Below are 72,089 nucleotides of genomic sequence, written 5' to 3'. Positions count from 1 at the left end.
TGAATTAAAATCATATTAGCCTAAATAAAATTATTAATTATCTTATTAAGCGTGATTTCAAATACAAATTCCCTTTAAACCTGCAAGAGAGGGCGTGATCAAGCAATAACAATAATATCAAGCAACATAATAATATTGACACAACAAATCATCATCATCATAATAATCTTAATCTCATCAAAGCATAATAATATTAGCAAGATCCTAAGCATGATACTAACACGATTAACAAATCCTAGCATGTCATTAGACAATAAAAATCAAAGATTTATCCCTAACATGATACTAACATGATAGAAGAAATAGGAAGCAACCTAAACATGATACTAGAAAGCAATAAATAACATCCTAACATGATACTAGGAATTAAATTAATATAAACACGCTTTCTAAAGAAATAGAGCAATGAAATTATTCACTTTGTTGCCTCGTATCTCTTTCTATCAAAACAATACACACGTAAGTAACTTCAATGAAAATATTAAATCAAACAATTAATTTAAATAATTGAAGTAGGGATTCGGGACCAAACCCTAAAAAATTATCAACCTTTCACGTCTAGGGCGAAGGCAACTTCAAGCTTGGCTAGGTGTATTCGAATTTCGTGAATGAGGAATGATGTATTTTTAAAATGCTAGGTTTAGAAAGAGGGAGAAAGAATAAGCTTCTAGCTTTGAGAGAAAAAGAGAATAGAAAGATGATTGTTGATTTGAAAACGGGGAATAACGCCCCTATTTATAGAGAAAACTGTCCAGAAACGATAAAAAAGAGTCTGAAATTGACTCGGAGTAAAACTGCTTCCATCGCGATGCAATATAGCTATCGCGACGCGATGGCACTATCGCGATGCGATGGGCCTATCGCGACGCGATGGCTCTATCGCGATGCGATTGGCTCCTCGCAGCGCAATGGCGCGGATATGATAAAAATGCTTTACAAAGTCCTTAGCCCAATATAATTAGGTAACTAAACTCCGTAATTATCACAATTAAAATCAGTTTTATCATTAAAACACTTGTTTTATTCCAAATTAAAGTCATTATCCTTTCTAAATAGAATAAAAGTATAATTATCAATCCTAATTCCACTAGAACTTAAAAGAACCTTCTAGATTATTCTAGAAGATTAACGTCAATCCTAATGACTTTAGGAATAATAATTAATGGACCCTCCACTTGAACATTGGGTCGTATATAAAATTAATTTTGGGCCCAGCTTAGTATTTTGTCCATAACTTCCTCATTATTTATCGGAATTGGGCTTATAATATATCGTTGGAAAGCTCTTTTCGAGCCCATCCAATTACACAATTATTGGACCCATATCATGGACCAAATTAAATTGGACTAGACATTTTCATAAACGGGGTACGCAAAGAAAGATTTTGGAAAACAGAAAGAAGTATTTTTATTAAAAACAAGTGCATCACGAGACTCTTTCACATTTCACCTCGTTCGATAATCAATGACGTGAAAGATATTCATCATTGGGTTTGGTTTTTGGGGAGACACAATCATGTGTCTATACTAAACCTCTGCCTCAAGTAAAGTACAACAAGCACGTTGAGGCAATGGGAATCAGGCACGTTGGTGATTGGCTTTGATTACCTTGCTTAGTGTTTTAATTAACTTTGAACATTTTAATGTAAAACACTATGATGAACCATTCAAATTTTTGGAGTAATTTAATTTCATGCAATTTTATCACTCCGTATTTATTTAATTGTGGTTTAAGATTAAATATTGAGTCCATTCGATTCTGAGAATATTCAAAATAGGGTATCAAGACCAGTTTTGGATAAAGAAACACCTATTAAGTGAGCATTGAATATTATAATCGAAAATTATCCCTAATTGAGGTCATTTAAATAATGGATGATTGATGACCACTTGAGATTAGTGTGTAGTTTGATTTATAGCACTATTTCTTGTGCTACAAGGACAAGATTGTCATAAATCATTTGCACGGGTATTGGTTTAGAACCATACCGGATTAACCTATGAGAATACTTTAATAGATTTAAAAATCGTCATAAGTACACCTCTCATTATTGCTATCAGAACCTCTTTTCTCGACCATGAGTATTTTGAGTTCTCTTGTTTGAGTACTAATCCGCTTTGATGTTCACCAAACGTCTATCGTACATGGGGATTATAACGGCAACACTCGGGCGGCTAGGTCCTCTTAGTAAGAGAAGCTGACAGTACAAGACTAGGAATGTCCCCCTATTAACCATAGGGAACATGTCTTTGTTGTTTACAAGGCCTCTCGAAGAGCGAGACTGTAAAAATGCATGGCCGTGCTCAGATGGATTTAAGAAATTATCTGCTTATTGACAGTCAAACTCGGATTTCGAGAAACACTTTTGGACGTATCAGGATGACGAATAATCTTATCTCATAGTTCATGAAGAGACATTAAAAGACATAGGAAATTGGCTATACACAAAAATCGCACTTGTCCGAAAGGACAAGTGGGAGATTGATAGGAATGGTGTCCTTCGAACAAGTGTATTATTCCGATAGAGGGTTCGGAAATATTGGAAAGCTAATTATTCAGTGAGGTCAAGTGATCGGAATGCCTAGTTGGAGGCTTCTTCCGATTAGTAATATTAATGTATAATTAATATTACAGCTTAATTTTGACTGAACCCTTCAGGTTACACCCAAGCAACTAACGATCTGACATGATGAGTTAATCCGGAAGGAATTAATGAGCCGCTCGAGTATTATGAACATTAACGCCGGATATCGAGCTAGGAACGTCGAGACCGAGCGTCGCAAGTCGAGTTGAGTTAATAATAAAACGACGAGACGGTAAAAATCAATTAATTAATAAACTACCAAAATACCTCTAGCATCGGAATGCCCCGAGCAAAACTGAGTGCTAGGGGCAATGGTGCTAGCATGCGCACCACACCAAGCCAAGGGTGCTGGGTGCACATGGCTAGCAGGTAGCTGGCGCATCGCTAGCAATGCTAGCAGCACCAGCCACACACAAGCAGCATCAGCAGCCCACATTACGTGCGTAGCTTGTTACGCGCATGTGCGGGCTGGTGCGAGGCCAGCACGCTACTGCAGGCGCGCCCAGCAAGCAGCGCCCAGCAGCAGCCCGCTAGCAAGCGTGGCATGCTTGCTAGGCCGCGCATGCTAGCGACCAACCAGCAGCCCAGCCAAGGGGCCAGACGCCAGCAAGGCAGCCTTGACACCCAAGGCTAGGCACGCCACATGGCGCTGCGTGGTTGGCTCCGGGTGAGAGTGTATATGGCGGTTGGGGATGCTTAGGGGGCAAGGCTTTTGTACCCCCCCTCTTGTGGTCCTCACCTAACCTCTCCCTCCTTGTTACCACTCGTTGATTAATTATTGCTTTGTTATTTTTCTTTTGTTTTTGAATTAAAAATAAAATGAAAAATGATTTTGACCAACTCTCCCACATTGATGGGAGAGTAGAATGTTTTCTTGGAATTCTCTATAAATACCCATGTATTGGGACTTGAGAATTTCACTTGAGTTGGAACTTAAAAAGGCATCTCCATAATAATGAGAAAACCTTTAAGTTCACATAAAACTCGAGTAGTTGTTTTTGGTCCGAACTCATCCAAACTCCGAGTTAGAGACCGTTCGGGTCGTTGTTGCAGGTGGACTATCGTTGGAGGTCTACGCCCTTGCGAGACTCGCTTTCGAAGTAAGAGCTCGTCGGAACGAGTGAAGCACGCATCAAGGGTAAGATGGTATTTTTACTCTATCTTGTTATTTATGTCTTTTATTTAGGTTAATTGTGAGCGGGTCTTGGGGTCGGGTTTTGTGTAATACCCCGTATTTTCATACGTATTTTCTAATTAATTAATTAGGAATTATTTTATAAAAAGGGTTATTTAGTAAATTAATTGTTTGGAGCCAAAATAATATTTGAATTTTGGCGCCAAAAGTATTTTGAAAACTAATCATGATTTTGGATAAGATTTATTATCCATTTATCTTATTCTAAAAACCGGATTATTTACATATTTCGGATATTTTAATTAAAGCAAAATAATATTTTATTAATTATTTAATATGGCCGAATATTCCCAATAATGAGTTAAGGAATTTTGGATTTTCCATGAATGGAAAATCTGATTTTCTTGGTTATTTATTGGTAAATAATTGGTATTTAATTAATTAATTATTTAATTATTTATTCTATATAATTTATACAATTATTTTATTCCTTAAAAACCGAGCAAAATCTTCCTAAATATCTTTAGAGGAATCCGAAAATTTGAGCTATGGTAAGCTCAATATTTTCGGCCCTCTCTAATTATTTTAGGGGAATTTATTTTGGTAAAATTGTATTTTAAATTATCTCCCAAAATCTCTTATTTTCCTTAATTCTATTTCTCCATCTTTTTAATATCTAATCCTCATATTTTCTTGCCATTCATTCTTCTTAATTATTCCCCAAGTAATTCCAATTTCCTTATTATTTTTCATGACATACATACATTCCATATTCAATTATACACAATCACCTTAATATCCAAACTTTCCTTAATCCTTTTACTCACTTCTCCAACTAATCCCTTAAACCCTACTTACCATAATTCTTCCCACATTCTCTTGCTATAATTATTGCATGAGCTAGCCTATAAATATCCCTCCATACCTCTCACATTTTCACACCAATTCTCTTCTTTTCTTCTCCTCTTTTTACACAAATCATCCCATTTATCTTTAAAGCCAATTTTCGAGCACTTCTGGTCAGTTTTTGGGGTATTGATGTTTCATAGAAGGTTGTTCCTCTCGAAATATCCTTGAGGTTAGGCTCAAGAATCTACCCAATTCGGAGTTATATCAAAGGAGTTACAGCCTCTGCAAGTTCTGCCTATTATTTCCAACGCAAATCCAATTCTTCTCTTTTAATTTCCTTGGTTTCTTATCTTTTCTTCTTCTCTTCTCTTATTCAATTATTATTATTATTATTATTATTATTATTATTATTATTATTATTATTATTATTATGGGGGATTTATTAAAATTATTATGAGTAGTTTTAATTATATAAAATCAGATTTTTAATGATGTTTATGAAAATTAATTTAAAAGGTTCATGTACATATAGTTGGGAGGTTTTTAATTTAATTATTGTGATTACTTGTTAATCTTATATTGATTAAGGTTATATTTATTTGTAGGGTGTGTTCGATCAAGATTCTTGAGGTTCATTTTGTGTGATTTTGCTAAGCAAGGATCAAGGTACGTTAGGTGGCTAGATACCTTGAAAGTGATGGGTTTGAATAAGCATGTTCGAATGATTTTATGATGATTGAATTAAATTTAATTAAATTGAATTGAATTATAATTTATGAAATCAAATCATGTTTAAATAAATTGGTTTTGATAAATAAATTGGTGTATTAATTTTATATCATGTTTTAAATAATTAAAATTATTATTCAGCTTTAAAAGGGTTTGATTTTGAAAGCATGTGGATTTAAATAAAAAGGGAGTTTGAATTATTATTATTAAAGGTTGGAATTATTAGATTTAAAGAGGATTTATTGAATTATTATTATTAATGCTTTACAAGCATGTTGGTAATCCCACTATGCGGATAAGGTTTATTGATAAGGCCTTGGACTTTGTATGACCGGGTCTTTCCTCAAGAATAGCCTTGTAACATAAGGAGACTAGCTTGGGGGTGTGCACACTTGGGTGAGGAATTGGTTTTAAAGGAATTGGTTTTAAAGGAATTAGATTAAAAGGAATTGGTTTTAAAGAGGAATTGGTTTATTAAATTGACTATTGATATTGATTATTGAAATTGGTTTGGAATTTTTGAGTTGGAATTATTGGTTAAATCATTGGAAAGGATGAAATTGATTTCAAAAGCATTTTTGCTAATAAATTGAGTTTAATTATCTTGCACTTATCGTACTTAGCATATTTTGCTAATCTGTATTACTTGTTTTGTTTTGGTTCGCCCTGTTTACCTTAATGGTAAGCAATGTTGACTAATTTTAGGTGGAGTTAATAATTGAGCATATGGAGTCCCGGGAATGGTTTCACCTACATTAGGAAATGTTGGTCTCATGACAATGTTTACTATTTATAAGTCTATTATTAATAAGAGAAGAGTATTGAAGTTTTCCGCTGCAAAGTATTGGTTTTGTTTAGTAAGTTTTAGTAGCCTTGCGTAATCACGTGGCGGTAATACGCCTAAGTCTATCTCTATGGTATAATTATACGTATTATACTAGTATTTCCGTAGAGGGAGATTTGGGGGTGTTACAAAGTGGTATCAGTTTTAACGGTCCTAAAAAGATTAAAATTGGAGTAATAATAAAATTATGGGTAGACTTAAGAAGGGCATATAGGATAGATAGAGTTTCGCATTGTGTGAGAGTCAAAAGCTTTATTTTTATGTAAAACTTCTTCCCTATTTGTGGAAAGATGAATTAGAAAAGGATGCTCGAGTTCTCTACGGAGGCTTATAATGGGTACGACTCTCTGTCTAGGAAAGGCTCTCCTTAACGTTGTAGGTAACTTTCCTGGGAGACGCGGACTCGACCGTCCTATAATCATGATTCCAGTACATATTTATTATTTTCGAAAATAAAAAGAATTAAAATTATTTGAAACTTGAGTATGCGATTCTGTGTGCATTAAAGTTGGTGTTAAAACACCTTAAAGTGTGTATAAGGGGTCCGAAATTTTGGAGTGCTACCCATGATTGGGTGATTTTGAGTTATACTTGGTTTATTGAGTTATGAATTGCTTATTGCAAATTGATTTTGAATTGAATTATCTGTGTGATTCAAAATTTAATTAATTGTTTTGCATGTGTGTGTGAAACAGATGGAAAAGATTGATGAAATGAGACACCATTATTTTGACATTCATTACTTGAAAGATAGTGGAGTCACAGTTAGTGATTTCATGACTGGAATTTGTACTTTGGCCCTAACCCTTTATGAGAGGTTTGGTGAGGAAGTCTTGACCCAACAACCTTGGATGATCCTTTTGGCCTTGGCCCATTTACCTAGAATTGAGAAATATCAACCTCTTTTGATAAATATGGGGATGTGATCAAGGAAAATGGGATGTGGAATGAGAAGCATCATAATGAAGGGAAATCGTTAGCAAGCATTTCTAGCCTTAAGAGAGACTTGCACTATGTGGAGCGCAAGTATGAACCTAGGAGAAAAATTGTGAAAATTCCTAAGCCTCCAAAAGGTTGCACTTATGGAGAAAATGACCAAATGTACTACCTAAATGCCCAAATACCTTTCTTTTACCCAAGGAAGCGTTATGAATATATGGAATCTAGTGATGAATCCATACCACCTCTTAGTAGGGGCAAGCATTACCGTTCTCCTACCCAAACTCCAAGCTATGAATCTTCAAAACAACCTAGCCCAAAAGTCCATTTCCATGTTGCAAAAAGGCCTATAACTCGTTCTCAAACTGCAAAAGAAAGAGCCCAAAACCCTAACGCTTCTTCAGGCCAACCTCGTGGTGATTTAAGCCCAATAAAAAGCCCAAGTTACACTCCTGGCCCAGACAGAAATATAATAAGTCTGGGTCAAGCTCATCAGGCCTTATTCCAAGCTATAGTGGTTACAACCTTACTCTCATGGCCGAACCAAGTAATAGAAGTGATGATCCAGATTATGATCCTATTAAAGATGGTTATTGTAGGGAATATTTCAAGCATCCCACACTTGAGCCCCACTGTGATCATATACTTAAGCATGGTGGCGTCCAAAGGGAAGGAAGCTAGAGCAAAAGAGTCGCCAACAAGTTTTAGGAACTTGTAAACCGTTCACATGGTGAAGGTTACACCCCTTAACGATCCAGGAGATCGTTAACTCCAATAGGTCTGGAACCATGACCGGAAGTTCGGGGATGAAGGTACAAATCCAACCTAAAAGAGATTGAACCTGCCCTAAAAATAGGCCTCTACTTTATTCTTCTCGTATTCATGTGCGCTTTCTGACTAACATACAACCAATAGATTTACCCTAAACCTGTTTAATCTATGTTGCTTGATATATTAATGCACAAGCAAATCTATTATTGGCGATCACTTGAATTATAATCATATTAGCCTAAACAAGATTATTAATTATCTTATTAAGCGTGATTACAAGTACAAATTCCCTTTAATCCTGCAGGAGAGGGCGTGATCAAGCAATAACAACAATAATATAAATCAAGCAACAATAATAATAATCATCATAATAATAATCTCAATCTCAATAAAGCTTAATAATATTAGCAAGACCCTAGGCATGATACTGACAAGATTAATAACAAATCCTAGCATGTCACTAAACATTAAAGATCAAAGCTTTATCCCTAACATGATACTAACATGATATTAGGAAAGAAATAGGAAGCCTCATAATATCAGAAATATTAGTTAATCATAAACATGATACTAGGAAGTAATAAAACATCCTAACATGATACTAGGAATTAACAAAATAATCTAAGCATGATTTCTATATCAAAAGATCAATAAAGCAATTAAATTACTTACTTCGATGTCTCATATCTCTTTCTAATAACAAAATACACACGTTAGTAACTTCAAGAAAAATAATAAATCAAACAATTAAATTAAATAATTGAAATAGAGATTTGGGACCAAACCCTCAGAAATTATAAACCTTTCACGTCTAGGGCGAAGGCAACTTCGAACTTGGCTAGGTGTGTCTAGAACTAATGTATGAGGAATTTTGAGAGAGGGAAGGTTTAGAAAAAGAATAGAGAGAGAAACTTCTAGCTTTTTTAGCGAGAGAATAGAGATTATTGTTGATGATGATCGATGATTATTGATTGTGTATGAAAACGGAAGAGATACGACCCCTGTTTATAGAAAAAATAGCACGGGATCAAAGAAAATCATATTCGGAATAAAATACCTCCTGTCACCAACGACAGGAATCAGTGCCAGACGACAAGCTCGTCGCTAGGCGACGAAAGTCAGCGCCTGGTGACGACGATGTCGTCTCACACTGGTTTAAAAGTCAACGCGCTTTTACACGGGTAATTACCTTTAAAACCGGTTACAAGTAATTATGCGTCCAAGCAGATTTAAAATCAGATTTAATATATTTTATTCGAAATAAAACATCTTTTTTCCTAAAAATATAATTATCAATCTTAATCTCATTAGAATTAAATAAAACCTTCTAGATATTCCAGAAGATCAAAATCAATCCTAATTACTTTAGGAATAATAATTAATAGGCCCTCCTCTAGATCATTGGGCCACATTTAAAAATCATTGGGCCTAATCTAATTTAATCCATAACTTCCTCATAATTCATCGGAATTGGGCTTATAATATATCATTAGAAAGCTCTTTTCAAGCCCAATCCAACTACACTATTATTGGACCCTCATCATGGACCAAACCAAATTAGACTGGCTATTTTTATATAAATAGAGTAAGAAAAGAAATATTTTTGAAAACAGAAAGAGAAATATTTTAATAAAAACATCCTCACTAGACTTTCCACACTTTCACCTCGTTCGATAATAAAATGTTATTCATCATTGGGTTTGGTTTTAGGGAGACACATTTGGGTGTCTACAATTATGCTCATAGTGTTATTTGATTGAATGATTTTTGAACTATGGTTTTGTTTGATGTTTCAATAATTGTCCTAAATGACAAAGTTGTATTTTCATTAATTATTAATGAAATAAAAAGAATTATTTGAAATTTCTCTATATTGTTAAGTGAATTAAATGCTTATATGATAGAACTTGTTTTAATTTTCAAAGTATGATAATTAAACCCAAGAAGTATGTCTACAAGAATGAGAGATCAGGTGAAAAGTAAGCGCACTGGTTCCAAGGTTGGGAAGGTCCTTAGAAAGCTAACCTATATTACTAAGAACATCACGAAAGTGGTGAACAAAGAAACCGAAGCTTTGACCTTGACTCTTATAGTGAGGTTCAAGAGAGTTGCTGCAGCCAAACCACCTGTTTACTTGGGAAAGGAGAACCCTGGCAGTCTTGAAAACTAGATTAGGGAGTTTGATAAGTTGTTTGATGCTATCAATTGCCTAAGTGAGTTGAGGGTGAATAATGGGGTTTACTACTTGAGGGAGGAAGCTGATTTATGGTGGGCCCAAAGAAAGGATGAGCTGTTGAAAAAGCCAAACTTTGGGTGGGATGAGTTTAAGGAAGCCTTGAGAGAAAAGTTTTACCCTTCCTACCTGAGAAAGCAAAAGTGCATGGAGTTTACCAACCTAAGGATGGGGAACATGTCAATCAGTGAATATTACAACAAGTTCATTGAGTTGATGAGGTTTGCCCTAGAAGTAGTCTCTACTGAAACCATCAAAGCTCAGAGATTTGAGCAAGGCCAAACCTTGACCCTCTAGGGGAAGCTAGAGGGAGTGACCTTTGAGACCCTGGATGAAGTGTATGGCCGTGCAGCCCATCTGTACGGAATCAAGGGGAGGGAAATAGAGCATGCTGGAGAGAAAAGGAAGAACCCAAACTCTTCTCACGGGGGTGAAAAGAGGCATAAGCCCAATGGGGGCTACCAAGGGAATTCTGGAGATAGGAGGGACAACAAGGGGAACTTTGGGAAAGGGAATGGAGGCCAGTCGTCCAACCATAAGGGGAATGGGAACCAAAGGGGTGAGAGACCTAAGAGGAAGTATTTCTGCAAGAGGTGTAAGAAAGACCACCCAAGAAAGGACTGTGGGGGAACCCGGTAACTTGTCGTTACTGTCAGAAGTTGGGACACCGTGAGTACGAGTTTTCAAGAAGGAAGCTGATGTTAAGTCTGGGAAGGTGAAAGAGTCTAGTGCACCTAATAAACCACCTTAGTCTAATGGACCTACACCCAAGGTTGGAACCAGTAGCGGTGCGAGAGGTGCTCCAAAGGGTCGTGTGTTCGTGATGAATAGCCGTCAGGCTGAGTCTGCTAATGATGTGGTAATTGGTGTTTTCTTCATAAGTTCTCTGCCTGTAAAAATCTTGTTTGATTCAAGGGCGTCTCATTCTTTTGTTTCTAAGAAAGTAGTTGGGAGTCTCGGGTTAGAAAGTCTTGAGTTAGTCTCTCTAGATGTGTCTATTCCATCTGGGGAAGTGAGGAGTTATTCGAGATTGTTTTTGAGTGTGCCTATTTCCATTTCTAGGGTAGAATTTCTGGCAGATTTGATCGAGTTCGATTTGAATGACTTCGATGTAATTCTGAGTATGGATTGGTTGGGAAAGTATGAGGCAAAGATTGATTGTGCGGCTGAAAAGGTTACTTTGACTAGCCCAAGCAAGACCAAAGTGGTATATAAAAAGGAAGGGAAAAGCTCAGGGTTGAGAATTATGTCTGCAATGCAACTACAGAAGCTGGTTAAGAAGGGTTGTCCTTTGTTTCTATGTAGTGTTCAAGAGATTGAAAGTGAGGAAAAGAAAGGTGAGGAGAGTATTCCTGTGGTAGAAAAATTTCCTGATGTATTTCCAGATGAGATTCCGGGTATGCCACCAGTAAGGGATGTTGAGTTCACTATCGAACTAGTGCCTGGAACTGGACCTATTTCTAAGCCCCCATATAGGATGGCTCCAGCCGAGTTGAGGGAGTTGAAAACTTAGTTGGATGATTTGTTGGAAAAGGGTTACATTAGACCTAGTTCATCACCCTGGGGAGCCCTAGTATTGTTTGGGAAGAAGAAGGATGGAAGTATGAGGTTGTGTATTGATTATCGGGAGTTAAACAAGGTAACAGTGAAGAATAAGTATCCATTACCAAGGATCGATGATTTGTTTGATCAGTTGAAAGGAGCAGGGGTATTCTCAAAGATAGATTTGAGATCGGGTTATCACCATCTGAGAATTGCGGAGCAAGATATTTCAAAGAGTGCTTTCAGGACCCGTTATGGTCATTATGAGTTTACAATTATGCCATTTGGTTTGACTAATGCACCTGCAGTGTTCATGGATTTGATGCATAGGATTTTCAGACCATACTTAGACAAGTTTGTAGTGGTGTTTATTGATGATATTTTGATTTATTCAAAGGATAAAGAAGAACACAAGGAACATTTGAGGCAAGTGTTATCATGTTTAAGGGAGCACCACTTGTATGCCAAGTTGTCTAAGTGTGAATTTTGGTTGGAGAAAGTAGCATTTTTGGGCCATGTGATTTCCAAGTACGGAGTTACAGTCGACCCAAGCAAGATTCGAGCTGTAAGTGATTGGCCAACCCCAAAGAATGTGTCGGATGTAAGGAGTTTTCTGGGTTTGGCAGGCTACTACAGAAGGTTTGTGAAAGATTTTTCAAGGATTTCAAAGCCCATGACAAGTTTGATGAAAAAGGAGCATAAGTTCTTATGGACTCCAGAGTGTGAGGAGGCGTTTAAGATCCTGAAAGAAAGATTAACCACAGCACCTGTGCTGGCTCTGCCGGATGGAAGAGATTTGTATGAGGTGTATAGTGATGCATCGAGGTTTGGACTAGGATGTGTTTTGATGTAAAGTCGAAGAGTGATTACGTATGCTTCGAGGAAATTGAAGGCCCATGAGGGGAATTATCCAACCCATGATATGGAGTTAGCTGCAATAGTGTTTGTCTCGAAGATTTGGAGGCATTACTTGTATGGAGTGACTTGTAGGATTTTCACGGATCATAAGAGTTTGAAGTACATTTTCACCCAAAAGCATTTGAATGGGAGGCAGAGACGATGGTTGGAGTATATGAGTGATTATACATTGGACATTCAGTATCATGAGGGAAAGGCTAATATGGTGGCAGATGCTTTGAGCAGGAAGTCAAAACATACGGTGAATGTGATGGTAGTACCAGATCAGTTGTGTGTGGAATTTCAGAATTTGAACTTGGAAATAATGGAGCATGGTGAGGTGACTAGGATGTTGAATGCCTTGGATATTCAACCATCCATTTATGATGAGATAAGGGAAATTCAATTGGAAGATGAGAAGTTAAAAGCAATTAAGAAGAAGATTGATGAAGGACAAGTGTTGGATTTCACCATTGGTGATGATGGAAGTATCCGTTTTAAGGGAAGATGGTGTGTACCGCAGAATCGTGGAGATCTGAAACAAAGATTGATGGAAGAAGCCCATAATTCTCCTTATTCAATGCATCCTGGAGGGGATAAGTTGTATAAGGACATGAAGAAGACTTTTTGGTGGCCCAATATGAAGAAAGAAGTGGCTGAATTTGTGGCTAAGTGTTTGACATGTCAGAAGGTGAAGATTGAGCATCGCAGGCCTTAAGGAAAGGTCTAATCCTTGGAGGTGCCTAAGTGGAAATGGAATTCGATTTCTATGGATTTTGTGGGAGCTTTGCCAAAGACCAAGGCAGGGAATGACACTATTTGGGTAATAGTGGACAGGTTGACGAAGTCAGCAGTGTTCATACCCTTGAAGAGTACTTAGACTATGGATCAGTTGGGAAGAGCTTATGTGAAGTTTGTGGTGAAGTACCATGGGGTACCCACGGATATCATTTCGGATAGAGATTCAAGATTTTTGTCTAACTTTTGGAAAAGTTTGCAAAAGGCAATGGGAACAAAGTTGTTAATGAGCACAGCATTTCACCCCGGCAACAGATGGTCAAACGGAAAGAACGATTCAGACATTGGAGGACATGCTGAGAGCTTGTGTGATGGAGTATCAAGGGTCTTGGGAAGACCACTTGGATTTGATAGAGTTCTCTTATGACAACAGTTACCATGCAAGCATTGGAATGGCACCGTTTGAAGCATTGTATGGTCGGAAGTGTAGAACCCCAGTTTGTTGGAATGATATAAGTGAGACTATCGTTCTTGGGCCAGAAATGATTGAATATATGGTGAAGCAGGTCAAGTTGATCCAAGAAAAGATTAAAGCAGCCCAAGATCGACAGAAAAGCTATGCTGATTTGAAAAGGAGGGAGGAAGAATATGATGTAGGAGAGAAGGTTTTGTTAAAGATTTCACCCATGAAAGGTGTGATAAGGTTCGAAAAGAAGGGGAAAATGAGCCCGAAGTACATAGGGCCTTATGAGATCATCCAGAAAGTGGGAAAAGTGGCTTATAAGTTGGATCTGCCTAACAAGCTAGAAAGGGTTCACAATGTGTTCCATGTGAGCCAAATTCGAAAGTATATTCCGGATGTGACACATGTGTTGCAACCAGAAACTATTGAGATGGATGAGAATTTGACTTACGAGGAAAGACCAGTAAAGATTCTTGACTGTAAAGTCAGGAGCACAAGGAACAAGGATGTGAGTATTGTGAAAGTATTGTGGTCAAATTAGAAAACTGAGGAGGCTACATGGGAAGCTGATGCTGATATGAGGAAACGATACCCAAAGTTGTTTGCCTAAGGTTAGTGGTCGAGTTACGGGGGCGTAACTCCTTTTAAGGGGGGTAGAGGGCGATAGAGTTTCGCGCGTTTACTTTTCGAGTCATTTCTGAGTGATTTCGAGTCTTACTTGAGTTTGGTTGGAGTCTTGAGTCAAGTTAGGATGTGTATGAACCAATAATTTCAAAATTATTTTCGTTTCTCTTGGCTAAGTTTCGAGTCGAAACTTATTTTAAGGGGGGTAGACTGTAATACCTCGTATTTTCATACGTATTTTCTAATTAATTAATTAGGAATTATTTTATAAAAAGGGTTATTTAGTAAATTAATTGTTTGGAGCCAAAATAATATTTGAATTTTGGTGCCAAAAGTATTTTGAAAACTAATCATTATTTTGGATAAGATTTATTATCCATTTATCTTATTCTAAAAACTGGATTATTTACATATTTCGGATATTTTAATTAAAGCAAAATAATATTTTATTAATTATTTAATATGGCTGAAAATTCCCAATAATGAGTTAAGGAATTTCGGAATTTCCATGAATGGAAAATCTGATTTTCTTGGTTATTTATTGGTAAATAATTGGTATTTAATTAATTAATTATTTAATTATTTAGTCTATATTATTTATACAATTATTTTATTCCTTAAAAACCGAGCAAAATCTTCCTAAATATATCTAGAGGAATTCGGAAATTTGAGCTATAGTAAGCTCAATATTTTCGGCCCTCTCTAATAATTTTAGGGGAATTTATTTTGGTAAAATTGTATTTTAAATTATCTCCCAAAATCTCTTATTTTCCTTAATTCTATTTCTCCATCTTTTTAATATCTAATCATCATATTTTCTTGCCATTCATTCTTCTTAATTATTCCCCAAGTAATTCCAATTTCCTTATTATTTTTCATGACATACATACATTCCATATTCAATTATACACAATCACCTTAATATCCAAACTTTCCTTAATCCTTTTACTCACTTCTCCAACTAATCCCTTAAACCCTACTTACCATAATTCTTCCCACATTCTCTTGCTATAATTATTGCATGAGCTAGCCTATAAATATCCCTCCATACCTCTCACATTTTCACACCAATTCTCTTCTTTTCTTCTCCTCTTTTTACACAAATCATCCCATTTATCTTTAAAGCCAATTTTCGAGCACTTCTGGTCAGTTTTTGGGGTATTGACGTTTCATAGAAGGTTGTTCCTCTCGAAATATCCTTGAGGTTAGGCTCAAGAATCTACCCAATTCGGAGTTATATCAAAGGAGTTACAGCCTCTCAAGTTCTGCCTATTATTTCCAACGCAAATCCAATTCTTCTCTTTTCCTTGGTTTCTTATCTTTTCTTCTTCTCTTCTCTTATTCAATTATTATTATTATTATTATTATTATTATTATTATTATTATTATTATTATTATTATTATGGGGGATTTATTAAAATTATTATGAGTAGTTTTAATTATATAAAATCAGATTTTTAATGATGTTTATGAAAATTAATTTAAAAGGTTCATGTACATATAGTTGGGAGGTTTTTAGTTTAATTATGGTGATTATTTGTTAACCTTATATTGATTAAGGTTATAATTATTTGAAGGGTGTGTTCGATCAAGATTCTTGAGGTTCTTTTTGTGTGATTTTGCTAAGCAAGGATCAAGGTACGTTAGGTAGCTAGATACCTTGAAAGTGATGGGTTTGAATAAGCATGTTCGAAAGATTTTATGATGATTGAATTAAATTGAATTAAATTGAATTGAATTATGACTTATGAAATAAAATCATGTTTAAATAAATTGGTTTTGATAAATAAATTGGAGTATTGATTTTATATCATGTTTTAAATAATCAAAATTATTATTCATGTTTAAAAGGGTTTGATTTTGAAAGCATGTGGATTTAAATAAAAAGGGAGTTTGAATTATTATTATTAAAGGTTGGGATTATTGGATTTAAAGAGGATTTATTGAATTATTATTATTAATGCTTTACAAGCATGTTGGTAATCCCACTATGCGGATTTGGTTTATTGATAAGGCTTTGGACTTTGTATGACCGGGTCTTTCCTCAAGAATAGCCTTGTAACATAAGGAGACTAGCTTGGGGGGTGTGCACACTTGGGTGAGGAATTGGTTTTAGAGGAATTGGTTTTAAAGGAATTGGATTAAAAGGAATTGGTTTTAAAGAGGAATTGGTTTATTAAATTGACTATTGATATTGATTATTAAAATTGGTTTGGAATTTTGAGTTGGAATTATTGGTTAAATCATTGGAAAGGATGAAATTGATTTCAAAAGCATGTTTGCTAATAAATTGAGTTTAATTATCTTGCACTTATCGTACTTAGCATATTTTGTTAATCCGTCTTACTTGTTTTTGTTTTGGTTCGCCCTGTTTACCTTAATGGTAAGCATTGTTGACTAATTTCAGGTGGGGTCAATAATTGAGCATATGGAGTCCCGGGAATGGTTTCACCTACATTAGGAAATGTTGGTCTCGTGTTTATTTTTTAGTACTCATGACAATGGTTACTATTTATAAGTCTATTATTAATAAGAGAAGAGTATTGAAGTTTTCCGCTGCAAAGTATTGGTTTTGTTTAGTAAGTTTGAGTAGCCTTGCGTAATCACGCGGCGGTAATACGTCTAAGTCTATCTCTATGGTATAATTATACGTATTATACTAGTATTTCCGTAAAGGGAGATTTGAGGGTGTTACATTTTGTTCCGCGAAAAGTCGGACTTTCCGAAACCCAACAGAATTACCTATTAAACAAGTTGGAGGTAAATAGGATCATTTTGAGCAGATGCATATTAAAGGTAGGATTATTTCCAGATTACTTGAATGTGGGATTATTTTGAGCAGAAGTGGCAAAGATAGGATTACTCTTTTCAAAATTTCCTTCTTCTAATACATCACACATATTTCCCAATATCTCATATCTTTACACCCTCCCACAATTGTAACGACATTAACGTGAACGTTGCGATTGAAAATTCTTCTTTTGGTTGAAGTCGAAATGCATACTCTGGCGGTGTCGCCTTCAGTTTTTTTCTTAGAAAACAAACTTTTGCAGCCATGTCTCTTTGTTGGTGTCCGTAGTCTTTTGCTACGTCCCCTTTACTAGATTCCATGGTCTTCTACAACATCCTTTGCTACTGTCCATGGTTTCTGCAACCACGTCCATTCTTATCTGAATATGCTTGGATGTTGTCTCAAGGTATAATGTTCCAATCGTCTCAAGGTATAAGGAAACCAATATGTTTGTCCTATCGTTTCAAGGTACAACATGCATCCTGTCGTTTTTAGGTACAAGGAAACCAATATGCTTATCTTATCGTTTCAAGGTACATCCTGTTGTTTCAAGGTACATGAAAACCAAACCCTGTCTCACGACATAAAAGAACCCATGTATAAATATTTGTCTCACGACACAAGAAGAACCAATATATCTTGTCTCATGACACAAGAAAGCCGATTTTTTTATCAAGGTTTGCCAAGAGTATTTTTTTAATCTTGACTCCAAGTATGATGTGTCTTACAAGCAGACACCATGATCCACCATCAAGAATTTGTGAAATCGATGCACATACCTTAAAAATTTCATGCTCATACTGATAAGGCCAATTTTACTGGAACAAAATTTCATTATCATCTGCAATATCATCTATACTACTCCGTAATACTACCTCCGTTTTTTATTAGTTGACACGTTTTAATTTTTTCACTATTCATACACTCCTCTTTGACCGTGTTTTGTGCTTTATACGTATGAAAAATATAATCATGTGGGGTCTTGTTAGATTCGTCAGGATAAATATTTTCAAAATATCAATTTTTTATAATTTTTGCTTATTGGTAATGAAAGATATTAATAGTTGAATATGTGCATTGGCAAACGTGACTAAAGAAATATGTCAACTAAAAAGAGACGGAGGAAATATTTAATAATAGGAACTTTTTATGTTCTTAAGTCATTTGTCATATTCTTATTGGTCCATAATATTTTTAGAAGGGTTGTGATAATCTGCATTTATTATTTTTTGGTTCTATAATTTTAATTTGTAAATTATTTATTTTGCCTTTTCATTTAAATTTTTTCATAAAGGGTTGTATTAGTTTTTATTTTAAATCAAAATCTCATTTTCTTTTACTATTCAAATGATATTGCATGTTAGTGTTTGACAGATTATCACATGGCATGTTAACATGTCAATACTATTATTTTAAAATAGGAAAGTTTAAAAGAAATCTAGAGTGCCACATCATCCTTTTAATTTTTCACTTTTTTTTTCATCCTTAATGTTTATCCTTCTGTTTCTTCAATTTCTTCCCAAACGACGCTTCATTTCCCTTTCCCATTCTTCAGTATTTATACATCAATATCCTTTGTTCTAGATGTCTTTCCCCTATCCCAACGATCTTCATTTTTAATTTAAGCTTATCTGTCTTTCTCTCTTCCCCAATTCAATTAAGGTATGAATTCAATTCTTTTCTTCTTCTTTAATCTCCATTCCCTTCTTACTACCCCAAATCAATTTTAGGTCTGAATTTTATTTCTCTTACCTTTTCTCTTCTTCGATTATGAGTTTTTAAAGCAAGTAATTCATTATTATGATATTTGCTTTTTAAATTGTGGTTTATAATTTCATTTGTATATTTTTTAAAGATCAGTATAGTTTTTATTTTCTTTTTCAATGTTTAAAACCAGTTTTATTGTTTCAAAAGGAAAAACCAAATTTTTATTTTCATGTTAGTTTTATGTTATTTTCGTTTTTATTTTTAGAATTTTGAACTCTTTTTTTTATATTAAATTTGATGCGGTAATTTTCTTTAATATATTTGTTTTGAAAATTCTTTTGATTTTTTTTAATGAATTTTGTTTTTATTGATTTTGAAACAAATTGTGCTTTAGAATTTCTTTTAGGCGTTTTTCAAAGATTTGTACAATTTTTAAATTTTCCATTTTCACAGATTTTTTTTTATTTACAATTTCTTTTATCATATCATTTCATTTTTTTTAGTTTATTTTTAAAATTGATTGTGTTTATTTACTTTTATTGGATAATTTTTTAGTTTATGTTTAAAACTGATTTTGTTTGTGTTTATAGTTTTTTTAAATGTTATTTTGATTTTTTTAAAACATTAGATCTTATCCTAACTTTATTTTTTTATTTTAAATTTTAAGTGTTATTTTTTTAGACAAATTTTAATTGGTATTTCATTTTACAACCAGTTTTTTGTATTTACATATAATTTATTTGATTTAAATTAAACATAAGAGCAATCAGAAAAAAAAATAAATAAAAAATAATCTCAGAGTTGTTTCTTTTTCTGATTTTTTTTTTCTTGATTTTAAAAAAATTTAACCCCTATTATTCTTATTGAAGCGTCCTTTTCAAAAAAAATTTAAATAAATAAAATATATGAGTAAAGTGTTACAATTTTTTTTCCCCTTTTAAACTTGTTATTTCTGTTCCTCTTATCATTGTTCTTTATCTGTTTCTAAAATTTGTTTCTTTAATAGTTATTTCCACATTCCCCTATCCTATTTATATCACAATACTCATGCAATTGATCTATCCAACCAAATTTTGAGTTTTTAAGAAATTAGGTTTTCATGATCGGTTTCGTCAAATATGTTACAACAAGGTTTGTATTTTTACCAGTATAAATTGTTGAATTTATATGAACAGAGTTTTTAGATTAATAAATCACTATACGTTCAGATACAAAAATAAATATTGTAATACATTAGACAGCCGTGCATGATGGTTTAAGACTAGTTAATAATAAAAAACAGAAATGATGTACCTTTATGAGGTACATCAAATTATTAGTTTAACGTGTTAATAATTTGGAAAAAAAAATTAAATTATAACTTTTTTTTATATAATCTAAGAGTCAATTCACCACCGCCCTCCAAATTCCCAATACTCAAATCCCATGCATATTTTTTTTTGGGCTATAACCTCCAATTAATAACTCTTACTTCTCCATTTTTTTTTTATAAATAACTTCTAAATCTCCTATTTTTTTTCTTTCTAAATATACATGTTACGTATATTCCATGCGTTAGCACGGAGACTCATATAATTTGATAAAAAGTTCAACTCGTGCATTGAACGAGATAAATGCTAGTTAATGTCAAATGAGATACCGAGTAAATCTATTATATAATTGTAGAGATAGTTAATGAGGTTTTTTCAAAACCCCAATCCTCAACTCCCATGCATTTAGGGGTTTTTTTTTTTAAATTTTTTTTTTTTTAGAAAAACAACTAGGTTAGAAGCCGCACGATTTATATAAAACCTATTTTAAATTTGTACATTTTAAAAATAAATCTATTATACATGAATATAAATAAGAATTACGTACATTTTGTAATTTAAAATATTTTATTTTCATCAAAATTATGATATAGTATTTGTTCAATAATGTCGTCTAATTCATAGTTCAATATTGATAGGTTTTAGTTGTAAGGTAAAAGCATCTAATATTCAAATTTAAAAAATGTTAAATATGATAGTTCTACAAAAAAAAATGACATCATCATTGCATTTAGGCGGGAAAATTTCTATTAAGAGAGCGACACGTGGGGCAGTGGTGACGTCAACATATTCTGTTTTAGTAATAGTTAATAGATAGATAACTACACATCCCTCTTTAAAAAAAAAAACCTACCCATCCCACTACTTTATTTATGTTATATAATATATATATTTAGTGGATGCTCATTATACCCTTCTGATAATTCTAGGATATTCTAGATATACATAGGTTTATTATTCTACAAGAAAACCCAAATTGTATCACATGTATATATACATGTACTCCCATATCATTCAGTATGAAGAATATATATTTATTCTTTTCCCTATTTCTCCTCTTTCTCTTTAATTTCATAACAATTTATTTATTTTTTTAACTTTTAAAAACAAAAATCAATAACTACCCATCCCACTATTTTCTTTTTTTTTTCTTTTTAATTTTTGTATTTTTTTCAAGGGACTACTAAAAACATTTCAATTTTTTTTTTTTTTTGAAAACACTATTAACATTTTTTTTTTACATATAGTATAATATTTGTCATGCATTCACACGGCTATACAGTTACTTCATCAACAATTCAATCCCCAACCTTTCAATTACTAGCTCCGATTTTTATTAGTTACAACTTTAAAATATTTTATATCTCATAAATAATACCCCAAAATTGCAACTAATAAAAATTGGAGATAGTATATGCATTTTTTAGGGACTACCCTCTCAACAACTTCCACTTTTCTAATAAAAAAAAAAAATATGTGGCACACTTTTTGCGTGACTGGCCTCACCGAATAACTGCTTGCAAAATCTATAATCTATAATAACTTTTAAAAACAAAAATCAATAACCACCCATTCCACTATTTTCTTTTTGGTATTTTTTCAAGGGACAACTAAAAACATTTCACTTTTTTTATTTTTATTTTAAACACTATTAACATTTCACTTTGTGTTAATTTTATTTTTGTACATAGTATAATAATAGGTTAGAACCCGTGCATATATAAAATCTAGATAAGAATTATGAATCTTGTCAAAAAAAAAAAAAATAGATTTTCTTCAAAATTATGATATAGAACAGATTCAAAATTATGATATAGTATGGTAATTAAACATAAATTGATAGGCGATTTTAGTTGTAATGTGGAAGCTTCCACTATTTAAATTTCAAAAATGTAAAATATGATAGCTTAAAAAAAAAATCATCCTTGCATTTAGGTGGGAAATTTTTTATTGTGAGAGCGACATGTAAATAGTGATGACGCAGCATACTCTGTTTTAGTATTAGTTCATAGATATGTCATGCGTTCACATAGGTATACAACTCTTTTACTATGCATTTTTTAGGGACTGCCCTCTAAACAACTTCCACTTTTCTAATCATAAAAAAAAAAAGTGCGGCACGCTATTTGCATGATTGGCCTCACCGAATAACTGTTTGCAAAATATCAAAGTAATTCATAGTGCACTGATGAAATAAACCCCTATGACACTAACCAAATAACCCTCATAACACTGAATGAGTAACCTCTATACCTTGACAAAGTGGTTGGCCACATTGCGTGGCCATCGACATATAAGAGTAAGAGTATGTTCTTTTGAGCTCCTAAGCAGAGCAGAGAACATCACATTTCAGTAGAGTACAACAAGCGTTAGCGGGCAGAACAAGTGTCAGCAGATTATTAATAGTTAGGAGAGCAGACTAGACCACAAGTCTACAACAGACCACAACCGCTCAAAAGAACAGTGTCTGAGTTACAACATCAAAATCAATTTCCCGTATTTTAAATATATTTTTTATATTATATATTTAATAATTTTTTACTATAATATATATCTCGTTTATTTTGCACGGGTACACTTGAGTTAAAAAAAAATTAGAGTGATAAATACTCCGAGTGATAAATACGGAATCAAAAGTGGGCATCCATGTAATTTCGTACTTACCAAGTCAAGCTTGGTCTAGTGAAAAAGAGAGCACCTTTCAACTATGAGGTTGGGGGTTCAATCCCCACTAGTGACAATTTAGGGGAGTGGAATTCCTTTATCTTCCCCCCACTCTTTCAAATTATCTAGTCGATAACCCGAACCAGGAGGACCTGTGAGAGATTCTGGTCCGATAGGACCCTTCTATTTACCAACCAAAAAAAAAAAAAAAAAAAAAAAAAAGTAATTTCATACTTGTATTTATGGATCATAAATCAGACGACCGACCCCATCTTCACGCCTTTGACCTTCCTTCCGTTTCCGTATCCCCACACCAACACAACTTGTAAAAAACAGAACATAGAATTTTCAAAACCAACAAAATTCATATTTACTAGACCACTGTAGATCTCTTATTAACTCAATTTCAATCAAATCTTTTTCACATTTATCACACAAATTTCATTTGATCGACAATTTTAGGTTTTTTATTAAAATTCAACCAATCAATTATTCAATTCAATCAATCAATTTTTCAATTTAATCGAATCAGAGAGGAGAGAGAAAGTGAAGAAAGCGTCAACAATGGCGAAAAGCCGGCAAAGCAGGAAGAGAACGTCGACATCAACGCTAGTATTATCATTGTTGCTAATGCTAAGTGTGGTACTTCTTCTGCTTCTTGCTCTCGGCATTCTCTCTCTTCCTGTATCTTCTAATGACCCTAGACCTGCTCACGATCTCAGTAACTTCGGTCGGAAGGTTCTCGAAAGGTACTTAATTTTCGCATTATTATTTCTTCGTCATTTTGATTGATGTTGTTGTTGATTGTTGACGATTTGTTGTTTTTGATTGAAGAGGTAAGGGGATTGGAAAGCGAGATGAACAATGGGTTGAGATTCTCTCCTGGGAGCCTCGTGCTTTTCTTTACCATCATTTCCTGGTTAGTTTTTATTTTTGATTTATTCAGTTTGATTTATAATTGACGATTTCGTGTTGAATCTGGAGTTTTAATGTGTTTAATTGATTAATGATGATCTTATTGACAATGTACGAAAATTTGTGGTTGCATGTTTATGTATCTGAATAATATTCTGTTTTTAGATGTGTTTGGTGTAGCGCGGTCGAAATTCAAATGTAGAATAAGTAAATTTAGGGGATGACATTTGATGTGTTTGGTTTTCGGAGTCGAATTTTAAATATTGATAGCAATATTCAGGTTCTGAAAAAGTTTTGGTGGGTTATTTGAAGTAGTGTGAGTAATGATTTTGATCAATCAGTTGAAAACAATAATTGGAATAGCCTGCTAGTCGAAATTTCTTGTGATCTCTGTCATGTTGGTATTTCTTAACCTTGTAGGGTTGATGGTGCTTTTTCGGCATTACCATGTTGTTCCATGTCTTGTATATTTCAGTTGTGTGCCATGCATATGCTTAGGAGCTTGAAATCTCAAATGTTTCTCCTGGTATTCATTTAGAACAGTTTTTGAGTGATATGTCGGATTGTTGGGTGAGAGATTTTAATTTTGTCAGCTGAATAACCCTTTTTTGTCAGATATTACATACACATTTTACGAGGTAGATTTAATGACTTCCCTATAATTTTCTTTATTTGTGCAAATGTGGCAATGCTGACTGTTGAGATATTCATTTAAAAACAATAATTGGAATTATGGTGGGGTGTGGGTTTTGCCAAAGGTTTATTTTGTTTTTCTACTTGGTCATAATCTCCGAATTTAAAATGAAATACACATAATAAGTGATTAACTGAAAATTTGCAGTTGCATGTTTGTGTATCCGAATACTATTCTGTTTCGCTGGCGTGCTTCTGGATGTGTTAGGTGTAGCGGGTTCAAATTTCAGCTGTGGATTAAGTAAATTCAGGGGATATATTTAGATGTGTTTGGTGTTGCTGAGTTGAATTTTAACTTTGGTGGGTCAGTGTTGGAAGGGGTGTGAGTTATGACTGTGATCAATCAGTAGAATGACCCTTCTTGCTAGCTGATATATAGATAGTTCGATAGTTAATTTGGTTAATCTTCCGATCTTCTCTGTCTTGTTGTAAATTCTTAACCTGTAGGTTGATGTTTTTCGGCATTACCTGTTGCAAATCTTGACATCTTGTACAATTCAGCTTTGGGATGCATATGCTTAGGAGCTACTGAATTCAAAAGCTTTTTGTCATATTCATTTAGGAACAATTTTTGAGAATTATGTTAAGGTGGAGAGAGGGGTTTTACTCTCATAAGCTGAATGACCCTTTCTTGCTAGACAGTACATCCATATTCTGCAAGACAACTTTTGTCTAATTTGCTTTAGTTTTACAAATGTGCCAATGCTGAATTGCTGACTATTGAGAGGTATTCATTTGAGAAAAATTATTGAGATTTTTATGGTGGGGTGTGGGTTTTGCCAAAGGTTTATTTTATTTCCTACTTGGTCATAATCTCCAAATTTTAAAATGAGAAAGAACCCTCCAGATAAGTGTGAATGGATGAGTGAAGGCATGTTCTTAGGATTCTGATTCTAGGCAAGATATGGATTGAGCCACTCCTTACATCAGTATTGAAGAAGGTGCAATAGATGCCGGACTATTTTTGCTTATTGTTACTCTATTGAGGCATGACATGTTAAGGCCTCATCTGCGAAGTTCCTAGTGGCCAAAGTCTGATTAGCAAAAAAAGTATATCGTTTTTATTTATGTAGTAAATGTTTTTTTTCCCCTTCCCGTTATTGTATTTGGGGCGGCGCTTGTTTGTGCTGTTGATGGTTGTGCTTGTGAACTGCATGCTTGCCAAATGTTAATCCTAGATTCTAATTTCTGCAGTCTAAGGAGGAATGTGAATATCTAATTGACCTGGCTAAACCTCATATGGCAAAGTCAACTGTTGTTGATAGTAAAACTGGTCGGAGCAAGGACAGCAGGTTTGTTTACTGAACAATCACGTATAATGGTGCAAGCTTCGAATTTTATTGAATTGTGGCATTATGATAGCCCATTAGTTTCTTTTTTTTTTTTGCTTATTTTATTTCTTTTGATACGTAGTATTGTGTATCAATATGACAACACACTAAAGATATAACATCTGCCTTGATCATATGTGCAGGGTGCGAACTAGTTCTGGAATGTTTTTGAGAAGAGGTCAAGACAAAATTATAAGGGACATAGAGAAAAGAATAGCAGACTTTACCTTCATTCCTGTAGGTAAGAGATGCAATGACTTATGTTTCTGGTAATTTAATTTTCCACCAAGAATAGTCCCCTCATTGTATATGAGTTTCATACCCCTGCCTTACCCGTGTCCAAACCCACTCCAGAACAAAACTTTACATTTCTGGGATTATTGATCAGGTTTTTGTGTATTGGGGAGTATAAAAGTTTATTTGAGAGAATAAAACAATGTTTTTTTTGGCAGGTTTTAGGACTGATGGTAAAAAAAAAAATACAAGTACTAAGTGTATATATAATTTTGTAAAAAAGCATCATGAGAATTTTCATGGTACTGCTTGCCCCAATTCTGAAGTATGTCCATATGGAAATATTGATGACACTAGTCCCAGCTATTGGTGATCTAATTTAAAAGGTCCCAACTATTGGTCTATTGGTGATCTAATTCAAAAAGTCCCAACTTCAATGAATTCAAATTAGTCCTAACCTCCAATGAACTTAAGGTGGTCCTAGCTTTTGATGAACATAAGGTGGTCCCCACATTGGGGGATGGAGTTGGGAGTTCTTCCCTAACCTATTTTAACTGGCGACTCTCTAATGGTGCCACATGCCACGTATTCATTGGCCTTAATTCTTTATTTGAAATCCTTTATCTACCCTCTCTCTCCACCCCCATCCCCACTTTTTTCACCACCAACTTCCATCGGAATCACCACTTGACCAACTATGGCCCTGTTATTTTGAGCTGTTATGGTCTGCTCTACTGAAATCAGCTCTGAGCCCTGCCCTGTTTTGCCGAGCCTTGCTCTACTCTGTTGTGCTCAGAAACTCAAAAGAACAGGGCCTACCTCCCAATACCATCAGAACAATCGCCAATTGTTTTTTCATCCACCGCCCACTATTCCAAAACCACCACTTGCCAGCCACTCCTTCCTCAATTAAACTTTTGAAGATAATTGTGAAAGTTAAGCTCATTTAAATAGCAAGCCATTAGCCAACCATTGGGATACAAAATAGCTACATAAAAAATTAGCTTTAAATCCTATGTGGCATGGCAAGCTTATTTGAGAATTAGCTTACCATTGGAGATGCTCTGAGTGGCCTAAACTGAAAGCAAGAAGATCATTAGGAAACTGCGAGCCAAAAGTATCTTGTCTTAAGTTAAATAAGTAAACATGGCTGCTAAGAAGAATATAACTGAAATTTCAAGAGTGAACAGGGAACTTAAGAACTGTAACAAAAACAAGAAGCGAGGTTTTGTTGAAAATTGAATTTAGAATTTTGATGTAAAAGGTAATGCTTTGACAAGTCAAATTTAACGAGAAGAACAGCAATAATGCCAGTGTAATTTAAACTATTCTTGGTTTTAACGGAGACCAAACATTAGCAGTGTTACCTCTAACATATCATTAAAATTTTGTAAGAAGGCAATCCACATCAAACATTGAACCTATTTAGGGCTTCATAAGTTCATATATGCTCTACTGTTTGTATGCTTCCTATTGAGGTAGCCTTTGAACCCCTGCACATCAGAAGCAACACCTAAAAACTTTTACTAAGGATTCTAACTTCTGAAATTCTTGACTAGTTGAAAAATAGTAGATTTTGAATTTCTGGGTTTGTGATTTTTACCTCTTGTTGTCCTGATGAGTGATGAGAGTGACTACTTATGTAACTTTGTATGTGTTTTCTTGGAAAATCTTGTATTATCTTTCTTCTGATAATTTATTCATTAGTTAGTTCTTCGTATTATACTATTATAGTTATTTTATTTTTAGTAATGGGATTCATAAGTATGGTATTCAACTCTGTTTGCTTCTCTGTATTTACAGAGCATGGTGAGGGATTGCAGATTCTTCACTATGAAGAAGGTCAGAAGTATGAACCTCACTATGATTACTTCCTTGACGAATTCAACAAAAAGAATGGCGGCCAAAGGATTGCTACTGTTCTTATGTACTTGTAATATCTCTAAACCAACCTATTAGCACCGTAGCTCTAGAATTGAACTTCTGCTTCACCCTTTGAGTGTGTTCTCTTTTCCACTTCTAATTTTCTGTTATTCTCAATGCAGATCAGATGTTGAAGAGGGTGGTGAGACTGTTTTTCCAGCTTCTCGAGGGAATTTTAGTTCTCTGCCAGGGTGGAATGAGCGGTCTGACTGTGCTAAAGGGGGCTTATCTGTAAAACCAAAGATGGGTGATGCCTTACTTTTCTGGAGCATGAGGCCTGATGCAACATTAGATTCTTCTAGCCTGCATGGTCAGTTAATTACACCCCCCATGGAAAAAAAATTAGCAATGCCCATACCCTCGTTTGTCGCACTACAGTAGTAGTGCTGTGTGGTATTTTGAGCTTTTTATGGCTCTTAAGTAGTTGCTCGAGCCATTCTCAAGCTGCTCACACAGATGGTTCTGATGTTGTCAATCTTGTCTTGATATGTTTCAGGTGGCTGCCCAGTGATTAAAGGAAACAAGTGGTCATCTACAAAATGGATGCATGTTGAGGAATACAAGATATAGGCGCCATCAAGGTGATTTAGCGTAAGTTTGACTATTGGATGCACTGTGTATCCTATCTCTGACGTTTAGTCATAACTATGAAATCATGAAGTGTGAAAAAGTTAAAATTGTTATAGATTCCTCAAGTCTAGAAGGAAAGATATATTTGGAAATTTAGTTATATATTTTCTGAATTTTCCCCAAATATTTCCACATGGTACATAGATTTCATAAACAACCTAGAAGCCAACAGAAACTGAGAGATTTGCTTAGAGTTCAAAGTTATACTTGGTATGTAAAAATCATGGAAAGGTCTTTTATGTAGTTGTCTACTGTTTTTATCAGCCTTGTGCAGTAGATCTTACACAACAATAAATAGCACATTAGCACTACTTGCTGATCTGAATTTTTTTTTTCTTTTAAACTGAACATATCTGTTTGGCTCATGTCATGGGATGTGACGAAGTTTTATACTGGCTGTCACTGGCCTACCGTAACCCTCCTCCTTTATCCAGGCTTGGGACTGGCAGCGGGAAACCCACTGGCGGAGTTAAACTGAACATATCTGTTTGGCTCATGTCATGGGATGTGACGGGGCTTGATAGCATTCCCTTTAAGCAAAAAAGGGAATGCTATCAAGCCTTAGGAAAATGTAGGAGTGATGAAACCTTTGCAGCGTATAAGGAGGCTAAGAGCAAGGCAAAGGCAGCTGTTCGCCAAGCAAAAGAAAAGGCATATCAGGAGGTTTATGAAAAGCTTGATTCCAAGGAGGGAGAAAGGATCATTTATAAGATGGCAAAGAGAAGACAAGAGGCAAGGAAGGATATTGGCATGGTGAAGTGTGTCAAAGATAAGAACCAAATGGTCCTAGTGCAAGAGGAGGGCATCAAGGACAGGTGGAAGGGGTACTTCGATGAATTATTTAATGGAAGTAATGGAGTTGTGATAGGAGATACCTCTATGAGTGATGAAGAAATCAACATGGAGTATGTGCGAAGGATTAGGAGAGTAGAGGTGGAGATTGCACTGAGGAAGATGAAACCTAAGAAGGCGGTTGGCCCTGATGGGGTACCGATAGAGGTGTGGAGGTGTTTGGGTAAGATTGGTATTGATTGGTTAACAAACCTTTTCAACAAGATATGGACGGCTACAAGGATCCCACAAGATTGGAGGAAGAGCACCTTGGTCCCGGTTTATAAAAACAAAGGAGACGCTCAAGATTGTTCTAACTATCGAGGAATTAAGCTTATGAGCCATACTATGAAGTTGTGGGAAAGGGTGATTGAACAAAGGTTGAGGGCATGCACAAGCATTTCAGATAACCAATTTGGTTTTATGCCTGGGAGATCTACTATGGAGGCAATCCATTTGATAAGACAAATGATGGAGTTTTATAGGGTAAAGAAGAAAGATCTTCATATGGTCTTTATTGATTTAGAGAAGGCATATGACAAGGTGCCAAGAGAGATACTTTGGTGGGCAATGTTGAAGAAAGGTATCCCACGAAGGTATGTAGACCTAGTTAAGGATATGTATCGGGATGTGTCAACAAATGTGAGGACATGCGGAGGGTTGACAAAAGATTTCCCTATTACAATCGGATTGCATCAAGGGTCTGCATTAAGCCCTTTTCTTTTTGCAACGGTTCTAGATGAATTAACTAGACCAATTCAAGATGAGGTTCCATGGTGTATGCTGTTCGCAGATGATATCGTTTTGGTGGATGAGACTAAGGATGGGGTTAATGTCAAGTTGGAGCAATGGAGGCAAAGGTTGGAATCTAGAGGGTTTAAGCTAAGTCGGAGTAAGACTGAATATTTGGTATGTCGTTTTGGCACTCAGAGGGGGACACGCAATGAAGTGGTGAGTTTGGATGGAAAGGATTTGACCATGAGTGAATGTTTTAAGTACCTAGGGTCGATCATCCAGAAGAATGGTGACATTGATCAAGACGTGACCCACAGGATTAAGTCAGGGTGGCTTAAATGGAGAGCGGCCACGGGAGTGTTATGCGACCGCAGCATTCCCTTAAAGTTGAAGGGAAAATTCTACAGGACTGCCATACGACCAGTGTTGCTCTATGGTACAGAATGTTGGGCTTCTAAGAAAGAGCATATTAAAAAGATGGAGGTTACGGAAATGCGCATGTTAAGGTGGATGTGTGGAAACACTTTAAGAGATAGAATCAGAAATGAGGTTATTCGCAAGAAAGTAGGTGTGGCGGGCATTGTAGATAAACTAAGGGAAAATCGTCTGCGTTGGTTTGGACATGTAAGACGGAGACCCGAGGGTGCACCGGTGCGAAGAGTGGAAGAGTGGGACCATGGAGGGATTAAACGAGGAAGAGGGAGACCAAAGATGACTTGGTTGGAAGGAGTGAGGAAGGATATGAAGTGCATGGATTTACGTGAGGATGAAGTTTTGGATCGTAAGGGATGGAGGAGAAAGATTTATGTTGATGACTACACGGAATAATCAAACTTGGTTCATGTTAGCCGACCCCACTTTTGGGATTAAGGCTTTGATTGATTGATTGATTGATTGATTGAAACTGAACATATGGTTTTTGGTATACTTGAGCTAGAATGATTTCAGTGAACTGTTGTGTGTGCTTAATGGAATTTTACTGAAGTTATATTTTATGAAAATGTAATGGATATACATTGCATAAATTGTTGAATTGGGTAATATTGTTGGATACAACCGCCATTTTGCTTCATACGCCCTCTGTCCGAATGTAATTTGAATGCTTCCCTTTTCATATGTTCTAATAGTTTGGACACTGCCTTTGGAAAAGGTCTCACATTTTTTTTTCTCATCTCTAGTTTGATCCACTATCTCCTTTCACACGTACCTTTATCATGAACTCCCATCCCATATACTTCACTATCAAACTAATATTAGGTAACACATCTGCAATTTATCTCATACACTATTTATATTTGTAAGTATTCTGGGATGAAGAAAGTACTTAAGATGTTTCTAATGTGCAAGTGCTCATCATTTGTTTTGGATAAGATTCAGCCATTATAGCTGGACACAAGATTACTTTCTTGTTTATTGGGACGTGACAAAGATTGATAAGTGTTGAGTGTAACTTATATAGACAAAAAAGTTCCATGTAGAACTTGGAGGTGCCATGCCAATTATAACTTCTTGGCGAGAATAGCATTTAGAAGAGAAAATATGATCTGCTGGATTGGTCATGTTAAGCATTATAATAACGTTGGTAGAATGTGATCCTTTGACAGGTTAACGGATCGTGCCAGCCCTTCTGGCTCATATCTTACCAGACGTTCATCGACGACCATTTTGAAGCTGAGTTTTTTTGGGTCCTACCGCAACTGCATGCCTTTGTTACTAACACATTAGTGATTGTATTGGTGAATAGATAATTACTTTAACAAAATTTAAGATAGTAATGTTGATGCGGCATAAGAGTATATACTATACGGTTCTCTTGGTTAATTGGTTTTCCTGCTTGTGGTACACATTCTATTATTTTCAGGGATATGCACGGTTGGTACAATGTGAACTATGAGATGTATAGTGTTTCATGATGTGGTGGCAAAAATTTTCCAATAGAGAGTTCATTTTTATTCTGTTCTTCCTTTTCTGGATCATTTATGCTTTTATTCCCTTTTTATTTCAGTTTTTCTATGCTTTGGTGCCGCTGAAATGCGTTTCCAAATTCTTTTTATTTGACTTGCATACTTTGGTGTTGCTGGATTGTGTTCCCAATAGGTACGACATTTTTGTAATTTGGAGACGCATACTTGCATGACATTTATGTAATTATATTAAAACCTGTGAGACTCCCTTTTTTTTTTTTTTTAATATAAAAAGTTGTTAATTCATTTACTGTTTTGCCACTTGAAATTGAGAGAATCATTTTCCCAAAATCTGTTTTCTATCAAAAGCCAACAAAGTCTTTGTGAATGATCAACTTAATTCCACTTAGACTCAGTTTGTTTTGATGAAAAATGTGATTAAAAAGGTTTTCTTTTATCTGTATGGAAAACTTATGTAAAGAAAGGAAAAAGTAAAGTATGAGGGGAAGAATGGAGGATAGACATTGAGAATATACAAATTCATGTAATTTTAGGTTCATTTTCAATATGTAATTTCATAATAGCAAATTTCACAATATTTAATCAACAAGGAAGTAAGATATCAATGGTTAAACGTGCATATAATAGACCACAAACTCCTTATATAAAGAACATGGCCTTATCATTGCTTGGACCAACTCACTTCCACATGTAAATCACTAATGAAAATATAATTCGAGTACAAAACTTAGGGAACTTATATCGGGAATTCCTATAGGACAATCAAGCTGTTTCCTTCTATATATGCAGATGCTTATTGCAACAATCGTTGGCACATGAGTACCATTTATATAGAGTATACATAAAGAAAATCATTTTGTAATACTACGTAAATGGAAAATATTACTGAGACTTCAATTCCCTTTTCATACTTAAATAATTTGTTTGATAATAATTTTAAATAGAAGAGAAGATGCAAAAGTAGAGTAACAAAAGTGACATGCAAACCATCTATACAAGTGTGATTATCACTCTAAGAGCTTCCTTCACAGGGCAAATCATAGCAAAATCTCCACAAAATTTGGTGGAATAACTCATCTTATCCTTCCCGTTGCGTCTAGCACATGTGAAGTGAATGTTGGCTTTAGACTGGACTTGCTGAACCATGATAGTCTCTTCCTACAGTCAGCACCTACAGAAAACTGAACACCACAAATATTAATCAACTGCAGAGTTGACAAGAAGCCTAGTAGCAGCAATACAGCAAGGTCGGATCAAGCTAAATCCAACATAGCACATTTAATTCACGTAATACATCAAGAAAACACAATATTGTTGATCCATACTTATTTCACACCATTTCTTGGCTATGATAATAATTAATTTGGCATGATTGACGCTAAAAGTCATCCTGATATTAAGTGCAATTGGCATCTATTAATGATCCCGACAGACAGAGCTACCTACTTAGCAATAATAAAGCCAGATTGCCCAAGCCCTTAAAATAGCATGGGTAGGGCGAAGGGTGATGCAAAGGATAGCTATCAGAGTTTGAGCACTACTCACTAACCAAGGAATAAACTTTAAGGACATCCTTGTAAGATCATTGGACGAAAAGTTCAGTGACAAATAAAACTCCACAAGGAAGAAATGATAGGGCAAGAGAACAAATAACAATTACTATATAGCCCTGGACAGTTACTAACCTTTACTAACCTAAAAGCATATATTAAATGGTCCAATCTACGTTCCTATAAATGTCATTTACCTTGGTCCTTGCTAACATCCAGAGCGCTATTTGCTTGCAGTCCCTTGAAAGAAAGTATTGAAGCACCACTCAATGGACCTTGACAAGAACATGTGGTATCCCAGAATTTGGGCACCAAATTATTTTGAGATATTGCGTAGCTGACTCAATATTTCAGCAAGATCAGCAGGTGGAGGGCATGAAAAATGCATGTATTTTCCAGTACACGGATGCTTAAACCTAAAAAAAGAGTAGTAACAATATTAGGAACTTTGCAACTATTGCTCAAATTTAAAACGGAAAGTAAAATTAATAGAATTTACTTCTCACCCAAGAACCATAGCATGGAGGCAGGGCCTTTCTATGCTGGAAACCAGATCACTGAGCTGTAAATGACATGTGGATGGGGTTCTTGGTCGAAGCAATGATAGTGCCATATCCTTGGTCCCACCATACAATTCATCTCCCAGTAATGGAATGCCCATGTACTTTGCATGCACCCGAATCTTCATCAACCACAAGAACACATACATGGCAAATTTAATGAGCAACAATACGGGAGCAAGTTCAGACCAACTTATAAATCCTTTATATCACAAAGAAAGATCTGTGTACATTACAAACTAACGGTAGCACTGAAAAAGTAAGTTCACTTGAGGCAAAGTAATATGGCAAGGGAGACTTCAATATTGTCCAACAAAAGGGAATTAAAACATCTCCTAAGTCTTATAATAGAACACAACATATTATTGAGCACACTATGCAGTATGCACATAGAATTATTCTACTTTATTCTGGAATTGCAGCGCAAGATTTATACACACATATGACAACTCCATCTAAGCAAGTAAAATTTTGGAATTTGATGATGCCTTTGATTGATTTAATCACATTAATGACGCTTCTTTTCAGTGATGCTTAGTCTCAGTTGTTACACCTTAAGTGCTAAGACAGCCAATGAAATTTGAAAAGGCAGAATTTTTTTTTTTTTTTTTAATTATTATTTTTTTTTATATACTTTTTTTTTTGGTGTACAGAGAATCACAAGAGCATATGATGTGAGTGGAATTTGAACTCAAGTTTTAGGTACCACCCTCTATTCCTCTAAGGCTTCAACTGACTAAGCTAGATGGTATCCTTTGATGAGCACTTAGGCAGTCTGTATGGCAATTGGAATAAAAAGATTCTTGTAAACCAGAAGACTGATAAAAGCTACTGCTCAAATTATAATCATATGATGATTTCCCTAGAGTGCTATACTAAAAAACATGTTAGCAAACTTTAAGACAAGAGAAACAAAACACGCCTAGTCACCAATTTACCATCTTTCAAATCTCAGAAGTCAATACCGGATTTGGAATGCAGAATACATCTAAAAAGTGAGCAGTTGAGCACATATCAACACCTTCATCAATTCTCTATTTTTATGGGTCAGAGAAATGGGAGTTATGCAGCACTTTTTATACCTGATGTGTACGCCCAGTTTCTAATCTCCATTCAACTAATGCTGCGCCTCCATTAGCTAATACTTCAAGTACTTTGTACCTGCAGACACAAGACAAAGGAAAGAAAATTTTGAAGGTATTACAGTTACATCAATTACTAAAATTGTACGATAAAAACCAAAGCAGGAGTCATTGACTTATATGATTGATTAAAACACAAAAGTTAACGTTTATCAATCCAACCTGAAATACATTGACCCTAAACCAAAAGTTACACATCTGACCCATTTCATGGTGTTATACACAATGTCTACCAAATTCATCAACCTGTCTTAGATGATGTATCCCTATATACTTTGAGGTATTTTTAACAAAGTAAATATAGGCAAGAGTAGGTCTGTGTTGGGTTAATCTCCCCAAATCCCAACAATTAATTAGGTAGTATTATTATCATTAGTAGTAGTAATAATAATTATGTAGTAAAAGAAAAGATGATGTCATAAGTGGACATGAAAGTCCAAGTTAGTGAAATGATTGTGATGGTGTCATATGCCTAGTCTAATTGTGCTAGACTATAGGTATCGAATTTGGGGTAAATGTAATGATGCATGCAGCTAGGTGACAAGCTTGATGAAGAAGCTAGCTTTGTTTGTTGGCATATATATGTACTGTGATTTTCTGCAAGAAGGTGCAAGAAGAAAGCTTACTAGCAAAAGAAGTAGAGCTGCAAACATCTCAAAGAGTAGGGGATATAAAGCTGTAGTAGTGAGGGAGGAAGTGACGGAGAGGCAAACACAATATTAGTGTAAAAGGATACGTTAGGATTAGTATAAATACAAGTGTTAAGGGTACTTAGCGTAGACTGTCCTAAAATACATTGTTTATAATATTGTAACTGTAGTAGTGGTCATTGTACTTCCGAAATTATTGCTAGTAAAGGTTGTTTTCGTCCATGGAGATCCGGACAGTGGTTTTTCCCCTTATCGAGGAGGGGTTTTCCACGTAAAAATCTTGTGTATTGTTTTCATTGTTCCGTATTTTATTATTCTTCCCGATATTGTGTTTATTTGTTGCTCTGTCCCTAACAGTCTGGTTCAAGAAAGAAACATAATTACTTTAGGGTGTAAAAGGGAAGTTTAATACACAGCCCACTACCCCCCCCCCCCCCCCTTCCGGCCCCCATTTCAAAGGAAACTACCCTATTTCCAAAAGAAAAAATCGTCATGCTAATAGAATTTCAACCTTCTTAATTTTTCATAATCAGCACATGTCGAATTCCTTCTTGTTGTTATTATTGTTATTGTTATTGTTATTGTTATTGTTATTATTATTATTATTATTATTATTATTATTATTAAAACTAAACAATAGGAAATACAAAATACAATAATGACTAATGACCATGGTAATGGTTGTTTTATTGCTGAAGTGGAAACTAGGAGGTGTTACACTATTTTTCAGGGTTGTCATGGCATAAAATGGCTTTGAAGATTCAATTCACAATTGCAATTTAAAGGTTTTAACATTTTTCAAAACATTTTCTAAAAGAGAAAAAAAAAAAAAAAAAAAAAATGGAGAATACTTGTGGTGAGCAACTCCGCCAAATGGGTTTTCTCGCTGCCACATAAAGGAGGAGGGTTATGGTAGCCCAATGACAGCGAGTGTAAAACTTTGTCACATCCTGTGACATAAGCCAAAATATTAATTTCTTGGGGGGGGGGGGGGGGGGGGTGTTCCTTACTAGCAACGCGCTGCACTCCTAGTGTAATGATAAGCAAATTAAGCACGCAAAAGATGCTAGGTCATAAACCCAAAGCGAGCACCACAGTGTCCAAGGGCATGCACTAGAATTTTGGATAACCAATTTGATTTATACCCGGGAGATCTACTATGGAAGCAATCTATTTAATAAGACAAATGATGAAATTTTATAGGATAAAGAAGAAGGATCTCCATATAGTTTTTATTGACTTAGAGAAGGTATATGACAAGGGGCCAAGAGGGATACTTTGGTGGAAAATGTAGAAGAAAAGTATTCCACAAAGGTATGTGGACCTAGTTAAAGATATGTATTGGACATGCGGAGGGTTGACAAAAGAATTTTCTATTACAATTGGATTGCATCAAGAGTCTATATTAAGTCCTTTTCTATTTGCAACAGTTCTAGATGAAGTAACCAAGGTAAAATTCAAGATGAGGTTATATGGTATATGTTGTTTGCGGATGATATCATTTGGTGGATAAAACTAAAGATGGGGTTAACGTCAAATTGGAGCAATGCAGGCAAAGGTTGGAATCTAGATGGTTTAAACTAAGTCGGAGTAAGACCGAATATTTGGTATGCTGTATTGGTACATTTAGGGGATAAGCTATGATGTAGTGAGCTTGGACACAAAGGATTTGACCATGAGTTAATGTTTTAAATATCTTAGGTCGATCAACGAGAAAATGGTGACATTGATCAAGACGTGGCCCACAGGATTAAGTCGTCGAGGAGGCTTAAATGGAGAGCGGCCACGGGAGCGTTATATAACCGAATCATTCCTTTACGGTTTAAGGGGAAATTCAACAAGACTGTCAAAACCAGTGTTGCTTTAAGAAGCACATTAAAAATATGAAAGTTAAATAAATGCGCATATTAAGATGGATGTGCGAAAATACTCTACAAGATAGAATCAGAAATGAGGTTATTCGCAAGAAAGTGGGGGGGGGGGGATCATAGGCATTCCTGACAAATTAAGGGAAAATAGCCTGCGTTGATTCGAACATGTAAGACGGAAACTCGAGGGTGTACCAGTACGAAGAGTGGAAGACTTAGACCATGGAGGGGTTAAATGAAGGAGGGAGGAGGGAGACCGAAACCAAAAATGACTTGATTGGAAGGAGTTACAAAGCATATGAAGCATATGGATTTGCATGAGAATGAGGCATTTGATCGTAAGGAATGGAGGAGGAAGATTTTAGTAGATGACTACATGGAATATTCACTTTTGATTCATGTAGCCGACTCCACTTATGGGATTAAAGTTTTGATATAAGTTCAAATTTGTTTTACGCTATTGTTATGGTTTTTGTATAAAAGCTTTCAGGAGTATATATATGCTATAAATACATATTCTAATATGGTACTCCCACCAACCATTGACTTCTATATTATTCACATATCTTACTTTTAACCATATTTTTTTACTAATATAAAAATACATGTTATCATGTACGATATTATTGGATTTGTCTCAATGTATTTTTTCAAAAAATCAACTTTCTTAAATTTTTAATTTAATTATATTTAGATTTAATTATTTAAATAACACAAAAGTTAATAAGAAACAATTTTAAAAAATGGAGGGGGTAGTTATTATTTGATTTTATAAGATTATGACAAAACTTGGTCAATGGTATGATCTCATTTTAAAATTTTATATTATCAAAAAGACTAGAGTTATAGATAAAAAGAAAAATAAATAAAAAGTTATCTACAAAGTTTGGATTAAGGGAATTTGGATTGTCGAGAATTTTGGATTTTTCCTTGGGAGCATCTTCGCCTACCCAAAGCTCATTTATCATCAAAAATCATCATAAAAACACCATCAAAACATCACCATCACATCATCATCATCATCACATCACAACATTATCAACTAAAACAAGGCCACAATCCTCATGTACAAGCCACTACCCTACCACACTACCCTTCTATGTACACTTCAACCAACCCAAAAAGGAACATCCTCCCCCACACTAGTCTTTTGCACGTCCCGAGCAAAAGTTAAAAGTTTTGGGGGGAGGAAGGGAACCCTCATCATGGGTTCCTTTCTCCTTGCCCTCTAGGACGAGGAGGGTTCTCAAAATCAAACCCAGGAGTGTCCATAAATGGGTGGAGGGGTTGGTTGAAATGCTCATAGGGCCACCCCTGGTCACCCTTACCCCCATCAAAAGGGTTTGGGGTGGATGTGCGAGCCGGATCACACCCACCCGGGCAATAAGGATCGTAAGGTGGGGTGCCAATACGTTGAGAAGGTTCGATGGGACCTTCCTAATAGGGGTAGACATTGGGGGTAGGGTTGTTGGGGTCATAGGGGTCCCAATGTGGAACCGGACCCTTTTGAGGAGGGTGGTAGGGGTAGTTAACATAGGGCGCTTGGATGCCCGCTTGTACAAGGTTATCATAATTCATCCTCCCGTAGTACCACCATTGTTAAATGGAAGCTTGGTTATCCCGGCGGATATCCTCGAGGGTACTACGGAGGGCATTCATATCAAAAGGAGGAAAGGAGGAAGAGGAAGATGCCTCACCTCCCCCGCTAAGGGGGGGAACGGTTTGCTCCTGGCGGTGGACCGGCGGAGGATGAGGAAATGCACCCCGGGCTCGTGTTCTTAATTCATCGGGGATGTGCTGCTGGGGGATCTTCCATTTGAGAGGAGAGGAGTGGTCCACCGTAGTGAGGGATGGGTCCGGAAGGACACACCATTCAACCTCTTTGTCCACTAAGAGGATGAATTTGCGCTTGCTTGTGGATTAGTTGATGAAGCGGTTGTGACGGAGAGCACTAAGGGAGAGAGAATAGGGAGGAAACTCGTCGGTGACTTCCTCTCGGGTTTGGTGCACAAATGGGAGCATTTCTATTTGTTTCTTGTAAGCTCCATTCTTCAAGGAAAGGGCAATGATAGTGATCATGCCCCCCATAAAAATGTCGTCACCAAGTCAGTTGTCCCGAGTATCCAAAAGCCTTTGGATGAAGGTGGAGGAGCATTGGAACTTGAGGCGCTGAGGGTTGTCGGCCAAAAATAGACAAGCTACCTCATCCTTAACCATTGAGCTGAGGTTTGCTTTGAAGAACACGGCATATTGGAGAAGCCCAGCAACGTATCTCATGGCTATGTGGATGATGGTGTTAGTTCGAAAACTATCCCTGGAGGATATGCTCCTCCACCATTCTTGCTCGTTGTATGGGATGTGATGAGTGGAAGTCATCTCGCAAGGATAATCTAGCCCAGTCGCATGCCAATGGAAGATCTCGTTTAGATCACTCTCGGTGAGGGAGTGATCCTCATTGAACATGCGAAAATGTATCGCAAGCTGAGGTTCCTCATCGTTAAACTCCGGCTCTATGACTTCCTTCCGGAGAGAGGCAAGGAATTCCAAAGTTACTCACTCATAGGTGTGAGCGTGAAGGTAGATGAATTCACCCCATCCAAAATTTTGTGCTAACCGGACTACCTCATCCAATATACCGAGCTTTTGCAACGTTGTATTCTCACCAAGAGTGATCTAAACGAGATCTTCCATTGGCATGCGACCGGGCTAGACCATCCTTGCGAGATGACTTCCACTCATCGCATCCCCTACAACGAGCAAGAATGGTGGAGGAGCATATCCTTCGGGGATAGTTTCCGAACTAACACATCTAAGGTCAACAACATCATCCACATAGCCATGAGTTACTTTGCTGGGCTTCTCCAATATGCCGTGTTCTTCAAAGCAAACCTCGGCTCAATGGTTAAGGATGAGGTAGCTTGTCTATTTTTGGCCGACAACCCTCAGCGCCTCAAGTTCCAATGCTCCTCCACCTTCATCCAAAGGCTTTTGGATACTCGGGACAACGGACTTGGTGACGACATTTTTATGGGGGGCATGATCACTATCATTGCCCTTTCCTTGAAGAATGGAGCTTACAAGGAACAAATAGAAATGCTCCCATTTGTGCACCAAACCCGAGAGGAAGTCACCGACGAGTTTCCTCCCTATTCTCTCTCCCTTAGTGCTCTCCGTCACAATCGCTTCATCAACTAATCCACAAGCAAGCGCAAATTCATCCTCTTAGTGGACAAAGAGGTTGAATGGTGTGTCCTTCCGGACCCATCCCTCACTACGGTGGACCACTCCTCTCCTCTCAAATGAAAGATCCCCCAGCAGCACATCCCTGATGAATTAAGAAGAACACGAGCCCGGGGTGCAGTTCCTCATCCTCCGTCGGTCCATCGCCAGGAGCAAACCGTTCCCCCCCTTAGCGGGGGAGGTGAGGCATCTTCCTCTTCCTCCTTTCCTCCTTTTGATATGAATGCCCTCCGTAGTACCCTCGAGGATATCCGCCGAAATAACCAAGCTTCCATTTAACAATGGGGGTACTACGGGAGGATGAATTATGATAACCTTGTACAAGCGGGCATCCAAGCGCCCTATGTTAACTACCCCTACCACCTTCCTCAAGAGGGTCCGGTTCCACATTGGGACCCCTATGACCCCAACAACCCTACCCCCAATGTCTACCCCTATTGGGAAGGTCTCATCGAACCTTCTCAACGTATTGGCACCCCACCTTACGATCCTTATTGCCCAGGTGAGTGTGATCCGGCTTTTGATCCGGCTCGCACATCCACCCCAAACCCTTTTGATGGGGGTAAGGGTGACCAGGGGTGGCCCTATGAGCATTTCAACCAACCCTTCCACCCATTTATGGACACTCCTGGGTTTGATTTTGAGAACCCTCCTCGTCCTAGAGGGCAAGGAGAAAGGAACCCATGATGAGGGTTCCCTTCCTCCCCCCAAAACTTTTAACTTTTGCACGGGACGTGCAAAAGACTAGTGTGGGGGAGGATGTTCCTTTTTGGGTTGGTTGAAGTGTACATAGAAGGGTAGTGGCTTGTACATGAGGAGGACTATTGAAGATTGTGGCCTTGTTGTAGTTGATGATGTTGTGATGATGATGTGATGATGATGTTGTGATGTGATGATGATGATGATGTGATGGTGATGATGGTGATGTTTTGATGATGATTTTTGATGATAAATGAGCTTTGTGTAGGCGAAGATGCTTCCAAGGAAAAATCCAAAATTCTCGACAATCCAAATTCCCTTAATCCAAACTTTGTAGATAACTTTTTATTTATTTATTTTTTTTATCTATAACTCTAGTCTTTTTCTTTGGTTTCTATTTTTTTTTTTCTTGTTTTGTCATAGTTTCTTTTGTTTTGGCTCACCTTTCCTTTCTTGAAGCTTGAAAGCGGAAACGAAGGAAGTTAAGGAGCAACACAAGCTCCCTTGGTGAGATTGTATGAATTATCTTGTCTTCCATTTCAAGCAGCATTTGGTGAGACCTTTCCTCTCTTTTATTTGCTCTTTCTTTGAGTGTTTAGTCTAGGTTCAGCTTAGGAAGAAGTTGAATGGTTCGAGGATGTTTGCTTTTGGTTCTATGGAACCTGGGATCGTTGATGTTGTTATCGAACGATCACTTGTATGACGATTGGGATTTAATTGGATTATATGCCTCGTGTGTGAACCTTTTTGATTTCTTCCTCTTTCTTTTGTTTTGTTTTTCCCTTTTTGTGTTACAAACATGACTATGACAAGTTAAAATGATTTTTAATGTGGAATGTGCTCATTCATTTGGTTGTGTATGCCTTAAATGATGTTGCATCTTTGAATGCTTATCTTCCTAATTGATGAGGGTTTGCACGGTTTGAGAATGCTCAGGGTTGAGTTAGACACATAGTAAGCTAAGGTAGCGCGGTTTAGAACTTTTAAGGACATTTGAACCCCTAGTTCACGGGAAAGTGGTAAGATGGAATTGCTCTCTATAGTGGATAGGATTCCCTCTAGTTAGTATTTGCTTATTTCTTATCCCATGTGAGCGTCATTTGTTCTAGCCTTCATCATTCTTGTGAGCGGCATTTTGGATCCTTAACTATGCATGTGTTAATCTTTGTGTTGGTATCTAGCTCCCGAGATCGTGACCAAACAACTCTAGAGGAGGAAGAGGGCATTTCTTCTCATTTCTCTTTGTTTTCTTTATGTTTTGTTACAAATTTGGTTTTTATTTTTGCATCCACCTACTTGCTAACCAATTTGAGTCTTGTTTCCCTTTCTTGACTTAGTCATATTAAAAACCTATCGGCCTATGTTCTACCGACCCTTGTAGTTAGTGAAGCATTGGCTTGTAAGGTTCGAGTTTGAGAGTGTTGATCTTGAGCAAGAAAGTTGTGTAATAAGTTCAAGTAAGGTTATGAAAGTTGGTTAAGAATATGCAAAAGGTTTGTGAAGAAGGTTGCAATACATGAAAACCAAGTGAAAAAAAAAAAGAAAAAAAAAAGAGAAAAAAAAATGATGAAAAAAAAAGATGAAAGAAATGAAAAGGGATGAAGTAATGTTGTGAGGTTTGTATTGAAGGTTGTAATTTGAGGTTATGTTCAATTCTTAGGTTGTTCTTGAGAGATGGCCACTCTTTTGCTTCACTTAGGATTTGCCACCAAAATTTTCAAATTGATTCCCAACCTTAACCCCTAGCCATGACATTACAACCCTATTTAAGACCCTTGGACTTGGAAGAGCTCGGTCAAAGACCGGTGGAGGGAGATAGATTTCAACCTATGGAGAGAGTATGCATAGTTGAGATGTCGGGATGACCTTATGATTCCACATAAAAATATCTTTTTCCGGTTCCCTCGAGGAATCATGAGGAGCTAGCTAGGGGATGACTTGGAACTAGTGGAGAGAACGTGGACCGTCTTGGTTGGGGCTAGGCCGGAGAGTGAAGTCATTAGTTCTCTATGCTTAGCTTAAGTTTGTCTCTTTCAACCCCCCGAGCATCTTATAACGTGTTTTAACTCATTGAATTGAGAAAGGTGAGTATTCTTTGGTGCATGTCTTTTCGTTCGAGTTCAAATGGAGCATTTTCTACATAAGTGCTTAATTGGTCTTCCTTAACCCTTGTCATGTTATATTTGTTGTGACTTTCTCTTTGTTTTGGCATTCCTTGCTCGAGGACTAGCAAGAGGCAAGTGTGGGGGAATTTGATGAGTGGCATTTATATCACGATTAAGGTTCATTTTGATGGTCATTTTCCCACATTTGCGGCTTGCTTGCATCCTTTTCTTTGCACTTAGTTCCCTTTCCCTTTATGCATCTTCTTTCCTAGATTTTGCCCCTTTTTCCTACTCTTTTTTTTTATTTCCATGCTTTTGCTTTGTAGGAACCATCGGGGTTTTCAAGAGGAGGAAGCTAAGCTTAAGAAAAGCTGAAGGAAGCAAGATTTAGAAGAGGTTCGGCCGAACCTCCTGAAGGTGTGGCCGAATCAGGATGTGGCCGAACCTGCTCAGTGGTCCGGTCGAACGTCGAGGCAGAGTCAAGAAGCAATTTGGCAATTTTGCAGGAGTGGTCGAACCTCAGAAGTTCGACCACACCAGGATCAGGGAGGCTCGACCGAACCTACCCTGTAGTCCGGCCGAACCTTCCCAGTGTTCGGTCGGACCACTCCTCTATTTCAGAGGGCTCTGTACGGACTATATAAGTCCCATTTTAGAACGTTTTGATGTAATTGGAAAAACTTAGTTTTAATTTGCTGCACAATTTTTAGCTTAATCTAGAGAGAGAAACACTATTAGTCTTCACTTGGTAGAGAGAGAAAGTGTGGATTTCTTCATTGATGAACTTGGATTTTGAAGAAGAAGCTTGTTTAATCTTTTGTAGATCTTCAACTTCAATTAATGAGCAATCTCTTACTCTTTCTCTTTACTTTTGCATTTAATTTTGCTTGTTTACTTTGATTTTCCTTCTTTGCTTATTAATCATGTTGATGCTTATTGATTTGATGATTGATATTGTTCTCAACATGATTTGTGAGTAGTCTCTTAGCCAAGGGTGTGGGGATGGTGGAGTTGCTAATTGTTCAATAATTTTAACAATACTCGTAAAATGTAACAGAGGAAGTACTACATTTGAGTATAGGTAGTTCCCATTAAAACAAACATATAAAGTTATGATGTATGTATATCAATATATGAGCCAATGAGGTGCTATGTTGTGTATGCTAGCCAATTTCTATTTAGGTTGTTGGAAGCAATTTTATTTCATTTTATTTATTTATTTATTTTTTTCTGTGAGACAGTGAAAGGTCTTAAAAACATTATTATGCAATGTTAGAGACATAATTTACCTACTTGCAGCATGTCTTGCAGGTCCGGATTTATGTCCAGTAGCAGCAGTCATCCGAATTCGATTATTTAGATCACGACCAATTGGAACCTCAACGCGGCCAGAAGCAGAGGTAGGCACCCCGGAAGTGACACTTAAATAAACTCTGGTCACTGTATGGGCCTTAAATTGCTCTGCCAAATGAGCATGAGAATGTTCATCCTGTCAACAACACATAATTTTTACAATATTTATAATTACGTGAACCATTTTCATTCTCTTCAGTTGCAATAGAAACAAAACATCCTGTAAAATATTATAAATCTTACCTTAGCAACAACTAGCAATCCACTAGTGCCTTTGTCTAGCCTGTGAACTATCCCAGGGCGAATTGAACAGGATGCATCTTCACAAGTAGTTTGATCTGTAGGATGGACGTCTATATTGAGATCATCCTCAGACACGTCATCTGCCTCAGAAAGCCACCCAACATCAGTTACTGCAACATTGGGGAGACTGCAATGGTTCAAAATTGCATTAACAAGAGTGCCCCTTGGATTTCCAGGTGCAGGATGGACAACCTAATAACAGTATAGATATTCACGGTATTAAGCTAGGTAGGAATGCTGATTACATCTGTACCATAAACTTATAACTTACAAATTTTGATGGACACATAATTCCTCATCCATCTCAAAAGCAAAGAATCTCACAAATACTCTTTGCATGATTCTACCCTAGTTTCTCTTTGTTAGTCCTATTTTACTTTTTATTGGCCCAAAAAAATAAAAACCTCATAATTACGCCCTATTTATTTTTGTTAGTCCTATTTTACTTTTTAAATGATTTTTGATTCACACATTCAAGTATAAATATCTTCAATATGGAATTATGTATAATACAAATACCATTAAAAAAAAATGATATTATGAAACAACGCAGTATCTTGAAAAATTATTAATACTCCCTCTGTTTTTTTTTTTTTATGAGCTAGAGTTGAGATTTTCCACTATTCATAAGTCATCATTGACTTAATTTTTTACCAATATATTATATATAAATATGATCATATAATATGTTGTTGGATTTGTCATAATGTTTACTTTTATAATTTAATTTTTTCCATAATTTTTACTAATCTCTTATTAAAAATATTGATGGTCAAAGTTATATCTCGACAAATATGCAAATTTGACTTTAGCTTAAAAAAAAAAAAAAAAAAAAAAAAAAAAAAAAAAAAAAAACACAGAGGGAGTACTAATTGCATTGGAATCTAATATCATTCCAAACAAGACTTACAATAAAGAAACGAAAGGAGAAGTATACTGATGTACAAATGTAGACACAAAAAATGCCCAAATCAGACAGCTAACAACTTTTAAAGCTAGAATGGGCATCCATCATGCTAAAGACAAGAGTCATTGCAGATCATCTACACATATGATTCTGGAAAATTCTAATGATACTCAATTACTTTCTGAAAGCCAATTATTAATAAAATTTCTAGTAGTGCTTGCAACAGGAATAAGCTCTCACAATGGAAGGTGCATGACAAACATTAACATTTTTTATACCAGTAACAGAATCAGATTACATCTGTTGTATCAAGGACATCATTTCAATATAAACCCTTTTGAATAAATTCTAATTATATATACATGATAAGTTCAGAAAAAATTGACATCATCAAGTGCAAAGGGCTAAATGTAGGATGAGATCAATAATTTTTTTATGGGTTGGATTAAAGAGGTAATGTGGATATAGTAGTCACATAACAGTTCCTTAAATCTTCATACAGCAGTAGAAACCTTAGAATGCATATGTGATGGAAAACCTCATTTCAAAACACAATAAGCTCCCAATGAATAATAAAGCACATAACTTTTAATCAATAATAAAGCAGTGTAGCACAGCCAATTAATGGAGTATGAAAGACCATCAACAAACATTGACATAAGAATCCATACCATATGTGGAGGTTTATTCACAACTAAAACATGATCATCCTCATATGTAATGTCCAAAGGTATATCCTCTGCATCAGCCCTCAATGGTTGCAGTTTGGCTATAGTGCAGTTGATTTCATCCCCTGTTCTAACACCATATGATACCTACAAAAACAACGACTACCCTAGTGAGAATTCCCTTATTTTTTTTATTTTTTTTTTTTTGGTTTTATTATTGACAAATGACGGGGAGATCTCTTTGATTTGCAAAACTCTCACAAATGAAGTGGCATATTTGTAATTGAATCAAAAAATATATCTTATCCAAATGATTGAATATTCAATGACCATGGTAATATATTTCATCATTCTTATTCTATATGATATCATATTAAAAAAAAAAAATAACATCATAGTTCTTAACTACTTCATACGAAGTATACCATAGTATAATCTTGATTTGTGTATATACCATCCCCATTATCATTACCATAAGTCTTGATTTGTTTTGCATAATATATACCATTACCGATATTACCATAATCATTACCATATAAATTCTTCACCATTACCACTGTTTATCTATTCATTACTGCCTACCAAACGAGCATTTCTCAATCTCTAATAACTTGAGTCATTAATGATTCTAATAACACACGATATAAAATTGTAGCTTGATGGCATTATCTTAATACGGAGTACCAACAAAGAATACTAGAGATACCAATAAAGCATTTTACGTTTATTGGTATTATTGTAGGAGTATTTTGGTATTATAGTAATCCTACAACAACAAAGCCTTATCCAAAACTTATTTTGGGGTCGGCTAACATAAATTGTCGTAATACCATCCAAAAACATTAATTACTAAGTTAACAACTAAATTCGACATTAGAATTCAAGTATACAACAAATAGTGCAAAAATGAAAAATCAAGAAAATGAAATAGAGAAATGGGAGTAGTAATACCTTATCGACAACGCGGCCATTAACGCAGACAAGGCCAGCGCGAATACTGGATTGAACCCTAGCTCTGCTAATTCCATTAATTTTGGAGGAAATCCAAGCGTCAAGCCTAGTTTTAGCGACGCCTTCGACCGTCACTTTTTCCTCCAATTTAACTCCTTCGTAGTTGGTTCTTACACCTTCAGCGGAAGAAGTGGTGGAGAAGGCTTTGACGAGAGATGAAACCCTAAATCCAATTGTTTGGCGTGGAGGGAATTGGCAGAAGGTAGGAGATGAAGTGAGTGCCATCATTTTTTAGCTTTCACAAATTCTACACAAATTGTCTGATGACCCGGATTAAACCGGACCTTTTGGGCTTCTTTAATGTCTAAAGTAAGTTAGTCCCGTACGATGCACGATTTTAACAATAAAATATTTGACCATATATGTTAAAAGATATGATGTTAAATATTCTAATTAGATTCATAATTAAAATAAAATTTAAAAAAATGCTAGCATTAGTGTTTAGTGGTTATAGGAGGAAAGAAGGAAAAATAAAAGAGCCTACCACTAATTACGTGGTAAATTTTTTTTCTCTACAAGAAAATTGTGTTGTTACTTGTTAGTCTATTTATTAAAAAAAAAAATTAAGTTTTTATGAAAATGTGTAATTAATTTAGGTTTTCCAAACAGTAGCTTTAACTTGAAAGGAAAAAAATGGAAGAATAAAAATTAAAAAAAAAAAAAAAAAAGGATGATGTCACTTATAATTTTGGCGGGAAATTTTTTATAAAAAGCTGACACATATGCAATTGTGATGTCAGCGGTTTCTACTTTAGTTATAGTTATAGATGCCACTCCCTTTATCCTTTTATTTTTGCCCCATTTGACATTACGCGATCTCTAAGATACATGTTAAAACTTTTACGACTATTTCACCAAATGCCAATGAAAACTTTAAAAATTCACCAAATGTCATCGGACTTTTTAAAATTTACCAAATGCCACTGACAAATAGTATAATGTCATGTCGTGCCATTAATGAGGTCTTGACGTTAACAATATGTTAATGGGATTTGACCACTTTTCCCTTTATTGTGTTTAATGGCGCCATAAAGCACATTGACTCTCTGACTTCATCTAATTAGACTTAAAAAAAAAATAATAATAATAATCCCCTCCTCTCATTCTTCTTCCTCAACCTCCCTCTGTTCTTCGAAGTTTCAGCATCATTCAAACCCTCAAATCCATGAACAAAGAAGAAGCGTTCTTTAACACCTGAATGACCCCCCCCATACAAAATTGCAGTTTTATCTGTTGTTGAACTTGTGCGAACCAAAACAGTAGTGACAACTAGTGGAAGAAGTCCGTGAGTTGAAATTTTATTCGGGGTGTTGGAGATAGCAAGCAAGGTAATAATCTCACTATCGATCTTCATTTCGCAATCTGATTGTGATTTTTTTTTTTTTTTTGCGAAAATTGAGTTAGGGTTAGGGTTTTCCCAAATGATTAGTTTAATGTGTTTATTTTACTTGACCTGTGTGATTTAAAGTTAAAATTCATGTTAAAAACCTTATTTGTGGGTATTGATTTGGCATTGTTATGGTTTGTGATTGTCGAGTCCTTGATATGAAATTTTGGAAATGTTTGTATTGGTATGTTAGGCTTTGGTATGTGGTTGTTGATATGAATGATCTGTGTTGATGTTCAGCAAAGTAATATGTCATTTGTTGTTAATAGGATGAGTAAAGTGTGGCTTAATGTCCATTACAAAGATCAGGGCTTTGATGTATTGGTTGATGATACTGATAGAATAAGTCTAATGGACTTGTATGAGTTCATGTTTGAGGATACTGCTAAGCAAAATGTGATCCTCCCCAAATACTTTAGTTTGCATGTACTGCCACCTAGAACTGATAGAAAGTTGGAGTTATGTGGGGATAGGGACATGCTGAAAATGTGGGAGTGGTATGAGGGTATGGAAACAATAGAAATATTCTTAGAGGAAACAGAAAGTCCTAGGCAGGTGTTTAAGGATGCTGATGCTAGTTTGAAAAAAGGGTGAAGGGAATGGCTGAGAAGGCTAGATTGGATCTGGAAAAGGCCTAGGCTGAGAAAGAGCTGGAGGAACAACAACCTTATAAAGTTGCAGTTGAGGTTCATGTTGCTAATGTTGATGACTCACATGTTGAGTATGTAAGAGTGTTTGACACTCCAGTAGCTGATGAGGTTTTCCCAACTTGAGCTTGAACAAAGTACTCAGCCCTTAACTCCACCTAAACACTCTCAACCAACTTCTCCTCTGAACTAGCCCAAAACCTCATGTTAAAGGAGGAAAATGACTCCTAGGAAAAGGAAAAGCACACCCAAAAAAAGGCCAACTGAAAGAACCCAACCCAACCCTCCCCTCAACCACAAACAACCCCACCACCTCAACCACCAGTTTCACCTGAACCACAAACAACCCCTCCAGCAGTTTCACCTCAACCACCAGTTTCACCTGAACCACAACCAACCCCACCACTAGTTTCACCTCAACCACAAATAACCCTACCTCAACCAGAAACAATTCCACCTCATACTACAATCCTAACAACTGTAGGACCAACAAATGCCATCCCTGAGAAATCTAAAAATGGGGGTAGATCTAGACCACCAGGCTTCAGAACAAAAAAGAGTTGTGGTAAAAGGGTTGCTGAGGGAAGTGATGAGCAAAGTGTGAATGTAAGGAGATCTGGAAAAAAACAAGAGGTCAGCAGGTAGGGTTGAGACAAGTGAGGATGATAGATCTGATGATGATGACAGTGAGGATTCAGATTATACAAGAAAGGAATGTTCAATTTAACACTTTATTCAATTTCATTGCAATTATATTTTAGTTCACTTCATCATTACAATCACAACTATTACACACATCACTACACCTAATTTCATAACAGAATTGAGAACTTTTTGCTGCTGTTTCACTTTCTTCTTCAATTGCTTTAATTCATCATGCAAATTGCTATGTCCCGATCCATCCCTATCAGTTAAGGTTCCCGTACTTTGACCTTCTTGCGGCTTTAAAACTTTGCACCATTTGAAGCTATTACATGAGTCACACTTGTAATAAAGCCTGTGTGGATTTGATGTTAACTCCGAACTTCTAATCGCATATTTTCTATCACAACCGCAAAATTTGTTTGGAACTCGTACATATGCATACTCGTGTATTGAGGAGGATGTGTTTGATATCAAACTCATGATTATGCAAGTAGAGGGCTGCAATGTGTGTTCTAAATCTCACATTTATACAAGAAAGTGGGTGCAACGGCTACTTTGCCCCAACAAAAATTCAAAAATGTTGAAAAAAACTAACCAATAGTACTCATTAGTTTAGAGGTATACTGTGTAATAATTTACATAAGTAATGCCATTTCATGAAAATTTGTAATTAGTCAGTGGCATTTGGTGAATTAAAAATCCCATTAATGGATAGTTAATGTTCAGACCTCATTAATGGCATGACATGACATTATACTGTTTGTCAGTGACATTTGGTGAATTCTGAAAAGTCCGATGGCATTTGGTGAATTTTTAAAGTTCTAAGTGGCATTTGGTGAAATAGCCGAAACTTTTATATCTCAATTTCTATAGTGAATTGCTAAACACCGCCATCCAAAATAATCACCACCGCCAACATTTGGTGTGAGTGGACAACCATGTCCTTACTACTTCACTATCTCTTATCCTCCTCGGCGACCCACCACCCCTTCCAACTGGCGACCCTGTAGGAGTTTATGGGTACTATAATGCGGAAAAACATGAATCATATTCATAAAGCACCTAATCCCAAGATCGCATGCATAACACACAAGACATATAATTATACCTTTGAAGCGTGAATTCCACGTAGTTATTTAACAGGCAAATCAGGGAGAGAATAGAGCCCCAAGCGTTGCTCCTCTACTTAGTCCACGAGTTTCGAACGAGCCATCCACCAATACTAGATTAGTCGAGTGAAAGAGGAAAAACCGCGATCACCACCTTTAATGGACTAACCGACCACCACGAACCACCACACTGGCGCCGAGGGAGGAGAGAGAGCCGTGAGATAGAGAGAGATTTGAGGGGGCTTGGTCTCGTGTTTGCTAATTAGGGTTTGATCAAACTGATCACTGAATTACTTACTAGCAAACCCTAGGCACCAAGTCTATTTATAATCATATTATAATTAAACTAGGTTAGGAAGCCTAAAACCCTTCAACCTTCTCTATATGGCCGGCCATCATAGGGGATGAGGCCCATCATGGGCCTCGTCCTCTCGTGCTCGATCTAGGCCCTTTGTGTGACCTTATAGGATCCGTCCAATTGGGTTTTGGCCTATTTTATTAGCTCAAAGATTGTTAGTACCTCTAGCTATGATATAACGACGACCCAAATGTACGAACTTAAGTATCTCCATAATTTGATCCATTTATATATCTAGTAATTGCACATGATGAAAACATAATTCCTTCAATCTCCCACTTGTCTTAGACATGTGTGCAATATTCAAATTCCTTAAGTCAATCTGTGTCGATTTGATAATATGATTGTATCACATGTCGAGATCATATTAATCTACAAATCGTTTCTTGAAATCTGAGTTCGAATTACAAAACCAAATGATTACTGAGTAATGCATTTGAACGCGGCCACGTATTTTCTGAATTCTCCCTCTTCAAGCGGCCATGACACATTCCCTAAATTTAATAGGTAGACTCAGTCCAATCTTGTGACAACAAGGCTCCCACTCAACTTTTGAAATAACCAGGAAACATCCTTTATAGCCTCCAGTTATGGGAAGACGTTTGAATGCACCACAGTCAAAACATCCATTGAATGAAATCAATGTTCCACTCATGTCAAAGGAATCCACTAATATATCCGGAAGCTTTATACTTGAACTTCAAAGTAGGTCAATAGTTCGATCATGCATCATTCATGCATATCCAAGTGATTGATCGAGCATCACTATGCCCCTATAGCCCATGAAACTGTGCTACCCACCAATCTTACATGCTAGCCCATTTATTGAAATCATTTATGTCCACTTTAATGATTTTGAACTAAGAACTTAAATAATATATGAATTTTGTTCACCTGTGGGTTTTCATTCACCTGGTCATCAACCTGATGAGCCCATCAATTCATAATTATTTTGGACATTTTATTTAATTTTCAAAACCATAATTAAATAAGAGAAACGAAATTTCTATTTTAAACATAATTCTGCAAATATATGCATTCCTTATGTAATATGCTTTCTCAAAACATACACAACTTAAATTATATAATTTGCTACAATCCAAGTCTTTAATATGACTCTCATATCTTAGTCTATGGAAGGGGTTTAGTGATTTCTCACTCATAATAAAACTTTGCATATCACGATATCCCACTTGTCATTGATCTCATAAATGAGGCGATATCCCATATCTAATTGTTTGGATTTGTGATGTGACCCTGGCTCCTTTGTTTTGGCAAAGGTGTCCTTTTAGTCACAGGACAATTTGATCCAAACTTCCTCCTTAACTACTCTTATTATAGCTAAACACACATATTTTGACATTGAGTATGCAACAGTGTTGTGCTTTGAACTCTTTAAGCTTACTGTACTTCTCCATACAAACACAAAATGTATTTAGATCAACATCAAAAGTCATCTTGCCTGTTTAGAAAACTTGCATCCGTATAACATTTTGATAACTTGTTTACTTTTAACACCATAAACTAGAAAAATTCCTTTAGTGCTTCTTAAGTACTCAAGGATTTGTTGTTAGTAACTTTCAGTATGCTTATTTTGAATTTACTTGAAACCTGCTACATATGCACAAGTTATATGTAACATCTTACTTTGTACATATTATGGTACATATAATGGACCCTTTTGCAAAAGCATAAGGTACACTATCCATACAACTCAACTCTACTAGCTTTTGAAAGCATTGAGTTTTTTTAGTGTAATACCATGAAACATGGCAAGATATCCTCTCTTAGAGTCTTGCTTCATGAACTTGTCAAGATCATTATCAACATAAATCTCTCGATGTTGTCTAATCATTCTTCAAGATTCACTTCGTGGATCTTGATTCCCATTATGTACTTAACATCTCCTAAGTCTTTCATATAGAAACAACTCTTTAACCATTGCTTAACTTATTCAAGCATTGATATGTCATTTCATATGAATTGTATGTCATCTACATACAAGACCAAGAATACCAATTACTCCCACTAAACTTCTCGTCTCTATAAGATATCTTTCTCGTTCTTTAAGGAAATCAAACTGTTTGATTGCCTAATCGAAACGAATGTTCTAACTCCCTAATGCTTACTTTAATCCATTAAATGAATTTCTAAAGTTCGCAAAACTTTCTATAGTTTCTAGATTTCAAAACCCTTAGGTTGTATCATATACATATTCTCCATCAAGAACATTTCAAGAAGGTGATTTTGATATCCAATGCTAAACTTCGTAATCAAATCAGCATTCACTAGAAGAATCCAAATAGGCTTACGCATCTAATAGGTTTGACCCTATTTGTAAGACTATCATGGACTAACACATCTTTACAAACATGGAGTCCACTCTGGATTTCATGGCCTTAAGCCACTTCCTGAGTTGGAACTTACCCAAAGCTTGTTTGTAGGGTATGGGTTCCAACCATTCCATTAGGAAAATTTTAGAATCCATCTTTTCTCAGAATTTCAACAAACTATTTGTTTTGATCCTAAGTAACCTACGATAGGTATAAGCAACAATAGAATTATTCTCTTCAACTCTTTAAAGCCTTTCATTCAAGTGGGACGATAGAAGCCTCGCTAGTTGAATTAGCTTTCTTCGACATATGATTTATCAAATTAGCTGATTTCATATGCCCTCATCTCTGATGTAATGTTAACCACATCCATTTGTTGCTCGTCTCGAATCTCATCTAGATCTAATTTTACTCCCACTTGGCTTTGTAGGAAGAGATTTCTTTCTATAAAGACACTATCGCAAGCAACAAACGCTTTGTTATCTACGAGATTGTAGGAATAATACCTCTTACTTGATTTAGGGTGCATGATGTCATCATTGCAAAAATTTTACAATGATTCCATAACCCTTAATCTTGTTTTTGAAAAGACAACTTTTGGAACATTTCCAAATCATAACTTTTATGACGTCTTCTCAATTGCTTTGGTTGAGTATTTGTTTAGTATAGTCGCAATTGTTGTTCTAATATGTATCCTCAAAATGATATTTGTAAATCATTAAAGCTATTCTAGTATCAAATCATGGCAAGCAAAGTTTGATTTCCTCTTTTTAACACACATTTTAATTGTAGTGTTTCTGGATTGTGAATTAATTCAACAATTCTTTTAGATGATCATTGATTTTGAGTTAAATATTTATCACAACAATCATATTGTGGTGTTAAATTATTTATCTCAAACTGATTTTACATTTCATTTTGGAATTCTTGAACTTTTCAATGATTCCAAGCTTTACTTCATTAAGTATTTATCAATATAGTTACCTAAATCGTTAGTAAAAGCAATGAAATAGTTAAATCTCTTTGCTAATTCTTGAACTTATGGTCCACACACATCATATGTATGAGTTCCAAAAGGTCATTAGCTCTTTCACCCTTTCAACTAAAAGGCGACTTGGTCATTTCACCTTATCAAGCATGACTTTTAATTCTCAAGTGATTCATAATTAAATAAGAAATAGAGTCCATCCAATTGTTACTTTGGATGTGCAAATGGTTTATGTGACCTAACCTTACTTTGTTATAAGTAAGTTTGCTTTGAATCATCTAATTTTGCTTTTGCGATTTACTTTTATCAATGTCATAAACAAAATAACTCATATCTAGCAAAATGAAAACAATTTATTACGTTAGTCATGGATCAACACTTGTCCATGCCAAGTAAAAACTGAATCAATATTCAAACCAAAACTAAAAATTGTCTCATCAAAAATGGAAATTGTTCTAAATCATCATAAAATATTCAGAAATAAAACTATGAAGCTATCTCTGGCCACTCGAACACTTCTAGTGCACCTTCAAGCTCTATCTCCATGCTAGCTTCACTTGTTTGCAGTTCCTGCGTAACATTGATAATGTTAAGCACTGCAACTTGGTATCACATACCTAAGTGAAAGTTAAAATGTTTATAACAAGAATATTAGGTAAATTTTACCTGTCACTTTATCGTAGTGAAGGCATCCTTGTTCAACCTTTGGCTTATTCTCCTTACAGGTAATTCTCTGCATGATTCTTGAGAAAATCAATTAGCTTGACCGCAAAATCCTCATCATCTTGAGAAAGTTTCTTGAGGTCAAAACCATCATGTAGAGAATGCAAAATTATTTCATGAACCTAATGATCTTTGTATGGTCTACCTAACATACTCATGCGGTTAAATAGTTGAACCATCATATCCACATGAATCTGTACTGACTGGCCTGGCATGAGTTTTCTCGAAATTATCTCGCCATTGATCTTGTAGGTTTCAAACCTAATATTTCCAGTCCAGGAGTCGTTGTTCTTGGGAACTATATTAATGATTTCCTCGACGTTTCCATCAAATTCTCCATCAACATGGGAATTCAGTATTCCATTGCAAACATCACGTAAGCACTTGAATAAGAGATAAGGTTCATAGTCCATGAAACTTCTAACCCAATCCTCTAGAATAGAAGACAACATTACATGTGCGACTCTCTTAGAATCTGAAACATTTTTCAAATGCTTCTCAAGAGTCATTCTTGGACTAAATCTGCCTTCGATTGGTAAGTCTAAACGAAATTTGAGATTTTCGTTCCTTAGAACACTTCTAAGTTCGGTTTCCCAATCGCTGAAGTTGAGAAAGTTAAGCCTTGTTTTCATTGTTGGTGGTAAAGAATTACCGTCATCATTATTACGACTACCCATCTATGTCAAAATAAGGCAAAGTTTAATAATTATGTTTAATTTAACAATTAAAGTACCATAAATGAATCAAATAGGTAACTTTAAAAGCACTTTATTCAATATTAATTGATCCCAATTGAATTTTAAGTGATTCCAAGACCCTTTATTCGTGCAATAATTGACCGAACTTTGGCCCTACCATCAACCATTACATTTTCAAGGTGAGTAAACTCTTTACTGATTACAACTCTTGTAACTCTTGGTTGAATAACTGACCATCACATGTTTAATTATTACCCTTTGCTTCAAGGATCTAAACTCTTTAGGTAACCTTGTTGAGCACAACCAATCAAAATTGTAAAACTTGATTTACCCTAACTCTCCCAAGATATAAAATGATACACAGCTTTAGCATGACCTATCATAAATATCAAAGATTTATTGGGTTTTTAATTGGAAAAACAATCTGAATATTACTGGGACCTAGATTTATTATGTTGTGATTATTTAGTGAACTCTAGCGCATCATCAATCAACATAAATAAAATATAACATGCATAATCTACTAATGTAATAAAACATGACATAGTATGACCCCTTAGTCCAGCATGCATAACACACAAGACATATAACTATACCTTTGAAGCGTGAATTCCACGTAGCTATTTGACAGACAAATCATGGAGAGAATAAAGCCCCAAGAGTTGCTTCTCTACTTAGTCCACGAGTTTCAAACGAGCCGTCCACCAATACTAGATTGGTTGAGTGAAAAAGGAAAAACCGCGATCACCACCTTTAATGGACTAACCGACTACCACGAACCACCACCACCACGAACCACCACACTGGCGCCGAGGGAGGAGAGAGAGCCGTGAAACAGAGAGAGATTTGAGAGGGCTTGGTCTCGTGTTTGCTAATTAGGGTTTGATCAAACTGATCACTGAATTACTTACTAGCAAACCCTAGGCACCAAGTCTATTTATAATCATATTATAATTAGACTAGGTTAGGAAGCGCAAAACCCTTCAACCTTCTCTATATGGTCGGCCATCATAGGGGATGAGGCCCATCATGAGCCTCGTCCTCTTGTGCTCGATCTAGGCTATTTGTGTGACCTTATAGGATCCGTCCAATTGGGTTTTGGCCTATTTTACTAGCCCAAAGATCATTAGTACCTCTAGCTATGATATAACCATGACCCAAATGTACGAACTTAATTATCTCCATAATTTGATCCATTTATATATCTAGTAATTACACATGACGAAGACATATTTCCTTCAGACCCACCACCACTACCCTCACTACCCTGACCGAAGACCCATCACATCCCCCTCAATGAGAATCCACTACCTTCCCTCGACGGTGGGAATGTGGTGTTTTTTTAATTATTTTTTTATTTTCGACAATCGCGGTAACCGGAGCTATCGGTTTTGGGGTCTGGTAACCGATTTTGGGCTCCGGTTACTGTGCTGGTAAACAATTACCACGGTAACCAAAGCCCAAAACCGGTTAGCGTGTCAGGCAACTGGTTACCTAGCACGGTAACCGGTTTTGGGCTTCGGTAACCGCAATTGTCGGAAATACAAAAACCCACCACCTTCTCAAAGGAAGGTGGTGGGTTATCATAGAGGGGGGTGTGATGGGCCGCTGGTCACAGTGGTGGTAGTGGTGGTCGTCACGGATCAGGGTGGTGGTGTCAAGGTGTTAGTGATTGGTGGCAATAAGGAAGATAGTGGTGAAGTATTAAGGGTATGGTTGTCCATTCACACTAAATGTCGGCGATTTTGATCATTTTTGTTGGCGGTATTTAACACCTCCTTTCCTATATGCATAAAAATTATAAAAAGTTGAGATTAATTAAATTTATAATGAGATGAACCGAACAAGATCCCACGTGACTATATTTCGTTTGGTAGAACAACGGGAATTTATGGTCAAAGTTATTAAAGTTTGACCCATATTTTGACAATGGAGCAAACAAATAGGAATGAAAGGGAGTAATAAAGATGGTTATGGCCTGTGAGGTGTTGTCTTATGGATCATGTAGAGACCCTCATGCTCGAGGAAGTAGAAATGGAGGAATGCTATTTATTTGTAGGCACATAACATGACACTTCGTAAATATTTTAAAAGTTTACATTAGTTACACTGAGATGTGAAATGTATCATTGTTATTACAATAGTACTTGTTGGGAATATTTCAAGCCATCCCACACTTGAGCCCCATTGTGATCATACACTTAAGCATAGTGGCGTCCAAAGGGAAGGAAGCTAGAGTAAAAGAGTCGCCAACAAGTTTTAGGAACTTGTAAATCGATCACAGGGTGAAGGTTACACCCCTTAAAGATCCAGGAGATCGTTAACTCCAATAGGTCTGGAACCATGAATGAAAGTTCGGGGATGAAGGTACAAATCCAACCTAAAAGAGATTGAACCCGCCCTAATAATAGGCCTCTACTTTATTCTTCTCGTATTCATGTGCGCTTTCTAACTAACATACAATCAATAGATTAACCCTAAACCTGTTTAATCTATGTTGGTTGAATATTAATGCATAAACAAAACTATTATTGGTGATCACTTGAATTATAATCATATTAGCCTAAACAAGATTATTAATTATCTTATTAAGCATGATTATAAGTACAAATTCCCTTTAATCCTGCAAGAGAGGGCGTGATCAACCAATAACAACAGAAATATATATCAAGCAACATAATAATCACAATCTCAATAAAGCTTAATAATAATAGCAAGATCATAGGCATGATACTAACAAGATTAATAACAAACCCTAGTATGTCACTAAATAATAAAGATCAAAGCTTTATCCCTAACATGATACTAACATGATATTAGGAAAGAAATAGGAAGCATCATAATAATATCATAAATATTAGTTAATCCTAAACATGATACTAAGAAGCAATATAACATCCTAACATGATACTAGAAATTAACAAAATAATCTAAGCATGATCTCTATATCAAAAGATCAATAAAGCAATTAAAGTACTTACTTCGATGCCTCGTACCTCTTTCTAATAAAAAAATACACACGTTAGTAACTTCATGGAAAATAATAAATCAAACAATTAAATTAAATAATTGAAATGAAGATTTGGGACCAAACCCTCAGAAATTATCAACCTTTCACGTCTAGGGCGAAGGCAACTTCGAACTTGGCTAGGTGTGTCTAGAGCTAATGTATGAGGAATTTTGTATTTTGTAAAAAGGGGAGGGTTTAGAAAAAAGAAGAGAACGAGAAAGCTTCTACCTTTTAGAAAGAGAATAGAGAGAGATGATTGATGTGAATTGATGATTGTGGATGAATGAAAACGGAGGAGATACGACCCCTATTTATAGAAAAAAATAGCACGGGATCAAAGAAAATCATATTCGGAATAAAATACCTCTTGTCGCCAACGACAGGAGTTAGCGCCAGACGATAAGCTCGTTGCCAGGCGACGAAGGCCAGCGCCAGGCGACGAAAGTCAGCGCCTGGCGACGACACTGTCGTCTTGCGCTGGTTTAAAAGTCAACGCGCTTTTACACGCGTAATTACCTTTAAAACCGATTACAAGTAATTATGCGTCCAAGCAAATTTAAAATCAGATTTAACATATTTTATTCGAAATAAAACATCTTTTAAAAATATAATTATCAATCCTAATCTTATTAGAATTAAAGAGAACCTTCTAAATATTCTAAAAGATCAAAATCAATCCTAATTACTTTAGGAATAATAATTAATAAGCCCTCCTCTAGATCATTGGGTCACATTTAAAATCATTGGGCCTAATTTAATTTAATCCATAACTTCCTCATAGTTCATCGGAATTGGGCTTATAATATATCATTAGAAAGCTATTTTCAAGCCCAATCCAACTACACTATTATTGGACCCTTATCATGGACCAAACCAAATTGGACTGGCTATTTTTCATAAAATAGAGCAAGAAAAGAAATATTTTAGAAAACAGAAAGAGAAATAATTTAATAAAAACATCCTCATCACTAGACTTTCCACACTTTCACCTCGTTCGATAATCAAATGACGTGAAAGGTATTCATCACTAGGTTTGGTTTTGGGGAGACACATTTGGGTGTCTACAGTACTGTAAATAGTTAAAATTACACTAAAGATTGTTACAATTGTATACTTTTGAAGCTAATATATATATGTACCACTAGGTTGTGAAATTATGTCATTGGAGTATAATGATATAATAGTAGTTGTAATGGTATTAAAATGATTATAGTGGTACAATTAAAACCTGAAAATTAAAGTGATAATATGTGGTCCCATCACTTTTTTGTTGTACTAAGTTACTATTATGCCCCTATTATGTACCATCGGCGCTGCCTTCTCCACCATTACCCAGCACAACCGCCACCACCGCCCCACCTTATGTCGCACCCCATCCCCCAGCCTGATCAAGTCCCACCCCCTCCCTTTCGGCATCCCTAATTCACACCCCTCCTCTACCACCGCCTGTAAACGTTCCTCCTTCCCCAATAAATGGCCACGAAATAGGCCACTTTTGGGGTTGAGTGGCCTTAATAGGCCGACTTCAACCATTAGTGGCCGACTTCGTGGCCATTTGTGGGCGGTTCATGGCTAGGAAAAAAGGAGGCAACGAAAGGGAGGGGGTGAATGCCGGTGGTCTGGAGGTGGAGCAAGTTCATGCTGGGGCAAATTCTGATGGTCTAGAGGTGGAGCAAGTTCAGGAAGTGGTCTGGAGGTGGAGCAGGTTCAGGCTGCACTGGATGACAGTGGAAAAGGAGGCACCGGTGGTGGGGCTGGGGTGGCTAGGGTTTTAGGTTTGTTTTTTAATTCTTCTTTTTTTTCAACCATTAAGATGACACGTGTCATTCTAGACCTCACTTAACGAGTTTTTGGACGAAATCAAGTAAGTGGTGGTAATATCCAAACTTTTAAATTTTTTCTGGTGTTAAAATAAACTCTTTTTTTTTTTTTGGTAGTGTTAAAATCCATTTTCGAGTTATTTTGTGGTGTTAAAATTCATAATTTCCTAAAATTAATATCGGTAATTAAATAAATTCAAGATTAGAATGAGTAATGAAATAATAGTATTAGAATAATTAAGGGTATACTGTATATATGGTTAATTAACATTTTTAGTAACATTTAATAAAAAAAACGCAGTCCCTAAAGTTTGGTCCAGTAATCACCCAAAGTCCCTAATGTTTGGTCTACTCAGCAAGACAATCCAAAAAAAAGTCAAGGCCCCTAATGTTTAATACAGTCAGCATCAAAGGCCCCTAATGTTTGGATCATCAGCTAATAGAGGCGGAGCTAGCTACGGTTCTGGTAGGGCACGTGCCCTACCAAATTAAAAAAGAAAAAAAGGTTAAATCAGATTTTTTAGTTAAATAAAATATAAAGTACCTGTTTATATCTTAACTTACTAACAGCCTAATGGTTAGAGCATTAACTTTTCTTGCAAAGGTGATGGGTTCAATTCTCTTGCCCAACATCCTTTCTACTTTAAATTTTTTATATATTTTTTTTATTTGTTCTTACTTTTCTAGTGAAAATGATGAAATTGATGATGTAATGCAATATATATACCACTTTCAAAGCTTGAGGATTAGTCTAGTTTAATTGCACTCGTAATTTCTATTAACATACATATTTCTATTAACATATGCACACTCGAATTATTAGTAGTAGACTTGTAGTTGCTACTTTTTATCATGCTATTTGATATGATGGTGGTGCCCTACCGTTAAAATAATCCTAGCTCCTATCCCTAATGTTTGGTCCAGTCATCAAAGTAATCACCCAAAGTGGTGGTAGAGGGACTAAAACCAAACTTCTCAAGCGTTAGGGACTAAAACCAAACTATGGCCAAACGTGAGGGACTAGTATTGCCCTTTACTATTTTATAGGGCAGCTAGGATACCTGCACCCATAATTTAGATTAGCTAAATATAAACTTATAAAAAATTATTTATGTACATAGTATAAAATATTCGAGCTTCTTCATGAGCTTTCGAGCCGAGCCAAGGATGGCTTTGGCTTTGCTTGTTAAGAAATCGAGCTGAACTCGAGCTCGAGTCAAGCTTCGACCGAGCTTTAACCGCCGAGCATCAAACAGTTCATGTCCAGGCTTAGCTTGTTAACACTATATCACCCCTACTAAGAAGATTCATTAACATAAATAATTTCTTATAGATTAATGGGTTAGATATGGTTATTTAAATTTTAGACTCTATAAAAGAAAATGGTGCAATTGATAGTCTATTCATGTCCTTTTCCATCCAAATTCCTATTCAAATTCATTAAATTTGATGTTCAGCAGTTCTAGAGTTGCCCTTTATCTACAATGTTTCGGGTAAAACAATGGGACCTTTGGCAAGGTCCTTTTGAGTGGGCTGAAGATTGGACTATGTCCAAGTGACGCTGGGCCGAGGGTTTCCTGCACAGCAAACACACGTAAACTGGCCTCGGGGGTTGTGCCGAGGAAGGCCCTTCCGATGCCGAAGTCAGTACAGTGCGGAGAGAGAAAGTGTTATTCAAGAGAGTATTAATTGCATGAGGCTATTTGTGAGTGAATGCAATGTAAGAGAAGTGAAGGCTTTTATACCTTAGCACAATAAGGAGAATTGGGCTTGGAGCCAAGTGGGCTTGCCACATTGATTGGACCCTTAACTTGACTTGGCATGGATTGGAGAGTTGAACCTTTGACCTTGGGCTTGTAGTTAAATCATTTATGCATCGGCCCAATTGACATAAATTGGACCCAAACAACTTGCCCCCCAAGCCTGATTTGGAAGAATGACGGGTCGGGTTTTGATTAACAAAAAAAATGGAGGGAAGTAAATGATTTAATTTAAATAAAAAAGATTTAAAATTTAAACAGTCATTAATGAAATAATTGTCATTAGGGTAGTGATTAAGGAAGTGGGACGGATGATGGGTAGTTAATCGGAGGGAGTGTGTTTAACGGTTACTTAATGAGGGATTAATGAGAGGTTAAAGGCACGGACTCCCAAAATTCCAATTTCTGGAAGGATTAAAGCAACCACATACTCTCTCTCCTCATTTCTTCACAAATTCACACTCAAAACTCGCGCAAACCATTGATTCCGACATCAAAATTCATTGAATCCCCGAGATTAAGGCTTTAAAACTGAAATTCGATACTTCGAACTTGCAGACCGGCGAATTGCGCTTCAGATTAAGGTAATTTTCTTCGAATTTATCCCTGTTTTCTTTGATTTTCAAAGCACCCTTTCTTTTTTCGATTTTTCTCTCGAATTTTCGAGCGTTTGCAATCTTGGCTAGAGATAGAGCTCGAGGTCGAATTCGACATCCGAGGGACCGAATCAGCAATCAAGGTAAGGAAAACCCTCAGCTTGCTCAGGGAGAAGGAATCCCTGTAGTGCCAATTTCTTCGGCCCCTCCCCGCGAAACGGAGGAGACGAGCCCTAGGAATTTCCCCTTGGGGCCATTGAATGGGTGAGTGCCGAAGAGAACTTCGCCTTGATGACAAACTGCCCCTATCCTTGGTGGGTGAAGAATGGGGAAGACTACCGTCTTTCCGAACAGGTGGAGCTGTTCTATGGCATTTTGGAAGAGGATGGGTATTGGTGCCGAATGCCCACTGCCACTGATAGAATTCATCGTCCACCCCCTGGCTATGTGGGGGTGTACACTCGGGAATTGCAGTACGGGCTTCGGTTCCCCCTGCATCCCTTCGTGAGGGACTTGCTTATCAAGTACCGCATCTCCTTGTGTCAATTGACATCTGTCAACATCCGAAGGGTGATGACTTATCTTTGGGTGTGCCTGTTTTACGGCTTTCAGCCGAATTTGCACCGTTTCAAGAAGCTGCACAAACTTGTGTCGAATACCTAGAGTGGGTATGGTAACCATAGGTCCGGATGGTGGCGGATCGAGAGCTTTCCAAGGTATTTGACTATGTGGTCGAACGATACTTCGGATAAGGAGTGGTGGGGCCAGTGGATATGGGTCAGAGTTCCTTCGGATCCTGAGCATCCGTATTTCTTTGGTGCCCCCTGATACTTGTTAAGAACAGATCCCAGCATGGAGGATCTTGGCCCCGAAGAGCCTAGGGCAGCCAACCATCCGGATCATGGTGAGCTGAATCTCTTCGGGAAGAAGGAGAATCCCGGAGGGTCGGGCCGATGGAAGCATGTGCCTGAGACTTGGCTACCAGATTCTTTCTATGCGTTCCAAGGGCGCATGCTTGCTGTTGCCGGCCTCAGCCGAAAGTACAGAGACTGTAAGTATCTTCGGCGGGGGTCGAGGATTTAGCTTTCTTGCCTTTTGATTTATATTTCAGTACTTTCAGCTTCCGCTTTGTTGTACTAACACCTTTAATTTTTATCTTTCAGTGCTGCACGAGAGCGACATTATGATTGATTATGGGCCCTTAGGGATCACTGCTGGGAGAATTGTGACGAACAACGCGCTGCAGATTACTGATTCTAAGGATCGCCCTCTGTACCTTCACTCCAATAAGCTTCAGATCTGCCCTGCTACAGATTACCTAAAGCAGAAGCCTTGGTGGAAAAAGCTAGATCCCCTTTTTCGCTTAACTCCTGAAGAAGAAGAAGCTGCCAAGACTACTGCTGAAATAGCCAAAGTAGCCAGGGCTTCTGAAAGTGGAGAAGGGACTTCTGGTACTGCAGAAGTGCAAAAAGCGACAGCTGCTGAAGACGAGTCTTTGCTGAAGACATCGGTGATTCCTTCAGATTTTTTACTGAGCAATTTTTTTTTTTTTTTTTGAAATTCTCGTTACTCATCTCACTTTTTGTCCCCCCTTTTTCAGCAGACTGACGAGGAGGAGGGCGGCGGAAAAAGAAGAGAAGGAAAAGCTATAGCATCCGCTGAAAATCTTTCATCTGAGAGTTCTGACTCAGAAATGGTTGAGCCCCTCAGAAAAAGAAGAAGAGCGGTAGTCCACCCTGACCAATTTTCGGTCAGGCTGATGCCTACTGGGGGCATCAAGATTCAAGAGTCCTAGGATGGCAAGGGCTCACCGAAGGCTGCTCCACCACCTAGGAGTCCTCCCAAGACTCCTCCACCACCTCTTGTAACCGAAGACATGGAGGTCGACCAAAGAGGTGGTACAGGAGGAGGAGCTAAACAGAGAAAAAGCTCTCGAGGGTGCAACTGTAACTAATGCTGCAATTGACGCAGCCGAGAACATTGCTGATGGAGGGTTTGCCGAAGACATTCGGCTGGAGGCTGACGCGTTTATAAGACAACTTGAAGAAGGGGAGGTTGAGGTAATCAACCCGGAAGAGGCGAAGGACATACTCTTACTGTAAAGAAGAGGAGCTAAACAGTTTTTTTTTTTTTTTTTAAACCTCGGCTGACTTGTGCCCTAAATTCTCAGTAGTGCAGAATCATACTCTTACTGTAGAGATGATCGGCTCCTTGCAGCATAAGGTTGAATTGGCTGAAGTAGAGGCTAAATTGGCCAAGCTGAAGGCCGAGGCGGCGGAGGAGAAGTATGCTGACGCCGAGAGGTGCGAAAAGAAAGCCCTTAAAGCTTTCAACACCTTCTGCGCCGAAATAGAGCAGCATGTCTTCCCCACCATTGACCAAGGCTCGAAGCTACTGAGCGAGTTTGGGGCGGTCGATGTTCCTGGCCTCTGAGCTCGGATAGAGTAGAGGATTGAGGATGAAATAAATGCTCGGATGGCTAGCCAAGAGGAGAGGCTTTTGAAGAGGGCTGAGAGTCTGGAAGAAGACGTGAGGCGTCTCGACCGGGCTGTTCAAAACAGAGACCTTCAGCTCCTCGAGGCCCAAACTAATGCTGAGGCCGTAAACCAGAAGTTGTTGGACTTAGATTCCCAGCTGCAAGCAAAGGAGACCGAGTTGTCTTAAGCCCAGACTGCTGTGGATTTTGTTCGGGGCCAGCTGAAGAATCAGAATGATGAGGCTGCATGGGTTCAGCTTCAGTTAACTAAGGCCAAAGAACAGCTGGAGGCGCAAAAGAAGTCCTCCTCTAAGCTCGCTGCAGAATTGGAGCAATCAAGAAAGAGCTCGGAGGAGGTCTAGAAGAAGCTGGCCGAAGCTCAAGAGTTGCTGAAGGTTCGGATTTACACCGAGGCTTAGTATGCTCAGGGCTACGACAACGGATTTAATGTAGCCAGAAGGTTAGCTCATCATGCCGAGCTTGGCATTCAATGGGAGCAGTGCGAGATATGGGCTGAGAATCTCAAGGATCCCCATATGATGTATGCCAGCCAGGCTGAGCTAGACTTCTTGGCTCGTCCTCAAGCTGTCGAACTGGCATAGGCTATGAAAAGGAAAGAGGCCGAGAACAAAGAGAAAGAATCCCAGATGAAGGCTAAGGCTGTCTTCTATGTAGCCAGGGACGAAGCTGGTAAGGGTTCCAGCACTGCTGATAGCCAGACCAGTCAGCTGAAGCCTAGGAACTCCGGCAGTCGTCTTTAGAATCTTGCGGATCAACTTGTGCTTAATCTTTTAACTTGTCGCTTCTGAATATTTTTTTGCCTTGTCTGTTTTTGCTTCAGCTTGCCTTGATGTACAAACTTTATTTGTTTTTGTCTTGTACGTAATTCGGCAGCTGTGATTTTTTGCTTGTGGGCGGCTGCCGATACTTATTTTCATTTGATGAACAATTTAACTTGATGTAGCTCGGAGTTCGAGCATATTTCTTACGAATCTTCTAAGTAAAAAGTTTTGGCTTAGGAAATTTCAGTTGAAGATATTTTGTATTTGTACACTTGTTGCCCCCCAAAAATTTGAAGGCTTTTTAGTGTGAACAATATTTATAATACTTGTGCAATTTTTCTTTGTTTTTTTCTATCCGAAAGAATGGATATCTGAGACACAGGACCAACTTAAGGCAATGTCTCAAACAATAACCATCTGAGGTACAATGGTCAGCTAAGGCAATACCCTAGATTCGTCCATGGACTCATTGCCTTCAAGAACAAGTTTGTCCGAAGCGTTTGCTTCGGTTGGAAGATTGATGTTCTAAATTAGGCGGGTTTATCGGCAACCCGAAACATGGTGCCTAAATGGCGAATGTTTCGGACAGTGCCGAAGAAGAACCCTTAAAGAGTAGATGAAAGACAGAAAAATAAATGAATAAGAAATTAGCAAGTATTTATGGAAATGGTGGCTCGGAGGCCTTTTCATTAATAATAAAATATGCACTTACAAAGATTGTTCCGCCCCGAAGGGTTTACACATGATATTTCTTAAGTACATAAGCATTCCAATGATTTTCAGCTCAGTTCCATCCAACTGTCGAAGCTGGTATGTTCTGGCTGAAGCTCATCATAAATCTCGTAGGGTCCCTCCAAGTGGCTGACAGTTTCCCATGGATTCGGCTCTTCTGCACAACTGCAGCATTCCGAAGGACAAGGTCTCCAATTTTAAAAGGCCTCGCATGTACTCTTCGGTTGTAAAATTTGTTGATCCTCTGCTTATATGCAGCCATTCTATCTCGCGCTGAGTAACTGATCTCGTCTAGGAAATCGAGGGATTCCTTCATGAGTTGTTCGTTTTCAGCCGAGAAATGGTGCACTCGGAGACTTTCAGCGCCGACTTCCACTGGAAGGACGGTTTCGGCTCCATACACCAGCTCAAAGGGTGAATGGCCCGTAGCCTCTTTCTTAGTTGTCCGAAGTGACCAGAGAGTTCCAAGGAATTCCTCTAACCATTTGGAATTTTGATCTTCAACCCTCTTCTTGAGAGCGTTAAGGATCTGCTTATTGGCAGCTTCGGCTTGACCGTTGCTTTGCGGGTGACACACTGCTGAGTATGCCAATTTGAAGCCGAACTGATCTGTATACCGCCTCAGCGGTAAATTATCAAATTGCCTTCCATGATCAAAGATAAAGACCTTCGGAATACCGAAGCGAGTGATAATGTTCTGCCAGGTGAATTTTCTGACAGTCTGCTCTGTAATGTTCGAGGCTACTTCAGCCTCGATTTTTTTGCTGAAATAGTCAATGCCGACTATCATCCATTTTTTCTAGTACGGAGCATCCGGGAAGGGACCCAAGATATCTAGCCCCCATTGAGAAAACGGAAGCGGATTCAAGATCGGCTGAAGATCTCGGGCTGGCTGATGGATAACTAGTGCGAATTTTTGACATTTTTAGCATTTTCTGACCAGCTCCTTGGCATCTGAGATCATGGTGGGCCAGTAATACCCTGCCCTTAATGCTTTATGGGCTAAGCTTCTTCCCCCAATGTGGTTCCCACAGATGCCGAGATGGATTTCCCGAATGATGTAATCAGCATCTGTTGGTCCCACGCATTTTAGCAATGGGGCTGAGAAAGATTTTTTCAAAAGCTCTCCCCTGAAGATAATGAACCTTGAGCAAGTACGCTTCAGCTTGGAGGCTAAGTTTTTGTCCTCGGGAATTTCTCCCCGAAGCTTATAAGCTAGTGTAGGGAATATTTCAAGCCATTAACCCCAAGCTTGAACCCCACTGTGATCATACACTTAAGCATGGTGGCGTCCAAAGGGAAGGAAGCTAGAGTAAAAGAGTCGCCAACAAGTTTTAGGAACTTGTAAACCGTTCACAGGTGAAGGTTACACCCCTTAACGATCCAGGAGATCGTTAACTCCAAAAGGTCTTGAACCAAATAGGGTTCGGGGATGAAGGTACAAATCCAACCTAAAAGAGATTGAACCTGCACTAAAAAGGCCTCTACTTTATTCTTCTCGTATTCATGTGCGCCTTCTGACTAACATGCAAACATTAGATTAACCCTAAACCTGTTTAATCTATGTTGGTTGAATATAATGCACAAATAAAACTATTATTTGTGATCACTTGACTTATAATCATATTAGCCTAAACTAGATTATTAATTATCTTATTAAGCGTGATTACAAGTACAAATTCCCTTTAAACATGCATAAAAGGCGTGATCAAGCAATAACAATAAATATAATATCAAGCAACATAATAATCATCATCATAATTATAATCATAATAATTATAATAATCATAATCATGTTAAAGCATAATATTAATAGCAAGATCCTAGGCATGATACTAACAAGATTAATAACAAACCCTAGCATGTCACTAAACAATAAAAATCAAAGCTTTAAACCTAACATGATACTAACAAGATATTAGAAAAGAGTAAAAGGCACCCTAAACATGATACTAGAATGCAATAATATCACCCCTAACATGATGCTAGGAATTAAACAAATTGAAACATGTTTTCTATAAGAATAAAGCAATAAGATTACACACTTTGATACCTCGTACCTCTTTCTAATAACAAAATACACGCGTTAGTAACTTCAAGGAAAAGTATAAAATCAAACAATCAAATTAAATAATTGAAATAGAGATTTGGGACCAAATCCTCAGAAATTATAACCTTTCACGTCTAGGGCGAAGGCAACTTCGAACTCGGCTAGGTGTTTCTAGATCTAATGTATGAGGAATTTTGTTTGTGAAAAGTTAGAGAGATGAGAGCTTAGAGAAAATATTGATTGTTGACGATTGAGAATTGATGATTGTGAATCAATAAAAATGGAGGTTCAGGACCCTATTTATAAGAAACAGTCCGGAAATAGGTAGAATTTGATAAGGAATAAAACTCCACGTTGTCGCCGCAAATCCGACCTTGTCGCGTAGCGACAGGCCTGTCGTTTGGCGACAGCCTGGATTCCTACGCGCTTTCAAACACGGAGTCCACTTATCAATTAAAATTGACTTGTAAAGTCCATATGAAAATTGAAATCGTATTTTTCATAAAATAATATCTTATTCCAAATAAAACTTATCAAAATATAATTATTAATTCTAATTCTATTAGGACTTAAAAGAACCTTCTAGAGAATTCTAGAAGACTATAATTAATTCTAATAACTTTAGGAATAATAATTAACATTGGGCCCTCTCCTACATCATTGGGCCGCATGTAAAGATCAAACCGGGCCCAGTTTAGTATTTTGGCCATAACTTCCTCATTATTCATCGGAATTGGGCTTATAATATATCGTTGGAAAGCTCTTTGCAAGCCCCATCCAACTACACTATTATTGGACCCTTGTAGTGGACTAAACTAAACTGGATTGAGTATTTTCATAAAATAGAGTTGTTTTCGAAAACAGAAAGAAAGAATTTTAATAAAAACTAACCGCAACACTTGACCTTTCACACGTTCACCTCGTTTGATTATCATTCGACGGAAAAGGTATTCATCACTGGGTTTGGTTTTGGGGAGACACATTTGGGTGTCTACAGCTAGGATGGGGTCCATCCAGCTTAGCTCTAGGTCAACGCAGCACACTTTAGGTGCTTCGTTAACGCTTCTTTCTCGGCGCACTTCCACATATACGGATCAGTTCAGCTTGGTTAGAGTTGAACTTGCAAGTTTGGATAGTGCATCGGCTTGTGCGTTCTGACCCCTTGGGATCAGTTGAATTTCAAAGGTTTTAAGCTTCGCGATAATTGTTTTGATCTTCGCGAGGTAAGCTATCATTAAGGGCTCTTTGGCCTCATATTCGGCTCGGATCTGATTTGCAACGAGCTGAGAGTCTGTCTTGAGACAGACATGTTCGGCTTCCAGAGAGATACATAATTCTAGGCCAGCGATTGCTACCTCATACTAGACTTCGTTATTCGAAGCTTTGAATGAAAATTTGAGTGCAAACTCAAAGGATTTGCCTTCGGGAGAGGTTATCACTACCCCTGCCCCCGAAGCATTTACGGTGGAGGATCCATCCGTAAAAACGGTCCAGATTCTCTTTTCTTCGTTTAGCGTCTCTTGGTACGAGCATTCGGCCAGGAAGTCTGCTAGAGCTTGAGCCTTGATGGTTGCCCTAGGCTGGTAGCTGATGCTGAACTCAGTGAGCTCAAAAGCCCACTTGGCTAGCCTACCGGATTTTTCAATTTTGCCGAGGACTTTTTCCAGCGGCTGATCAGTTAAGACCACTATTTGATGGCAATCAAAATAGGGCCTCAGCTTCCGAGCGGCCACCACTACTGCATAAACAACTTTTTCGAGTAGGGGGTAGCGAGTCTCGGCATCCGTCAGAGTGTGACTGAGGAAGTAGATCGGCTGCCGAATCTTCTCTTCTTCCCTCAGCAGCACCGCACTTATAGTGGCTGGGCTGACTGCCTCGTACA

General features: G+C 36.9%; 3 protein-coding genes across 4 annotated transcripts in view; 1 reads left to right on the top strand and 2 right to left on the bottom strand.

Moving 5' to 3' along the window:
* Nucleotides 1–23,113: 23,113 nt before the first annotated feature.
* Nucleotides 23,114–32,075, top strand: LOC145592458 (putative prolyl 4-hydroxylase 3). Of its 2 annotated transcripts, none has more exons than XM_081648912.1 (8): nt 23,114–23,569; nt 23,655–23,739; nt 25,623–25,720; nt 25,903–26,000; nt 27,797–27,926; nt 28,039–28,226; nt 28,413–28,497; nt 31,717–32,075. In XM_081648912.1, exons 1-7 carry the CDS (start codon nt 23,385–23,387, stop codon nt 28,484–28,486), a joined length of 858 nt encoding a protein of 285 aa, XP_081505038.1. In that variant the 5' UTR covers nt 23,114–23,384; the 3' UTR covers nt 28,487–28,497; nt 31,717–32,075. The 2 variants fall into 2 exon arrangements, with proteins under 2 accessions (XP_081505038.1, XP_081505037.1); XM_081648911.1 differs by having other exon boundaries at nt 28,413–28,507.
* Nucleotides 32,076–32,749: 674 nt separating this feature from the next.
* Nucleotides 32,750–48,338, bottom strand: LOC145592457 (RNA pseudouridine synthase 2, chloroplastic-like). The gene is made up of 8 exons (XM_081648910.1): nt 48,034–48,338; nt 47,086–47,229; nt 45,448–45,699; nt 45,141–45,340; nt 35,230–35,308; nt 34,094–34,269; nt 33,785–34,003; nt 32,750–33,218 (listed from the first exon to the last, which is right to left on the bottom strand). Exons 1-7 carry the CDS (start codon nt 48,319–48,321, stop codon nt 33,904–33,906), a joined length of 1,239 nt encoding a protein of 412 aa, XP_081505036.1. The 5' UTR covers nt 48,322–48,338; the 3' UTR covers nt 32,750–33,218; nt 33,785–33,903.
* A 19,871-nt stretch (nt 48,339–68,209) lies between these two features.
* The window catches only part of LOC145592243 (uncharacterized), a 4,070-nt gene continuing 190 nt past the window's right edge, over nt 68,210–72,089 (bottom strand). The window contains exon 2 of the mRNA XM_081648696.1: nt 68,210–68,801. Within this exon, the coding sequence (XP_081504822.1) occupies nt 68,210–68,801 (592 nt within the window). The remainder of the gene's footprint in view (nt 68,802–72,089) is intronic.

Source organism: Chenopodium album, chromosome 18 (genome assembly GCF_948465745.1).
Source record: "Chenopodium album chromosome 18, dcCheAlbu1.1, whole genome shotgun sequence".
Classification (NCBI taxonomy): Eukaryota; Viridiplantae; Streptophyta; class Magnoliopsida; order Caryophyllales; family Amaranthaceae; genus Chenopodium; species Chenopodium album.
The sequence above is the reverse complement of the archived record's forward strand: the minus strand, read 5'-3'. Positions and strand labels throughout refer to the sequence as shown.

Excerpts from the sequence above, each read along its gene's own strand:
- LOC145592458 (XM_081648912.1), top strand. The coding sequence starts at position 23,385 with ATGGCGAAAAGCCGGCAAAGCAGGAAGAGAACGTCGACATCAACGCTA. Across the intron at positions 23,570-23,654 it reads GGTCGGAAGGTTCTCGAAAG|AGGTAAGGGGATTGGAAAGC; the intron begins GTACTTAATTTT and ends TTTTGATTGAAG. Across the intron at positions 27,927-28,038 it reads GCTACTGTTCTTATGTACTT|ATCAGATGTTGAAGAGGGTG; the intron begins GTAATATCTCTA and ends TTCTCAATGCAG.
- LOC145592457 (XM_081648910.1), bottom strand. The coding sequence starts at position 48,321 with ATGATGGCACTCACTTCATCTCCTACCTTCTGCCAATTCCCTCCACGC. Across the intron at positions 45,341-45,447 it reads GATTGCTAGTTGTTGCTAAG|GATGAACATTCTCATGCTCA; the intron begins GTAAGATTTATA and ends TGTTGTTGACAG. Across the intron at positions 34,004-34,093 it reads CTCCATGCTATGGTTCTTGG|GTTTAAGCATCCGTGTACTG; the intron begins GTGAGAAGTAAA and ends CTCTTTTTTTAG.